Source organism: Ischnura elegans, chromosome 12, assembly GCF_921293095.1.
Source record: "Ischnura elegans chromosome 12, ioIscEleg1.1, whole genome shotgun sequence".
In the NCBI taxonomy this organism is placed as follows: Eukaryota; Metazoa; Arthropoda; class Insecta; order Odonata; family Coenagrionidae; genus Ischnura; species Ischnura elegans.
The window spans coordinates 90,429,638-90,501,726 of NC_060257.1; the positions used below are offsets into that span (position 1 = coordinate 90,429,638).

The 72,089-nt window shown below is 39.3% G+C and overlaps 1 protein-coding gene across 1 annotated transcript; it reads left to right on the plus strand.

Moving 5' to 3' along the window:
- The first annotated feature begins 3,472 nt into the window (after positions 1-3,472).
- On the plus strand, positions 3,473-33,720 carry LOC124169403 (queuine tRNA-ribosyltransferase catalytic subunit). The gene is made up of 8 exons (XM_046548001.1): positions 3,473-3,836; positions 3,927-4,016; positions 4,098-4,251; positions 4,373-4,505; positions 4,586-4,747; positions 5,172-5,370; positions 18,069-18,263; positions 32,029-33,720. The coding sequence occupies exons 1-8, from the start codon at positions 3,696-3,698 to the stop codon at positions 32,194-32,196; spliced, it is 1,242 nt and encodes a 413-aa protein (XP_046403957.1). The 5' UTR covers positions 3,473-3,695; the 3' UTR covers positions 32,197-33,720.
- Positions 33,721-72,089: the final 38,369 nt, after the last annotated feature.

A 72,089-nucleotide genomic window follows, 5' to 3' on the forward strand; every position in this document is an offset into this window, starting at 1 on the left:
GTTCTTGCATTCCTAGTTATCCTATGCTTTAGTCATAACATCTTTGACCTTAGGCTTATCAGCGTAGCCTTGTCACTAATAGATTCCTCGAGGTTCCGAGCGGTTTTGCCCTCTACTTCTAATTATTTAACGAGCAAGAAGTATTGGTCGTGCAATATCGGTTCCCTTAAAGCAAAATGTAATATTTCTTTCATCTTGAAATGCAGTCAAGGTGCATTTCGTCATTATTATTAACACAAGATAAATACGTAATTTTCATGCGAAAGTTTGTCATTATATGTAAGAAAGAGGTGCGTATGGGCCAAATTAATTAATTATAATTTTATTTTCATGCTCTTTCGCGCATACCCAGGAGGCGACGATGTAAATAGCTTGGCCTGGACAAGAGGAGAATGGATTACGGAAAAGACGACGAAGCAAAGCCAGAAGACCAGGTGGAATTGTTAATACCGAGGTAAGGTTTGAGGGAAAAAATTATTTTTATCCATGACGGAGAGGTTTCTTAAAGTTAAGCCTAAAATTATCGGTTATGTATGAAATTTATTTGTTTGAAAATTTGATATCACAAGTTTATATTTTTTCTGTGTGAATCATCCGATACTAAATCATGGTACTAATAAATTAGTATAATGTACTAAATAAGCATACCAATGGATACACTTTTTCCTAGTTAATTTATATTTAAAAGTAGTCATATGATCTTTTCTCATATTTCTCTTTCTTCTTAAGAGAAAGGCTATTAATTTTGTAAAATGAAAGCATATCCCCAAAATATCTGATTTCTCAAAGGACAAGGTCAAATCAGTGCTAGCTGGGACCTCGGCATAATTGGTAAATGAAAAAATTTAAAACTTATGTCTGGAATCTAGCAGAGAAGCCAAACTTTCATTTGCATTCAGAATACAGAATTAGTACTAAAATTACTGACTTCACAGAATTCAAATTGAAAGGCCTTGAGCTCCTATTCAGATCTTACAAAAAGATATATTTTGCATGACTTTTAAACTTGACTTCTTCTTTTCTCCTTTCAGAAAGTGGTTAATTGTGCAGAGTTGGTTTCCTGAATTCAGGTTTCTTCTTGTGCAAAGGGTTACAACGCTTGTTCCATGCTAACATTTTTTTCTATTTTCAAACTCAAACCATTGTTTGTACTTGATTTATCTTTGTGCCATTTTTTAAAACTAAGTTTCACCTACTGTTTGCTGGCCCTTAATGCTTGTTAGCAATATTCATGGCCACACTTGTTATTTGTGTGTATTATTTTATTTTTCTCTTTGAATAAATGTTTTATTATCTGTATGTTCTGGTTTCCTTATATTTACTCATCCGTTTGATCCATATTGATATTCAGTGGATGTGGGTCAGAAAATCAATATGTATAATTCGTGTACGAGGGCCTGCAGATACATATGTATATTACATGTAAGGATATTCAGGTTTCCAATTTGTAATACGCATGTATACATACATCCTGAGGGACTTTTGAGCCACTTTTACGTGAAATATACAGACGTAATACGATTGTATTCCTTTGTATACATATGTATAATTCATGTATGGGTATTCAGATTTCCAATTTGTAATACGCACGAATACATACATCTATAGGGACTTTTGAACCACTTCTACGTGAAATATACCGATGGAATACGATCGTATTCCATCTTATACATATGTATTTGGGCACGTATTTTTTGTGTATTATTGATGTAATACAAATGCCGTGTTATCTGGGTAGATATGTTTACAAACTGTAGCTAGGCTGAACTGAAGTGTTGCATACCAATGAAACTAAACTGTTCAGGAAGAGCTTTCAAGTCTTTGGGAATTAAGATTTTCAATCTTCTGGGGTTATTTGCAGTACTTTTAGTTATTGCACAAGCTCAGGATTGTAGTTGAAAGTCACACATTCAACACTTTATTTACTTTGCTCACATTATTGTTGTAAATGCATATAGCAACCTCAAAACATTTGTACTTATATATTTACACTTTTATTAAAACTGTCAATGTAAATATATATTGCCCTCATTATACCAATTTGGCAATTTTTGCACATTTCACCAATAACTCAGCATAAACATTCACACTCACTTAAAGCACTTCTGAATTTTTGAACATATTAGCCCTAATTTTAAATGTCTTCCCTTATAATGCACTCATTCATGTTTCTTTAAATTCATGCTTATCATTTATGCAAAATAGTGAATCATGAATAGCATTAATTAAATTTTACATTCAGTAACTGTGGAAGAAATGGGTTGGGCTCTTGAATTTAATAATCTGTTCAGGAAGCGTTTTTGGCCAACTGTGCTGAAGCCGTGCACAAGACGTTCCATTCATGGGCCGTTTGTGGGTAGAGCATGCGAAGAATTCCCAAACACTTCATGAACGGCCTAGGAAATTTGTCAAGTTCTGAGTCAATATCTGATCCTAAATTTTGCTTAGAAAATTATGAACACAATGATGGTTGTTTTCCTTAATTCATGATGATATGTTAATTATCATCTATTATGTAAAATAGTGAATCATGGCTAAATTATTTCATTCAGTAACTGTGGAGGAGATATGCAGAACTAAAATATCTGTTCATGTCCAACTTTGCAGGAGCCGTGCAAAAGGTGTTCTAGTCATGGGCCGTTCGTGGGTACCAGGTTAGAACCTGCGAACAATTCCCAAACACCTCATGAACGGCCCAGGAAATTTTTCAAGTTTTAAGTCAATATCTGATCATAATTTTGCATAGAAAATTATGAACACAATGATGGTTGTTTTCCTTATGATCAATTATGTAAAATAGTGAATCATGGATAAATTATTTCATTTAGTAATTGTGGAGGAGATTTGCAGAACTAAAATATATGTTCATGAAGCGTACAGGAAGCGTTCATGTCCAACTGTGCAGGAGCTGTGCACAAGGCGTTCCGTTCATGGGCCGTTCGTGGTTACCAGGTTAGAGCATGTGTACAATTCCCAAACACTTCATGAACGGCCCAGAAAATTTGTGAACCGTTTGCACAGTACGTGCACAGCTTACGAACAGTTAAGCGAACAGTTCATTTTCACCTAGGGTGAGAAATTACATTCAGCACTTCTGGATTAATACGAGAACAGAGGCTCGCGAAAAATAAATAAATAAGTGCAAATAATATAAATAATTGAAATTAAAAATTATTTGTAGTAAAATGTAAATATTAAATAATTATTTCGGAAATAACGTTAAACCAACTTTTGTCTCTCGTTCGAATCTACGTCTCAAGAAACTGGACAATGCTCCCGTTTAACATAAATTTTGTACGTGTTTTAAACTGAAACTGGGACTTAAAACATTTTAATTTTATTCTTGCTTACCTCAACCCAAAAAACACCAATATCACGATGTAATCAAAACGAAAATAAATCTTAAATATTTCGATCATACTATAAATTTCGCGCACTTTCCTTCTTCATATATTACGTAGGTGGCATCACTATAGGCCTATTCATTTGTTTATTTCCGCACGTGTGTTGTTCAAAGTGGAAAGAGCGGTGTAGTTGAAAATACTTTATAATTGTTTTTATCAAACAGCCGTTTCGTTTTAACCTCCCACTCGTGCTTTAGGAAAGAAGCCTTAAAAATTTAAAGTCATGTGTAGGTGACATTCAGCGAATCAGATATTAGACGTTCATGAGAATAGAAATTGTGCTGCATAGAAATGACTGCGAAGGGATGTGTAAAATCGGCGTTGAATTTCCAGATTCTCGCTGAATGTACAACTTCCAACGCTAGAACTGGAATAATGAAGCTACCTCACTTTGATGTGGAAACACCTGTTTTCATGCCAGTGGGGACACAGGTAATACAAACGTTATTTGTTTACTTTTGCCTCTATAACTTAGTGTCTCGCATGCAATGAATAACTGTCTTCGTTTTTACCGATGTGCAGGGATCAATGAAAGGATTACTGCCGGAGCAGTTAGAGAAGCTCAATTGTCAAATAATTTTGGGAAATACCTACCATCTTGGGACGAGACCGGTAATCCCCTTTACCCCAAAACTCTCCCGCAGTACAATGGATGATTAGCACTGATATTCATAACGCGCTGTATTCTTTTAGGGCCCTGAAATATTGAAGAAGGCCGGAGGTTTGCACAAATTCATGAATTGGAAGAGGGCACTACTGACCGATTCCGGCGGGTTTCAAATGGTTTCACTCTTGAAATTGGCGGAAATCACCGAAGAGGGTGTGAAATTCAACTCGCCATATAATGGTGAGTTTCGTTTTATTGTGAAAAGCTCGTTTCAATGACACAATGCCCATAATGCCTTTGTATAACGAATTTTTATCCTCAAGTAGTTTAGGTAAATGTTGTGAATTTTGCAATTCCTCAGGTTCCGAGTGTATGCTTACTCCAGAGCATTCTATAGAGATTCAAAATGCTATTGGTGCTGATATCATTATGCAGTTGGATGACGTAGTCAAGACGACAACGACAGGTCCCAGAGTTGAAGAAGCCATGCATAGGTAACTACTCTTTATTTTTATAATTAAATGGATCTGAAGGAAATCTGCATTGAGATTTGACTAAAATATTTTCTTTTTAGGACAACTAGATGGCTTGATCGTTGCCTGGAAGCCCATGCCTTCCCAGAAAGACAAAATATTTTCCCAATTGTGCAAGGTGGATTGGACCCAGATTTACGAGCTATGAGTGCTCGAAAGCAGACAGCAAGAGACGTTAATGGCTACGCTGTTGGTGGACTGAGGTCACTATCTCTATTGTTAAAATGCTTATCTAACTATGATATGCTGATATCAATGGTCACTATTGATTGATGCTATACTATATCATAGCAAATTATATCAAAAAATTACTATTTTAGGTATGAATTAAAAGTTTACAATAAAAAAGTTAATGAATTGTTGTTTAAGCTTAATATTCTCATTCATTGGGTAAAGGATGAATGTAAGTATTACAACTACAAAAATGTTAATTACATTTTTGGAGAGCATAAATATTGCTTTGTGTCACTCCTTGGCCTTATATATTGGCACCTATTTCTCTCTATCACATGATATTTTGTCATGCTTTAAAAAAATCATATACCAGATATTTATTGGTGGTATTGCTAATTTTCTGAGATATTCTTTACATCTATTTTGATTATGGAATTCTCTTCACTTTGACAGTGGAGGGGAGTGCAAAGAGGATTTCTGGAATATGGTGTTCTTGTGCACAAAGACTAAGGATGGAAATGTTGTCCGTGAGCCACTCCTTCCAAAGGAAAAGCCTCGTTACTTAATGGGTGTTGGATTTGCTGTTGATCTAGTCGTCTGCTGCGCCCTTGGGATTGATATGTTTGATTGTGTCTTCCCCACTCGGACAGCTGTGAGTATGACTAAATATATAATTTTATGGATTTGGGCCAAAAATCCATTTAAATTATCTGTGGTATCAAGTCAGGTGATACTTTGTGGAAAAGGGGTATGAAAAAAATAATACTTTAAAATAGTTGATCTGCATCCAGTTCTTCAATTAATGTTCCTAATTTGTTTCATGAAAAGCAATGGCTGAAAAAGTGCTCTTTGAGTCATTAAGGTCATAAAGACTTATGCTATGGGGCTTTCTTTATCCCTCTGAAGTTCAAAATGTGGAAATTTCATTAATTATCTTCCTAAAATAATATAGTGCTGTAAACATTTTTTCACAAATTATAAAATTTAATTTTTAAATAGTTTTTATTCCATTTTTATTAAACATTTTTCCAAAAAATGTGAATAAATAACAACAGCTATAGTGGAAGTATGGTTAAACAAGTGCTCGTGATCACGTGAAGAAAATCACTTGTTATGACAGGTGCTGGATATATCTGAAAATAAAGAGTAAAGCACCGAAATTACATAAAATCATCTTTAATTGTTGCTTTTCTATCATGTTAATGCAATTTCACTTGTGGATCAGAACTTTGTTTGCTTTAACTTGCAGTTTGCCTGCGATTTACAAATGAAACATTGCAAAACAATTGTTGATGCTCGTTTCCAAAAACTATGCATCCAAGGCTGCGTGTCGCAGGGCGTATAGAGATGTGATCAAATACTTGAAATTGTCCTTAATTGGTAAGATGCATCAAATCGTTTGCAATGACAGAAATCGTACTCCGGGCACAGCACAATCGCACTGTTGCATTGCAAATTAAGTTACTCAAGAGGCAGTCATGGGGGATTCCTGAGTGTCATGCCAGTGGCAACACTCAGAAAAGATTAACTTAGAGCTCTTGTGAAGGCAAGTAATATGTGATTGTGTCATCACTCATACTGAAGCCACAGGTGCAGACTGATATCCATTAGATTCTTTTCGAATGGTGTGGTTTTTGATTGGTGTATCCCATGCAAACCTTGCACAACTCGGAGTTTAGTTTACCTTACCAACAACGTCACCCTCCGCTGTTCTTCAATGTTGGCTATATGCTTCTTAGACTCTGTGCATTTGGATTAAAGTAAATCTAAGCGTCATGGTCGCGCAACTGGTAGAGCACCCGGCCGTCAACCCAAAGGTTCTGGATCAGAACCTCCCATTTATGGGTATGGAGTCCCATTAGGCCGCATTTTTACCCACTGATTTCTGATTTTTTCCATCTCCCACAGCTCTGTTATCCTCGTCCTTTTCCTCTATGTGTTCCTTTCACTTTCTTTTGTATCCTATGAATTTATTTGTATGCTTGTGCTTATAGGGTCGTGTGAATGAATGGAGTGGATTAAAGATAAAACATGCAAAACTCTGTTTTCTCATGATATACTTAAATAAAGGCTATGAACGTTAGCAGATGGATAATCCGGGCGGGCAAGCATTGATGGGCAGGCAGTGAAGGCAAGGCTGTCCTCTCTGACTGTTGCTTTTTGTGGTGTATGCTGAGGGACTGGTAAGAGGGGCGTGAGATGAGTTTGAGGCCAAAGTAAAATTGGATGCGAAATGGTGCCTCTGAATTCACTGAGGTTCACGGATGATCAGATGTTAATAAGCCAGTCGGTTGCAGGTTTTTGTGGGTGTGTTTGACATGTGTTGCTAGGAATATGGCATGAGGATTAATTATAACAAGACGGAAGTTATGCACTTTAGCAAAGCATAATGAGCAAGGAATGTGAGGCTCATGATTAAAGTATGTGTTATGTATTAAAGAATGTGACAAACTTGGACAAGTATAGCAAGGTCACAATTTGGTCATAAAATTAGAGGAAAACAAATTCAGCAGCTATTTTGTTGCTCTTGAGTGTTCAGTTGTAATGCTTGTATTGTTAAATTGTTGATATTACCGGATAAATAACCTGAAAATGAGCGTGGTACATAATTGCCTACTATTGCAATACCATTAGAAAGATGATTTTTATAATATACAGAAGACTAGCCAATGACTGCAGTGTCAAAATTCTCTATACTTTTGGCGTGGACATTGGAAGTAAGCGGCCTATCCAAAATGTGGGCCCCTTAATTTTTCAAGCTGTATTATCCGGAATAGGTGGGGAAAAAAGCAGTGAACAAACCATTTGTTATACACATACCATATTTATCTGAATGTAGTCCCCCCTTTTTTTCCAAAAATGCCCGTAGTAAAAGTAAAGGGGAAACTATATTTAAATGCATTTTTTAAATTTTCCCCAAAACTGAAGCCTCTAAATTAGGGGGGACAGTATATAGGGTAGACTGGGGCAATTCCGACACCTTAAGACATTATTAACTCTATGTCTTTTACTAATTTAGTTTCAATGTTCATTGAACTACTTGCAAATTAGTTCGAATTTTCTACATCTGTATGATATGTTACGTTAACAAACTAATGTCATTTATGAAGTAAAAGAAGTGTTTTCTGTGACTGTTACCAGATGTCGGTATTTCCCCGGTCTCTGGGGTAATTTCCACAGGCCTTTGGGGTAATCCCGACAGTGGTAAAAAATAATTAGAGGGCCGATTGTTTTATTCACGTAATTATTAGGCATATTGAAGAGCACGGATAAACAAATGAATGTTAGAAGGTAAGAAGTACCCACTCTTTCAGAAGGAAAAAATTTGCGTGATATTTCAGCGATAGCTTCTTTTATTTCATAATGATAAAATACTTGCCTGATCTTTAAAAACGACCACCAGGACTTGAAAACCCACTAGCCCAGACCTCGCCAGCCATTTTGGTCTCTCTATTGAAATTATGCTCAACATTTAGCTTTTCAGGAAGTTTATACCCTAATCGCTTTAAATCAGTCAAAGTTATGCCATAGAACTGGTTTGATAACTGTTTCATATGATTAGATAATACGGTTTCCTGGTCGAGTGTAAGGTAAGATTTTCTCCCAAGGCTGGTTTGGCGACAGAGTTGGATTTCAGACGGTCATGAAGGGTGATTCTGGGAATATCTAATTCAGCCGCCATACTTTTAATAGATCTTCCACTTTGAACCAACTCAAACGCCTTTTTAGGGGTCTCCTCATTCCATTTCCCCCCCTCCGTGGTCCGTTACCTCGATCTCGCCATCTGAAGGTCATTTAAAATAAACAATAAGGCCTTAACAGTCTCATGCAAAATTATTGAATAAATGGGGAAATACCGACGCCCTGTCGATATTTCCCCATCATAGGATGTCGGCATTACCCCGAAAGAACAATATGGTTGTTACTGAACCCTGCAGACTACTCTGTGCGTTGAAACTTAACAAGAGATATACCAAAACATAAGTTATAATACATATTTTCTGTTAACCCTAGAACGACGGACTGGGTCCAATGGACCCAGTTGGTAGTTTAAAAAGTTTATAATTATATCAAAAATGCACGAAACTGATTTTGATGCCGTGACTTTTCCTAAATGTATGTCCTCTATAACATAGCAAGAAATAACGAGAATAGGCTCATTACATTTTATAGTATACTACAAAGTTACATAGTAGACGGACTGGGTCCATTGGACCCAGTCGACTATTTTCAATGCTATGGATAATTTATTTCAACTTATCAGCAATTTTCTTATTGACTTTGTATTTTTGTGAGATTCAATGTGTATGGAGTTATAAACAAAGTTGTAGGCGATACTAATTACCAATTAGTGGGCAATTTTTATGAATTGGCTTGAAGCCTTTCATGTGCTCTTCCAACGTCACATTTAGAGAGGTACGGTCAGAAACATGTACCCACATCGTTTTGTAATGGGTAGTATTTGCAACTTTCTCTGGTTTGACGCATACACAGTGTGAATTATCTACATTCAGTCCCATAATCTATCAGTTTTACTTGTGAGACCGTTCATCTAACGTCTGAGGTGATTTCGTGGTGGTCAGTCAGAAGTTACGTTCGCAAGCTGGAGTGGTCTTTCTGCCTGCCGACATATGCTGTTATTCCAACTACCTAACTGAAGAAATTGAAGAATTTGAATTCCATCATTACATTTTGATGCCGTACATGATAAGTGCAAATCTTTATGGGTTACATAAATGATTATATTCTTTCATTCTAATGCACTACTTCAGTATTTACCTCATTTACCAAATCCTTTACTCCTCAAATGGATTATTTAGATGAAGTGGTGTATTGATTTTCATCTACTATGATATACAGCAATTTCATTATTCCTATCTTTACAGGATGCTTGGTGGTACCAAATTTTTGTAGTGAGGTATTGATGTGACTGAATTCTAAGAGTGACTATTGATTTACTGTGTAGTTGAGGAGCTAAGAAATAGGAGTCACCCTTTGGATATAACAGTCAAAAAAACTATCAAGATATTTTTGAGGTAATAATAAAAATAGCATTTTTTATAATCATTATAAAAATTAGTTGTTCTAGTAAAATATTGAGCTCTTTGAATTGGTTGATGATATCAGAAACATAATACGAAACAGTGCTTTGCTATTATTTACCTCAATACACAACTAAGGAGTATCATGAGCAATAGTATCTTCCATCTATATCTAAGTCAAGTTTGGAATGAAAAATAGATAAATTTCATTGTCACTTTATTCACAGGCTTGCTAATAGTGACACACATTTGGAGTAGATTCATCTAAAGATTGCAGAAGGACGTGTTCAGCAACTAAACATACTGCGCTGACAGGAGGAGGGTTGTTGTGACTCCGGTGGAGATGAAGCCTAAAATGTTGAATGAGGATGGAGGAGAACTGAACCTTGGGCGATTTTTCTTCAACTTGCTGAGAAGATCATAGAAATACGAAAATGGGGAATTCCTATCGGGAGACAATTTTTATTTCACGCAATCTGAAAGAGTGGTAAAAAAAACCTCATGCCACTAAAAAGGGAAGAATGCGAAGGCATAATATTTTTGCGTCATATCCTGTACGCCGTGCGGAATTTTTATTCTGTCTTCTGCTCTTTTGCTAATTTTGCGTCCTAACATCTTTGATGTTGTTAGAAAATGGACCACCATTGAAAGGCATATAGTTTTTCAAGCTTTGTAGAATGAAAACAATGACTCTGTAATAAATGAGGTTCTGAGATTGCTAATATTTATCGTTTTTACAAGTCAAAAATGAAAATTTTTCACAACTTTGGAGTAAACTAGACGGGCAACCAATATTCAACAGTATTATAAGGAGGGATAGAGTCAAAACATTACTGCGGGTTACTCGATTTGATAATGCGGCAGAAATGAGGACAAGCAAAGGCAAAGTAAGTTGCAGACAATTAGAGAGATATTTGACTAGCGCAATGAATATTGGAAATATGCATTCGTGCCACAATCCTGCATGACAGTTGACGAACAGTTATTGATGTCCGTGGGCACTGTACCGTGCTGTAGACAGTTTGTTTCATCGAAACCAGGAAAGTATGGAATTAAAATTTTGAATTAAATTAAAATTTTGACTGAAAGTGGTAGTAGTGATTCATACAAGTGGAATATCCAACTATACACAGGTAGAGACTCTAATAAAAGCCGATAGGTCAATCAAGAGAAAAGATTAGTTACAGGTATTTTTGAGGGACTAATCAGCCAGAAACATAATATGTGAAAGTAAGCCGTCTACTACTTTCCAAAGGTTTAGTGATTGTAGAGATCAAGAGGTAAAATAAACGAGGAATTCTACCCGATCTCACGTCTATAAATGCCATACAGCCTACAGGGTTACCTAACAAAGTGGTATCTCATGAATCTCATAGAATCCAAGAAAAATCAACTATCGGAAGAATTAACATCATGAAAAAGAAAATGTGACACACTCCTTGGCAACCTTAGCAACCTAGGAAATTAAGTGTCGTAATTGCAACTACAAAACGGATAGAAAGACACGAATATCCTCTTCACGATGTGCACAAAATATATGCCAAAAGCATTCAGAAATTTTATGCAAACAGTGCTTGTAGTAGCATATCAGTTTTTAATAACATTTGTAAATGCATCACGCTTTAGTTTCATTAAATTTGTTACGTATTATATTTACCATTGAAATAAATTGATTTTCTAATTTGTATTAATGTAATTGTGCTAATAAACATTCATAAAAATGGGAAAGGTGGAGTGATATTTCTGGTAGAAGGAATAATATTATACTTTGCTGCAGTATTAGCTTCCAAAAAAATAATTCAATAGCAATAAGGACGTGAAGAATTACGTTAAAGAAGTAAATAAGATGAAAACCATTAGTTAACTCAGCCTAAATTCATCATAAACTGGTAATATTGTGGAAAAAAGTTTAAGGGTCCATTGGACCCAGTCAGGCTACTACGCGACAATTTTTTTTCAGTCTTCCTAGGGTTAATGTAAGAGCTATAACAATGACACGTGTTGTTAATGTGTTACCTTGATTTGCATGGGAGTCAATTGTTAAAATCATCTTTCAACAAGGGTGCGACCCAGGGGGCCACGAAGTTTACCTCCAACACGGGCACACTGGGACAGATAAGTTGAGCAAATGCTCATGAGCATAAGCTTTTGCTTTGAGCAAAAGGTTAGAGTATAAGCATTCAATGCTCCATTCGGCATGCATAATCTCTACTTTATACTCCAGAGCAAATGCTTCTGTTTAAATACTTTTTGCTCAACATTTTGCACACAGCGGCTAACTAAAGACCGACTTTCCCTTCTTTGCTACAACTGCCTCTTTTACAAACAGTACTTTTAACAAACTTATTTCCTCTATGCATACTGAAGAATAGCATTTCTATCATTACACAGGTTTTTAATAATGGGTTGGACTCAAGATTCAACTAAATTAGTCCACTGTTATTTGCGTATATTTTTGTGGTAACTTGGATATGTATTTTAATGTAGTGGTTTTGAATCGATCGAAGATTTAGATGGGTGGTGTAAATTAGCAGAGTTTCATGAGTTTCAGAGTCAAGAGATAAATTCAGGATTTTCAAAGAAGTACCGTATAAGCGCGTGTAAGAGGCGCACCTTTTTTCCCAGAAATTGCAGTCAAAATGGGGGTGCGCCTCTTACACAAACTTCTTATCTTCCCCCCCTCCCCTACACTGGTCGCAAATCCATGGGGAACTGAGTGGCCTTGGTTTTCAGCGTGAGTCAGTCATCTGTAATCCTCGGTCAAAAACAAGCGGCAGGCAGGGGAGTTTCTCCCGTAGTGACGTATTTTTAAAATGCTCCTGTTTGCTTTTCTTGTCGGTACCCTAGAGGTGAACATGGAAGATCGCGCGGGGTTTTTCGCTCCGGAGGGCACGCTAAATTTACTGCCACGAGTGGGCATCCTGCGGCATTTATACTGCATATAGTAATCGCTAAGGTAGAGAAACGTGTAGTTTTGAAGGACATACCTGGTTAATAGTCAATATCTGTCTTGCCGAGTAATTTCTATTACGCTGAGGACCTGAGTTTCCAAAAATCATCTTCAGACGCTAATATGAGCATTATTGCAACTGAGAATTATATTGGTGTTAAAACCTGCGCTTTAAAAAATTCAAACGAGTGTGTTCATTGTTGGACTAAATGGTGGACAGAAGAAATCGGAAATGCTTATAAGTGAAGAGCACTGAAGGAGAGGTCGAGGGGAAGGAGTGAGCTTCCTCACCTCTGTATTTCAAGCAACGAGGCTATGAGGGAAGGAGCAATGGACGAACACGTCCGATCTTGCATGTGACGTCGTTGACTTCAAAGCGAAGGGACGAAGGCGCAGCAATATGACATACGCAGTTTGCGTTGCCTGAACTTCCAAGTCCGTCTCGCCTTGTTTGAATGTGCTTATGCTACGCTTGTTTCTTCCGAAATTGTGCTGTTTGGACTATTTTGAATATTAGTAGCCTTGTTGTAACTATAAATCTTTGTGTCAAACAATTAGAGCTTAAAAAACTTAAATTCTGTCAGATATGCGTCGCGTTAGATCTCTTTCTTTTTTTGAACCTCGTGCGTGTCATACAACTATTGAAAGCTATCGAGATATCTTCGGGCTCAGTAGATGACTCACCTAGCATTTGGCCTCCAGAAACTGGCAGATCGATCGAGGTCAGTTGGTGAGACGGGGTAGGGATGAAACACGTTTCCATTCTTCCCTTGATATTTTCCTATTTTCCTGTGGGGTTTCGGAAAGGAAAAAAATGGCAGAGGCATTGGCTGATGGAGGGCCGAGTGTGGCTCCATTAAATCTACGACGTGTTTATTATCCTATGGCGCTGAGATTGCCCCGATTGTTGTCCAAGCTCTTGGGAAGGTTCATGCTATGTGCCTGTCGTGTTTTGCCTTAAAATTTTCCACGGCTGCAATTCTATTGCAATACTCCTGCGAGAGCATTTTAACAAAATTGTTCGTGAATAGAACAAGCATCGTAGAGCAACGGCGTATGCGAAGAGAGGATCGGAACTCTTTCTACTTCCTCTTATGCCGCTATTATCGAAATCACAGTTATCAAAATTTCCTCTTTCAATTAGTATCAAAAGAGGAAAGTTCGATAACTGTCGAAATTCCAGGCGTACGTCTGCAACACCGTGCGATAGTATAAAAAAATGCTGCAAAATTTTTTTCTTCATAGCTTCGATGCTCAAAATAGGGGTGCGCCTCTTACACACGCTTATATGGTAGTTTTAGTTATTTTTGGTGAGCATTGGAGTTATTTTTCTCCTCTTTCCAATTTTAATGCTACAATAGGTCATTTGATGCGGCACACGCATTGGTCACTCACGTTAATTTCTCATTGCTATTAGTACAATCTTATGCATTAATGCTCGTTTGAAGAAAACTATGCCATGCAAAATAGCAAATGAGTTGGCTAAATAGTCTGCTATATTAAGATTAAAACGAAACTTGATAATTTTGTCACAAAAACGTACACGTTGCACTGGAGTATTCCTGTTTTTCAGTCGATTCAATGTTAATATTCTAATGTCTGGTGCAGGAAACCGCACTATTCATATTTCACTAAGTAGCAAATTTGTAGTTTCTCAACTCCATGAAGGTAGGTGCTTGAAGGTTATTTTAATTTATATTTATTACATACACATTAAAATTACTTGGAGTGAGCATGGTAAATATTTTGCTGTGTGCAAGATTATGGTGACCCTGTAGCATATAATGTGCAGCAGGTTTTCCATCTTTTCATAGAAAGTAGGGGTCGGAAAAAAACTCAGCGCACAGGCTGCTGGCTAAAGTCGGTATGGCAATATGGGGTGCAAGTAACAGCCTTCTCAAGGCATTTTTATTAGTAAAGTATTAGTGTACTTAATTTTAGGAGTTCATAATCTGACTGAGCACTCTTTATTAAGTAAAATTAATTGGTTGTAATTATTTTGCGGGCCACTTCGACTTGGCTTCGAGGGACATGCACGGGCCATGGTTTACGGAAGTCTGGTTTAAAAAATGAAGGTTGTATTGGAGGAGATGAAGCCTAGGCTGCTAAAGTGATACATATGCAGATGGTTCTCATATGGGAGAAATCGCTGGTTCGGTTATATGAAAACTTAAATTATTTCAAGTTAGTTTAATTATTCCAATATGTTGTGGAGGAAAATTTTAAGATCCACCGATCCCACTTCCATAGTTTTTCTAAAATATGTATTTACTAAAGAATTTTTAAAGTGAGATCTTCGTAAAGGAGCATGTACTAGTAAATCGAAATTGGAAGGCGTGTGTGATAGTTGCATAAATTATGTTCATGTGGTAGAAAACTATGCATATATTTATCTAAAAAAATACAGAAGTAACGAAAATGTCGACAAATACTAAATTTTGGGGAACAAGACCATTATGGATTTCCTTTGCAATTTTTTCAATCTAAAGAATTTCAGAAAAATGATTTTGAGGACCAACTGATGAAAGAAATGAACATCGACTAATAGAATTGTGGCCCACGCTGCATGTGGCGAAGCTCCTTCATACACCAATCTATGGCATCCACAATGCTGAGAGAAATTTTCTACCCTAAGTAGCATCCCACTGTAAACTTCTGTTAAGCTTTCTATGTACCTATTCATATAAATTTTAGTCCTGATGTTACTAATGTGTGTGACGCTAATACACAAGTATCTATCTCCCTTGAATTAGTTTATTTATGGATCTTGTTCCCGTCTGTTTTCTGGGAAATATTAATGGAGGATGGACGGAGGACAGACAGACATATATGGGCTCGATAATATTATCCTTCATAATACAGCGTTATCATAAAAGTATGTTGTAATGAGAACAGAATTACTTACAGTTGTTTATGTTTTTTTATTAATTTTCCGCCTCAAACATTTTTTTTTACATACATAGTTAATAAATTCCAATATGTGCATCCGTAGTCACTTGGCAAGAGAGAAACCTGGCATTGACATTAGCCTACTGCTAGCAAAAGGCGCCAAGGGGGCCAAGGCTTAACGTCCCATCTGACAGATGGATTGCTGCTGATAACATTTCAGAAAGTTTGAATGCGTTTCTCGAGCAAAAGAGCACCTCTTGCATTTTCGTGGATTTCTACCAAAATCACAGTTGTTCACGCTTAAAAATCAGGCTGATAAAAACAGATTTGATGCCGTTATATAGCCATACACAACAAATAATCCCCTTAATCATGAAAAACTTCCTTGATGCATCCAGACCGATAGACTTACATACATTTCTGAGAATTTGCTCACCATCTGAAGCATTTGCTCCACTTTATTCATACTGAATGCTTGATAATTGAGCATTTGCTTATGCTCAACTATGCCAGTAAGCTTTACTCATGCGCAGCCGACAGAGCTGAGCAAATGTTAATGCTCACGATTTCTAATCAAACTGCAAAGTGGAGATCTCAATAAAAATGTGTCTACACAATGAACAACATTTTTATCAGTGTATTTGTTAAATTAAATTGAAATTTTGCAATCTGCAGCACTATTAACAATGTTATGAACAGCAATGATATCACATGCGAAAAGTTGCGGGAGCAAACAAACGACTGCTCAGCGAAAGAATGGGGTGGGCAGCAGAAGTGCGTAAAGGAGAGGTGGAGGGGAAGGAGCGCACTCCCTCCATCTTTCAAGTAGCAAGGCTATGAATGAGGAAGTCAAGGATGAATATGTCACATCTTGCTATGTACTTTGTGACATTGTTACCTTCAAAGCGAAGCCAGGCGAGTTATGTGATGCATGCAATTGGTGTTTCCAGTCTGTCTCTTTTGGTTTGAGGGTGCTTATGTTACGCATTTCTTTGATAATTAAGAAGTTTGGACAGTGCTGAATAATGGGATAGTCTTGTTGTAGCTAGAAATCTTTTTGTCAATCAATTAGAGCTTAAAAAACGCAAATACTCTCAGAAATGCACGGCATTTGGTCTCATTCTTTTTTTTTTAATTTTGAGTATGTCATACAATTACCAATAGCAGTACCTTCGGGCTAATCAAGTCACTCACCTAGAATTTTTCCTCTAGAAAAGGATAATTGAAGCTGGTAGGATGCATCTCCATCGTACTAGTGTAACTTAATATTTCCCTTTGAAGATGATGATTCATGGTCACAGAAAGGGAAAAAAAACATCAGAGGCATGTGCTGATGGGTAACCGGTGTGGTTTTTTGACATCTGCTACGTGCATTCTTACTTTTGACGTGGATATTATCTTACAGCACTGAGATTCCTCGGATGGTTGTTCAGTCTCTTGGGAAGGGTCACCCTATGTGCCTATCATATTTTGCCTAAAAATTTTCCACGGATGAAGTTCTGTCGCATAACCCGAGTGAATAAATTTTGGATTCAGATCCTATTTATTCAGTGAACTTGGGTCCAAAGTATCCGGTGAAGGGCAATATCCACAGATATTTGGATCCAAGGTATCCGATCTGACCATCCCTAATTAGGTCTACATTTTTTGGTAGGAAAGTGGTTCTTTTATTAGTCAGAATAATTCCATTTATGGAAAAACCTCTTTCTGCATCTACATTTGCCACAGGGTTTTAACACAATTTTCTGCAAAATGGGGAAAATCATTTTTCAGGGTAATAATTAGTGAAAGTATTGAAAATTCTTTTCCTTCTTTCTAAACTGCTCTTACAGCATCCTTCAAAGCAGAATAGCCAAGAAGAAATAAATTTTTTCATGGCGAACTTTATCCGTTGGTGTATTTAACTTTAAACCTGTGCGCGTGACTGTGTACAAAGTCGCTTGTTCCTGCAGTGCTCTGAAATTCGTCGTCGCAGACCAGCGACAAAATAAGGGTTTTTCACCCCGACAGTGGCTTAGTAAGCACGACCCTCGCCACATGTGCCGCAGTGTGGACATGTGACGTCAACATCTTGTTCGGTAAAACACATCCCGGAGTTCGCTCTGAGAAAATGGCTTGGTCGTGTAACTGGCAAACACACCTGACCGGCAATCGGGAGATCTGGGTTTGAATCCCGGCTAAGTCAGATATTTTTTCATGGCGAACTCCATCCGTTGGTGTATTCATCTTTTTTATGGTGATCATGACATTTCTAAAGAAGCAATTTAAAAATAGTATTTTGTATTTGGTCTATTTCATAAAGAGCAAAATTGAAAAATCTTATGTTAGCGAGTGGGCATGAAGTTGAGATCTGCAAATGCTCACTTTGTTCACAAGTGTGGGAGTGGGAGGGGACAAAAATGGCCGACAGTGTGCTTGTGCAGTACTAATTGTGGCTAATGTGCAATATCACTTTTTGGCTTTGAATAGAGATTTGGCTGTGCCCTCATCCCGTCGGGGCAGTTGAACCTGAAGAAGAAGGAGTATGAGTGCGACTTCTCACCAATCGATGAGGAATGTGGGTGCAGCACTTGCTCTCGCCACACGAGAGCCTTCCTCCACACCATTGTTGGCAGTGAGACTGTCGCCTGTCATCTTCTCTCTGTTCACAACTTAGCATTTCAGGTAAGATTATACGTACATATATACATGTCCACAGACCCTTGGTAACTATGAATCACAATGTATTGTATTTTAAGAAGGAAAATTCTCAGAACTAGGATGTACTGGTGAATTTATGCTCATTGTCAGCTCACACATCCCATATACATATGTACTACCTACTGTACCTACTTCCTTGTCCGTGTGGTTGCTACTTCACCTTTGCCCTCACAACATTTGTGGGACTTTATATTTTACCAGGGATTTTTTAAATTTACTTCTTGCTTACCTGTTTTAAGCCACCTACTCTCTTATTTAGTTTCTGGCATATGTAACAGCATGTGGGAAAATTGAAAAGATGGCAATTTTTAAGATGGCTCTTCAATTTAAGTTTTTATTTTACCAGCTTATCCAACAATGTTTAAAAATGATTGATGAATCATAAGAATAATAATAAGGTGACTGGTCTTAAGTCTTGGCTGGTGCCAGGTTTTGTTATATAGTGGGCCCTTTCCGCTTCTATAGCGGCGATGGTATTCCCCGTCCCTCCCTTCCAACCCTATCCCCACCACAGAGGCGTCGACGGGCTCCTATGGTGGCAGCGCCTCTTTCCTTGTTACCTCCCATCCAAACCCCTCCCCGAAAGCGCACGCATGTAAGTCTCTGACTTGGTTCCCGTGCCAGGTGCATTGTAACCCTCAGAGGTGTCCTGGTGGTGGAGATGGTGTCCTGATTCTCTGGTCTTAAGTATTTGTGCTATACAGATGTCTCATCAAAGAAAAGAACAAGTTTACTTATGTACGAAAAGCAAAGTGCACAGATTTAGATGGACATTTTGAAATGCAATATCATGTGTGTCACGACTAAAATCTTTTGATAGAATACAATGGATGCATGTCAAGTCGGAAATCGAATCCCAGTCTTGAACCTAGACAGGCTGGTTGCTCTAATTGGAAGAGGCTTATGGTTGAACAGTAATGCTGCTGAACACATTCCGTGTTGACCGATTTTTAGCTCTGTGGCTGACATTTTGGCAAAAATTTGAATTTTTTTATTATTTTAACGGAGCGATCTTATGAGTTACGATGCTGGGTACATGTTTCCACTCCTTTTTTTCCTGAAGTAACTCTTCATTTCTTAAAAATTTGAAATTAAAGTTTTCTAAGTATCCTGTCAAACTTGTGATACCTTCCCGCAACACACATTTCCGATATTTCTTTGCTCTTTGTCATTACTGCAGCAAAAACCCGTTCAGACGTAATCACTTTCTGGAAAAAAACTAATGAAAATAGTAATGCAGCTAACATTAACCGTCTTAATCTGGAAATGATACTTTTAAATACGATTTTAAATGTTTTATCGCACTAAAGTAAATACATGTTGCAAGTATTATCAATCAGGGTTCCCACTCAACCGTGAAAACCTTAAAACCGTGAATTAGCCGTGAATTTCGTCTACCGTGAAAAAACCTGGAAAAAGCCGTGAATTTTTATCCTAAAACCTGAAAAATCTCTCAATCTTGATAATAATACCTTCCCAGAAATTTTCAACTTTATTCGTAGCGAGCGCACTTCTATTCATTGTGGCGAGCATCGTCGCATGGGTCAGAAAAGTGTGGGAACAAATGTTGCCTGAAGAAAAAAAAACATCTTTCCCCAGCGCAGGCCTTTTCTCTCCCCCAATTCTCATCAGCTTGTTTAAGTTCCTCGACTGGCTTGGTTTCCCCTCCCTCGGTCACTGCTTAGTCCCCCTTCCACCCAATTAGCCTTCCCACTGGCTGCAGCGACCACTTTCGAAACTAAATGTAGATGGCATTTGTGTTGAAAAATTTGAACTTGTATTCAACACCCTCAATCCTGTGATTGGAAGACCGCTAACCTTGACAACCTGCTATGCCGGGTCTACACTAGTAACTTAAGTGACTACTTAAGTTGGCTCTGTATTTAAGTTGGTAGTGTAGGTGTCACCAGCTTCATTTAAGTGCACCTCCACTTAAGTCATCTTAGAACCCAACTTAAATTGCGTAATACCCATCTCATTCTGAATCATCCCGTTGATTATGTTCCAAGTTGTGCTGTATTCTATGATGTGGTTATTGAGCGTTCTATTTCGTTAGTTAATTTCTAGTGTTGGGGTTATTAATTCGACGAATTTATTTTGTGGTGTTTCTCATATTATTGTTGGTTTTATTTCGGTGAAAACTAATTGCTATGCCTGTTGCTCACGGTGAAACTCAATTTATAAAACTTAGAAACGTTTTAAGGAATTTTAAGACTGACAATGAGACGACGGCAGAGAATCCGGTAAAACAGTTTATTTTCCATGGTGTCATAATCGAAAATAACGTAAACGAATGCACTCAGTAACTTCCCACACAGTTATTGAAACTATTGCATAGGACTTTAATTTTAGTCCTAGGGATGCCGAGGGAAATAAGATGTGGCGATTTCATTGGACGTGGGAGGAATTAATGGTTGAAATTTAACATCAATGGTTTTAATATAGCAGGGAAATTTGACTAGCAATAAGTGTTTTTGTTTACGTAATGAATATGTCATTCCACGAAGTCACGCTTAGTAATTCTAAATTCCTCTGCCTCCATCACCTCTCGCCATATAGTGTTCCCTCAGGAACTGAAATCGGTCTTTCCTTTTAACCTTCTAAATCCAAAATGGTTAATTCACGGAGTTTGGAAGTTTATTTCAAATAATAGTCACTTTGGATCCAAGAATCAGTAATTGCTCTCCTAGACCTTCATCTGTCAACATAACTGTTTCCCAATGTAGACAATCACGGTGCTGAAGTCGACTTAAAGCTCAAGTGTAACTACCGCACCACATTTAAGATTATATTTAAGTGAAGTCACTTAAGTTAAGTCTGTAGTGTAGACATGGCACTATGCGCTGTGGACACTACCACACTACGCTCCCTGCGTTTGAACCGGGCGACAGCGAGCTTTCGGCGCGACGTTACTAATTCTCGCGCGTTTCGGCCTGAAAACGAAAGAAGATTTCCGCTTATGGCAACACAGCATTACACGATTTTCGCATGCGTCGACCTGGGACTTGCCAGTTTTACGTCGCAGCCGGAAAGTTTGTGTGGAAATATCTGACGAGTGATAAAGTAAAGTGAATGTGAAAATAACATGTGTCAGCAGGTATTTATTATTTCTTTATATATTTCAAACCAAGTGAATTATAATTTACCTATTTGCACCTATATAACACAAGTTTTTTTTTCCTCCTAACTCCTGCATAAAAGAGGGTTCGTCTTAAAATCGAATGCAAAATTCTCGACGTCAATCCGGTTGCATAATTTTCGTCGGAAAAAATTATAGATACCTGAGTTTGCCACCTAATATTTATAGCAATACAAAGAAAAATCGACGTCAAAAATACCTGGAGAATAATTTAGCTTATTTAGTTTTGTGTTTAAGTGAAAAACTATTGCCATTTTAGGCAGCAGGTAAAGCGTGCGTGCCAATCAATCGCCGGGTGCACTTCCGCCGTGTCTGCGAGATCGCCTGCTTTACCCTGGGTTCGGCTCCATTCAAGTTAGAGCTTGATCAACTTTCAAAATTTTTGTGTTATTAATTACAATTTACCTAAATTTTAACCAGAGGTGGATCCAGGATTTCTTTCTGGGGAGGGGGGGAGCACAAGCAAAGCAGTATCCAGGATTTTGTTCTGGGGGGGCACAAGGATACCTCATGATACAAGACGAGCGCAATGATAATGTGACCGTATTCAAAATCTTGCATATTTTTTAAGTGTCTGGGGGGTATGTGCCCCCGTGCCCCTCCCTAGATCCGCCTAGGATTGTAACGTTAAAGCCTCATTGCCGTCGCGATATAAACTGCTACAAAGTCGTTCCACTTCTCCCAGAGCAGCAGTATGAAGGGAACATGATTTGCCTCTGATTAGAGAGATCGATTCAGTTTTGGTTTCAGGGTATTACGATAGCAGAGAAAAGAAGTCATTACACTGCCGCTTTCAAAAGAAAAGTTATACGGTGGAACCTCGATCTATTGTTCCCGCATTGATCGTTCGCCGTTTCTGGTCCCAAATAAAGTTCCTTAAATGCAATTTTTTCCCGCATCTATCGTTCCCCGAAGTATCGTTTCTCGCATTGATCGTTTGAAGATTGCGGTTCCGACGCATAATTTTCCCGCATCCATCGTTTGACGAAAATGAGACGAAATAAATACAATGTGTCATTTATGACTAATAACGACAAGCACATAGTTGGAATCTTCCCCAAGACATGGAAATACCATTGGGAGAAGCTCAGTGCCGTGGGAAAGTAACATTAGCGCATTTCCCAAGATCCGTTATCCCCCTCCATTCAGCATTCGCCTCCCCCCTTCTGACGCTTTCCTCGTCTTCAAAATAAAAAAAGGTCCCAGCTCACGCAGGGATTGTATTACGAAGACCTTACCCAGATAGCAATGTAAGCTGGAATCAAGCTTGATTCAAGCTTGACTGATCAAGGCTGCAAGCTTGCAGCAACCTGGAAAAAACAAGCCTGTTAGCTTGATTCAAGCTTGAATCAAGCTAACTAGTCTCCACCAGTCAAGGTTGTTGCAAGCTTGAAAAAACAAGCCTGAATCAAGGGTATGACACCTTCCCACATAGTAATGCAAGCTGGTAATAAAAGGTGGTATAACACTGTGTGCTCTTGCTAGCCACAGGTGAGTGAGTTAGTGTTATATATGAGTGGTGAGTTGTAAGTGAGTTTTGTGAGTGACTGAGCTTTCTGACCAGAAAATATTTCAACCTTGACACGACAAGGGAAAATCAAGTTTGGCAACTCGACATAGGCTGGAAAGAGGCTTGAAAAATTCAACCTTGACATGGCAAGGAAAAATCAAGCTTGACATAAGCTAACATGCTATGTGGGTAGCTTCGAAAAAATATCGAGTTACGCGAGAACAATAGAAACGTGTTTCGCGCTCCACCCTCTTCTCACCCACTGACCATTTTCAGCCTAACTCCTTCAAAGTTCCCAGTTCCTGGAGGTCAACTACTGCATGAGTCACCTATTAGCCCAAAAGGTATCTAGCAATGATATTCAGCAATTGCTATTATGCTTTTATTAGATTTAAATATTAGTCATTTGTACGTAATTAAAAAAAATGAGACCAAACGCGACGTATTTAAAGCAAGGAAATAGATGGAAAAATACGATGTTGATTTTTGGCGAAACGCGATATCCTCATAGCTGAGCTTCTCGGCAGTTAATTCGGCATTATGTTCCAAAAACATGGTATCAGGTTGTTATCAGTTATTAATTTACGAGCTATACTATAAGTCTCACTTGTCAGAGTTACTGACGAAGGGATATCTTCTCAGGATTTTTGTTTCTCCCTACTAACAATCCGAATTCATCTGCTCATCTGGCGCTACGATAGTTAGAAAAGAATGGGTATCTTCAGGGTAAAAAATTTCATGGCGCTGTCATATGGTCACGCTTCGCCCTCTGCAGTATGCTCTGCGTACCCCCGTATGCGATAGCATCAGTTCCGAACTTCACCTCGTATGAGTGGTTCCCTACTTTCCAGGGTGGCTGGACTTCGAACCACCGAGTGATTTCCATGTGGGTTTAATAAAGTCAGTTTTCATTTTCACTAGTTTAATTTTATTCGTCTTCGGACCTTGGCCCCTCCGAAGAAACTTTTGAGAACTTCAAGAGATGGACTGAAAATAATTGAACACGAAGAAAAGAATCCGGGCTAGATGCGCGTGAATATTGCAGGCACCTTGGGTTGTCTGCTAGCACATGACATTAGGGGTGAGGGTAGAGTGAGCTACCTGGAGAAAACAAGTAGAAATATGGAGGTGAAGATCCAGGTGGGCGTGCCACTGAGGATTAACGCAACATTGTTCACGCTTTACACACTACCTCAATTATATTAAAAATATATTCATTCGACAGGAACAATTCAAGCAATAGACTATTTTTGGCCTTCGTCATCCATCTCACAACCAGTTACTGTGCCGGCGAATGCGGTTGTTTTAGGCACAACATGAACATTGCTCTCGTGAATAAGTGTACTGAAAATGGTGTTTGATGGATAAGAATTTTTACACCAGACTGAAATCCGTAATAGCAGTGTAAATGCCGAGTGGAGAGCAAACATTTTTTTTAGTGAGGTGGCATTTTCCTTCAGAATTTTGAAAGAGATATGGGTCGAATCAACAATATATCCTATGTGTCGTGATAAAGTGCTACTATTCCTGTTATTATCTAAAATATTGTTTGAAACCTTTAATGAATATCTTAATTAGTCGCCAAAATCCTGCGTTTCTTGGGACATAGGCAACGTAGCAAAAAAATAAAGCATTGATTGTTTTTCTGCATTCATTTTATAATCGTATCGTTATTAGGAAAAAATATTTTCCCCTAGTGGAGTTCCAAAAAAGGAGGGTAGTCTTAGAGTCGTGTTCGTCTTAGATTTGTGCTAATACGGTGTATGAAATTGTTTTTCGATTTATTATGTTCTATAAACAATTTTCATAAAATATTTTCCGTTAAATAAGAAAGAATCAATTTATTATATTCTATAAACAATTTAAATAAAATATTTTCCGTTAAATAAGAAAGATTGGGACGGGGGAAATTCGGCTACTGTGCAGTAATAACAATGTGCGCAAAAATAAATCTCTCGGCGAGGAATTAAAAAAGGACCTCGGGTGTCCGGACGGAAGAGGGTCCGAAGGGTATTCGGCGTCCAGGCAATAGCGCGGTTGGGCTGGTCCTTTAGTCGGCCCTGAATTTTGCAAACGATAGATCACGTCATAACAGATATCACTTTTCATTGCGGCGTTGACATTCACGGCGTTTGTCGCGTACGTTAATTTTCTGTTGAAATACAGCCAGTGATTTTCTTATTGTTGGCATATTAACGGACCGTGAATTTAGCGAAATTTAGACCGTGAAAACCTGAAAAATAACGGTGAAAACCTGGAAAAAGCGGTGAATTTCATTATTCAGGTAGAGTGGGAACCCTGTCAATAATTCCTGCAAAGTGTTGTTTCCCATGATGGAAAATGCGAATGAATGATATGGTATCCTCTGGAAAAGATTTTATAATGACATACAGTGGAACCTCGATAAAACGACACCCCACGGTGCACCAATAAACACTCGCTATAGCGAATTGTCGCTTTACCGGAGGTGGTGCAAATAATAGCCAATATACCTCATATTACTCCTTTATTTTTATTTTCTCGCTTAGACGTGTTTGGTGTTTTTTTGGCCATGGTGTGTTCCATCAAATGCTTTCTATTCATGCAAGTCATGGACGTGCGGGTATGCTGACAACTGCTTTTTGCAGCCCGAGGAAGAAAAGAAGATCAAGCATTCGAGAATGCTAATGCCACAATATTTTCACTAAAATTAACTACAGTGGAACTTCGTTAAAGCGAGTACGGGCTATAGCGACACTCCCGCTATAACAAGAGATAGCCGATGCACCCTTAATTGACCCTATAATAAGCGTGTTAAAAAATTCGTTTTTACGAGACCCTTTTGGTGTTGGCTCTCGCCATAGCGAGGGTTTCACCGCCGGAAGGCTTTCATCAAGACTCCTTAACCTCTGTAATTGCTAGCGATCTGTTAGAAATGAAGTTGATGGAGTGCTCAGTCTCAAATTTATGTGGTAAACTGTTGCTCGATAAGTAAGTAGTTAATTTTGGTGAAAATATTGTGGCATTAGCATTCGCGAATGCTTCATCTTCTTTTGTTCCTCGGGCGGCAGAAAGCAGTCGGCAGCATACCCGCACGTTCGTGAGTTGCGTGAATAGAAAGCATTTGATGGCAGGCAGTCACCATGGCCAAAAAAAACACCAAACACGTCTAAGCGAGAAAATAAAAATAAAGGAGTAATATGAGAGTGTCGAAATTAATTGATCTTCCTCTTCGCTCTGAAAAAAAAAAAAACAAAAGCGCCCAAGGAATGCAGACGATGAAGAGTTATAAGGAGATTTGTTCGGGTGGTTTTGCCCATTCAAATCTGCGGGAACTTCTGAGAAAGAGGCTACGCCCAAGCCTAAAGCGGATTATTTCAAGGATAGATTGCGAATCGAGAATTTTAAGAGTGCGGAAGGTTGATTATACTAATGCGAAGCACCAAAGCGTTATCTCCCCTCATAATTGCTGGTGATGCCTGCGGTGTAAACCCGAAGTCGAGGAAGAAAGGACTCCGATCATAAGTATCTTTAGAAGTATTCCCCGCGCCATATAACATAGACGAAACAACTTTTTTTTACATACAACTCCCCGAAAAAACCCTTGCAGTATGAGGTATTTCTTGCAATGATGCCTCTAAAGGTAGGTAGTACGTCTTAGCGATGATGTAGGATGTACGAAGCAATGATACTCAGCGTGAATTGTCCGGATGGACGTATTTATTCTCCGTTGCGGATTTACAAGGGTGAACTATTCGCGTCATTGGTCGGAGTCGTACTGGCGCTCTCTTTTGTCACGTGGGTAGCCGAGCATCCCCTGGTGGCCGCTGGAAGAACTCACAGAACAACTAACTCTCGTTTGCAGTGCCGTGGTAAACTCGGTGTGTTATTTAAAATACGTCGCGAGCGTAACACTCAAAAAGAAACTTTTTTTCAACAACGGCAATTTTAATCACATCATTTTTCAAGCTTAGCAAACTTTTTACCGTAGATGATGAAGATATTACATCATCTGATAGAAAAAAGTCTTCCAAGGCGGCAGCGTTATACAACCTTCCACCGTTTTCGCCTGTAGAAACAAATGTAATGCGTTATTTCACTTCACTGCCGCTTAACGTACAGAAACAATAAACATACATCAATGGAAACATTTGAGGCATTAAATAACTGCGATACTGTTTCATCAGTTAATTTTTGAATTTTCAGTGGAAAATACAAAATAATAGAATGATCACGTAAATGAACTAATTAAGTGCATAGAAAAATGGCTTCGTCGGTTGTGAATTGGCATAATGATTGACGAAACAATGCTTTCCATGATTTTTATTCAGTGCGGCGCTTATAAATTGTTTGAATAGTTAGTCGTTGTTTGAGTAAGGAAATTTAGTGATGCAAAAAAAAAAACATCGCCTTTCGTCTGGATTTATGCTTACGGCTATCGGATAGATGTTTATCTGTCGCCGCACCATTCCTGTTCCTGTATATCTGTTCGCAACAGGTATATTGGCTATTATTTGCTACACCTCCGGTAAAGCGACAATTCGCTATAGCGAGTGTTTATTAGTGCACCGTGGGGTGTCGTTATATCGAGGTTGCACTGTACTTATTTATCGAACGACAGTTTACCACATAAATTTGAGCCTGAGCACTCCATTAACTTCATTTCTAACAGGTCGTTAGCAATTACAGAGATTTAGGAGTCTTGGTGTAAGTTTTTCCGGCGGTGAAACCTTCGCTATGGCGAGAGCCAACACCAAAAGGGCCTCGTAAAAACGAAATTTTTAACATGCTTATTATAGGATCAATTGACGGTGCATCGGCTATCTCTCGTAATAGCGGGGGTTTCGCTATAGCCCGTACTCGCTTTAACGAGGTTCCATTGTACATAGGTTTATAAATAAAAAGAAAAATTTGTATTTACAAAGAATATTGTCATGAAATATATTGTTTTACAAATCAGAAATTGACTAGTGTGTGAAGGAGAATTTTTCATTTACTAATTAGTATACTTCAAATAATATAATTTTTTGAATGACGAGATTTGCTTAGAAAATATAAAAGATATGCATTAAAAAACAATTTTTTCCAGCTGTATGAATAATTTTCAGTATAATGAATTCTTATGACATCCAAGACACAATCGAGGCTAGGCCAGGCAGGTGGGGCAGTAATATTAAGTGTCCAGGCGGGCATTCTTCTTGAAGCACTCCCTACACTTCTTCTGTTTTCGTCTTTTCTGTCTTTTATATTTGTCATTAAATCGGGGAAATGTCCTGATAAGCCCTTGGTTTTGATAGAGGGATTGACTCATCGCATCATTGAGGTGGGCCTGTATCACAATAATTTTTCATGCACAGGCCCACAATCACCTCAGAAACTTTTAGATGACTGGGAACCTTTTGGAAAAACCATCAGATAACGTATACATAACATGATCATTTGTGTTATAATAGGGTGGTTTCCTATTATTTTTTTATTGCCTAAATTGAAAGATTATTTCTCCTGGAGTACAAATTTCACACTTATAGATTTTTTAACGACGATATCTATTTTTTGCGATTGAATGAAAAGTGAAATTTTTCAAACGCGTGAAAACACAATGGCTAACTATGAATGCTGAGAAAACCCCGTGTGATGTCATTCTGGTTCTCGCCAAGTGAGGTGACCTTGGGGCGAGGCTTTGAGTGCTGATACGACGCAGGATGCTAGCAGGTTTTAGAGTACTCTGATAGTAGGTAGTGCTTGGCATAAATAAGGATTTTTAATACCTTATCAAACTAAGGAAACTTTCGGACCTTATCCAGTTTTAATAGGTGATTATAAAGAGACATTTCCCTGAACTCTGTGCCTCATGCATTTATTGGTAATCTCAGACGATGTAAAACTCCTATCTACTCGTATAGAAACTAGGTCCCTGTGACGTCACGTGGAGTGGCATCGCATAGGCGCTAATCTGGCCTTTTTCAAGTGGGGATAAAATTGGCCGTTGCCATTCGTCTAAACTGGGATTTCTAAAACCAAATAATTTGTGTATTATGAATACACTAATGGTGGGTAACGAATCGCAATCAATACCTTTCGTTTTCTTTGATGAAGGGAACTACCCTATTGCTTGAATCAGGATCGAGGATATTATGAATCTGATAGGTACGCTATTCAAATATAGAGGTGTTTTGAAGGTATGGATTGACGTTACACTAGAATGCCAGGAATTTGGCATGCCCAAAGAATGCCGGGAGGGTGTCATTTTGACACCCATGATCTTATAACCCTGTTATGTTGCAGATAATTTTGTAAAAGACGTTTACAATTCAGATGAGACAGGCCTCTTTACAATGTGCTTCTTCTTAAGACTTTAGGCTTTAAATCTTGCTGTGGCATAGTAAAGCTTGTCCAACAGTATTGTTAGCCGCTAGTGCTTATGGAAAGTTAAGGTTAAGTAAGGAAAAGTTAAGTTAAAAATGTTTGTTGTCACCATAGGGTGGCGTCCTATCTTTTTATTGCCTATATGGAAAGATTATTACTCCTGGGGTATATATTTCACGCTATTAGATTTTTAAATTGTGATATCTATTTTTTGTGATTTAATGAAAAGTGAAAATTTTCAAGCTCGCAAAAACGCAATGGCCTAGTATGAATGCTGGGAAAAGCCCATGTGGCATCTGGCTGCTGCTGTGTGAGGCCACCTGGGTGTGAGGCTATGAACGCCGCTTCGATGCAGGCTGCTTGCTGCCGAGCATGGCGGTAGCGTAGAGTACCCTGCTAGCAGGTAGTGCTAGGCTTAAATAAGGATTATTAATTCCCTATCAAATTAAGGAAACTTTCAGGAAATAGGCAATTTTAATAGGTTATTATTAAGACATGTTTCCCTGAGATCTGTGCCTCATGCATGCATTGGTAATCTCAGACGATGTAAAACTCCTATTTACTCGTATAGAAACTAGGTCCCTGTAACGTCACGTGTAGTGGCATCGCATGGGTGCCAATCTGGCCTTTTTCAAATGAGGTTAAAATTGACCATTGCCATTCGTCTAAACTGGGATTTATAAAACCAAATATGTAATTAGTATATTATGCGTTCACTAATGGTGGGTAAGGAATCGCAATCAATGCCTTTCGTTTTCCTTGATGGAGGAAACTACCCTATTGCATGTTTTATACTTAGTATTCATCTAGAACATGATTCACTTGAAAATTAAAGCATTTAGCTGTACTTTAAGGGATTATTTTCATCAAGTTGTGCCTATTGTCAATTTACACTCTCCTGCAATTTACACTTTTTTCCCTAATCCCCCTCAAAAGTGCAATGGAGGAGTTTTACTGTACATATTTGCTAGCATGTTTAATGTCATTCAAATGGTGGCGGTGCATTTACAGCTTTCATTTACTAATCCTGAGATTTGCTGGTTTGATTTCTGCCTGAGACATACCTATTCAGCTCAGGGTGTGGGCGTTTGTAACTTCCTGGATGTTCCAACCACTGTGATTAGGAAGACACATTAATATAGTCATTGACTTTTTGGTATCTCAGGTTAAAATGGATTTCTAGAATTTTCAATGGTGAAAAATAAATATATGATGCGTACTATAACTGTTGAAAATCATGAAATGGTATACATCTATTTAATTTTTAGGGCCAGTATTTAACATTACTAAATTTTTAACACCTATAAGCCATTTTAGTATTTGATAAACTGTGGAATATAGTTTAGGTGGCATTCTTGCAAATTGTGAAAATAATCTGATAAGTCAACTTGGTACTCGCACAGAGATCACTTTACGGAGACCTTAGCTTCGAAAAAAATATGAAGTTACATGAGAACAATAGAAACATGTTTCGCGCCCCCCCTTTTCTCACCCACTGACCTTTTTCAGCCTACCTTCTTCAAAGTTCCCAGTTTCTGGAGGTCAACTGCTGCATGAATCGCCTATTAGCTCAAAAGGTGTCTAACAATGACTTTCGGCAATTAATATTACGCCTTTATTGGATTGAAATATTAGTAATGTGCGCGTAATTTAAAAAAGAATAAGACCAAACGCGACGCATTTCTGACTTTATTTAAGCATTTTACGCGAAGAAATAAATGTCATAATACAACGGAGACTTAGCATTCTGGCAAAACTAGATATGAGCAGGAGAGCTTCTAGGAAGTTGATGCGTTATTTTTTTCCAAAAGCATATATCAAGTTACAATTTATGAGTTGTGCTATAAATCTCTATTGTTACAGTCACAGACGAAGGGATATTTCCTCAGGATATTTGGTTTCTCCCTGAGATAGCAATTCGAATCAATCTTCTTATCTCGTGAGAACTTCCAAAGATGGACTGAAAATAATTGAAGAAAATCCGGTGGAGAAGCACGTGTATTTTGCAAAGCGCTTCGGATTGTCCGCTAGCACTTGACAGTAGGAGTGAGGGTAAAGCGAGATACCTGTTGAAAATAAGAAGTTGGATGAAGCCGAGTATAAGATGGGCGTGCTGCTGAAATGGCATTTGATACCTAGATAGGAATGTATACATCAGACAGAAGTCCATCGAAGCAGTGTAAATGCCGAGACGGCATGAAATCATTTTTTGCGAGGTGGTGTGTCCCCTTAGAATATTTGAAAGAGATGTTAGTTGAATCAATTATAAGCCCAATTGTTTCCATAAAAATTAAAATATTCCATTAATCAGCTAAATTTCGTTCGAATCCTTTAAAGGAAATCAAAATTACTCCCCAAAATCTTGTGTTTCCTGCTGCATAGGCAACCGAGTCAAACATTCCCGCATTCATCTATTAGTATTCGAGGTACTCGAATATTCGAGCAATGATTTAATATTTGAGTTCGAGAAATCTGCTATTCGACCCATCTATAAATAAAATCTGACTGACATTTATGATTGAGCTAAAAGTGAGTATCCATAGAAATTATGCATTAATCCCAAATCATTTGGCCAGATACATAATTAAGTCAATTAATTCTATGTGCATACATATATGTATTTTATTATGATTATATTATCATGTACATTATTTTCCTTTGAAACACAATTTTTCACTATGATTGGTTAATTTAAAATGAATTTAATGTCAAATGTTGCCCTTTTACTTTGCTAGATGAAGCTTATGAGATCAGTGCGTGAAAACATCAAGACTGGGACATTCCCCGAGTTTGTGACCTCATTCATGAAGCGTGCTTATCCCACTGAGGACTATCCCAAGTGGGTCGTGGATGCTCTTGCCGCAGTCAACATCAACCTGAAACCAATCTCTGGAGATATGTAATGCAGTCATCGGCATTTGGCAGTGAAACTGCTCAGTGGCCCTCATCCAAGTTGATATGAAATTGGAGGACAGAGGAGATGTGAGTCTGACTCAATGTGGTGGATTTTTGAAAGATGGCCAACCCATCTTATTGTTAATGGCTGTTTTTTATTTATTTTGAAGGAGTGAGTTTAGATCGTGTGATTTTAGTTTACAATTAATTGACCTAAGGAGATCCCTATTCACACTCTTGCATTTATGTTTTGAATGTATGTACCGTGTTGAGGGGGAAAATGCCATTTTCAACTGTTAATTGTGTGCCGGATCTGCATAAAATACATAATATGTGCTGTGACCTTTTATCTCCAGAGACTTGTAGTGTTGATTTTACCATGTTTTGTTGACTTAAATGTAGGCAACAATAGTCTCATTGTATAGAATTGTATTTACATTATTGCTTAAAGGTCTCTTGGTTACCAATGGATTGGCTTTGTGAATTCAAACATGTTTGTCCCCTTTCAGCCACATATATATATATATATTTGAAGGAATGTAATGAAGTAGTTCTCCATGCAGTTGAGTCTCGAAGTAAAATACTCATTCATACTGCAAGCCAAAAATAGGGCAGGATGAGACCCATATTGTCATAGTACTGTATGAAATAAGGAGCTTTTTATGCTGTCACGTGCATGTTGGTGATTGATACCACTCCATAATCACATTCCATGTACTGAATCCTTCGATTTCTTAATTATGGATTTCTCACTGAAGAGGTTATGTGCAAATTTCATCGAACCTCTTGCGATCTCTCATTATGTAAAATTTGAAATTGTGAAAGGGAGGAAAGGAGTTTCTCCCAAGCCTTGAAGCAGAAGAAAGTGGAGATACAGGATTGGTAATAATGACACAGTTTTTGAACCAACTTATTTCAGCAAAATCAAGTGCCATAAAAAATTTAGAATTAAGAATTTTAGCATGTTTACATCAAGGATAAAACTCACCTTGAAAAAAATACCATTTTTTTCTTTTTATTTCATGTTGAATGTCATATTTGGGGCAATTAGCACCCATGCATGTAACTGTTTAAAAAGTTGCTTGTTTCATTTTGTGCTTTGAAGAGCAACTGTCGCAGAATAGTGGCATAAGGAGAGTTTTCTCTCCAATTGGCTGGCTAAGTGAGTGAGCGTGACATCCATCTCCTGTGTCGCAGAGTGGACTCTAGACATAAGCACATCGATTAGTGAATCCAGTTAACCTTGGAATGTGATCGTTTGGTGGTGGAACTCGTAGCATACCTGACTAGCAATCAGGAATTCTGGGTTCTAAACCCGGTGAAGCCAAATAATTTTTTTCATGGTGAAATTCATCCTGCATGTATGTAGTCATAATGGCCACATTGATTGACCCCTCGCCATGACCAAGGGCGTACGCCAGTACCTTTCCTTCTGTTCTTCAGTTTTGAGTATTTACCCACACTGTACATATTTATCTCTTGCCTGTGAATTCAACAATGAATCAGGAATGGTAAGTATAACTTGAATAAGATTCTTGCTGTGATTTCTATCATCTTTATGCTCACCCAGCTAGCACAATATAAGTCATTGAGATAAGGTGAAAGGAAGAAATAAGGAAGGCGCTTCTCAAGTAAGCTTGCTATGGGTTTCTTACGGCCAGGCCGACAAACATCCAGAGTAATGGCAAAATGGATGCCAAACTTTGAGCACTTCTGTAGATCAAAGCAAGGAACAAGTGACTTTGTATGCAGTCACGCGCATGGGTGCAATTTCCATGGCAGGTGAAATGTTTTCATGGCGAACTTCATCCATCGGTGTATTTAACTTCTGTAGATGTTTTTATTCCATCGTTTTAGAGTATTCATTTAGGGATTTATGTATAAGAATAATTTTTCCATTATTGGCACTTCTACAGTATGAGTAGAAATAACATCACACGGCCATCATTTGAAAATCTTTTATATTTATGAAATGATGGTGAAATGACGGTCGTGAAATAATGCATAATTTCACAAGAATAGCTACATAGAACTATATAAAAATGCCGGAAGGAATCTCTAATATATATGTACTGTATTCATTGGGTTATCAGTCCATCACTTAAAATTCATAAATGTTAGATTGTGTGGACCTTGAATAATTTCAGTTTTTTCATTCACGTACCAGCTAAGTTTTTCTATATACATATGTAATTGGATTTTAAAATGGTAACTACGCCTTTGCACTCATCAGTTGCTGTAGTGTAATAGCTAGTGTATGGAACTGCGGGTGCGTAGGTCATACGTTCGGTTTTCCCTGGTGTTATTTTTTTTTTCTTTCCGCCACAAGGATAAAGTACTTGTATTAAGCTTTATATCTTCACCAGCCAGTCCCTTGCTGTTGTTAATTTTTTTCTATTGACGGGAAAATCAGTTATCAGTTGCTAAGCTTTTATAAAGACTCACTGAATTTCACTGGTAGACGTTTTCAATTCATGTCAGGATGAGCAGCGTAGCATGTGTAGTGCGCTGTTCAGCCACCTTTGGTGCTCTAACAGAAGAGACTTCCGTTGTCTGTGGATATTTGATGGTATTCCTTTCTTATTCTTCCCTAAAATCTTACCCTTGCGTTTTATTAGCCCCTTAGCTTACAATGTGCTGCTTATCAATTTTTTCCATGAGAAAACCATAAGAAACAGATAACTCTCTTACTTTGTGCTATCTGGGTATTTTTCAATGCATATTGTGGCAAGGAGAATTTTTTCTGCTAATGAATAAATCTAGTGGAATTTTGATAGCAAGAATTGCTATCACTAGTATTAAAAACCTGGGAATGTCAGTAAATTGTTGAGGTCTGAAGTCTGGGAAATGCCACGGAAAAACTGGAAGAAGTATTGAGTGCCTGACTCTTGCTTGAGTGCTTTGTGGAGGGCACTTCAAGTACAGTACTCGTTCTGTCGGATGGGACATTGAGCTATGACCCCCTTGGAGCTTTTCGTTAAGAGCAGACAATTTCGTGGAGTTCTTTACTTTTCTCAAATGAGTCAAATGACATCAGCCGTTCTTCAAATACCATAACATTCCTTCACAAATTTTGCTTATATTTCGAGCGTGAAGTATTTTCATATACGATCTTTTTCTCACGCCACTCTCAACCATATGTAGTCATGATAGGCTCACGTGCAATGTGTATTACCCTGAGCACTTTAGAGAGCGTGGGCGGGGAGGCAACGCTCACACTGTGTGTAAAAATGCTTTCAGTGGGTGCCTCTCACTCTGCCTGTCCTTCACTCTTGGCATTATGTACTGCTAAGGCTGCTGGGTCGACATACATGAAAGTATATAGTATGTACTTTGGTTATCAAAACAAGTGTTTCAGTCTTGTGTAACAAAAAGGTAGAGTACCTATGTTGTGGAAGGTTACACGGGATTTCCACCGGGTCAGGTCCCATCCAACTCCATCTCGGCCGACGTTTCGATGGGCGAGTCGTCCATCATCTTCAGAGCATGTCGAGTCTTGATAATCATCCTCCTGATATATGGATGACAGCGGTATCAACCAGGGCAGGTGTTCTGTGATTGGTTGAGAGCTTCCCGCCTTTTTCCTCGTTCCTCACGAATGCTCCTCAGCACTGGTTTCCATGAGGTGCTCAGAGTGTAGCCAGTGTCACGGATCATGGTGGTGTTGAGACGAATTTCAATCTCTCCCAAAAGAGTAGAGTATGTTGCTAGACTGCTTTCACTCGATCAAGGTTGTCTGGTAGACTACCTATCTTCTCTCGCTGGAGCAAATCAATCCTTTCTGCAAGAAATGGATAAAAATTGAAAAAAGACTGACCTCTTACTCAATTTAGCCGTTCGAAAGTTATGCAGAGGAATTATCTGGCACTACGGTTCATGGACTGGGAGTATAAATAACGGCACAGGGGGCTGAACGTCATTCGAAATATGCACACAAATTTAACTTGGGGAAAAATACTCACCTTGTATGTTATTCTACGGCCCAATCAACACTTTTGCTCATTTGAAATGAGCCATAATTATTATTATGGCACATAATTGAAAGAGACATCTGCTGCTACGAGTGATTAGACTACTTTTCGCGAGAGACTCAGTGGCCACGTGCCTGGAGATGATTGCTTGAGCAATTCAGAATAGATATCTTTGAGAGTGACATGGAGAGCACCATATTGGAGCCTCACTATGCTTTCAGGTCCAACAGAAACGATAAATAAAGAGGGATATTTTGCCAAACGGATAGGTACAGGAATTCGTTTTCCTCTGAATAAGAAAGGATTAATAGATGGAGGGCAGTACGTGCATTTCCTTTTTATTTGTAGAGAGCTGGTGTCCTAACACTTCTCACCTCACACTTATTGTGGTGTCTTGCGGGGTCGTATGTTGGTGTTTACATGACGAAGACACGCTGCAAGGATTGAGTGATAATTTTATGTAGAACGAAGCGAAGCTTTGCGAGAAATGAATATACCTATGGTCCTGCACTTTTGTCGTGAAATCGAATGCGATCTTAGTAGACTTAATGCGTTCTTAGTCTTCTCGGTTCATAAATGAAAATAATTTAGAAAATAATATTTTTATGAAATAAATGTGACATAGTATGGCACATATCCATTCTTTTTTTGCAATATGAATTCGAATTTTTTAAATATCTCACGTAAGATGACGGGTCGAGCCAAACCACACTATATCTCACCAAAGGCAGTGGTGGATTAAGGGGGTTCGGCTCCCCCATAATTTCTGGAAAAAATACGGTAATCTTGAAGGTGACTTTTCAAGGAAAGGTTTCGAATTTGCTACATAAACAATGTTAAAAAATAATCGAAGATGATCTAAAAAACTACGCCTGTTAGACCTCGGACGTGTAATCGCAGAAAAGCATTGCCATTATTTTATATGTATATGATATTAGCATTAAGAATTCACCTGTCGGTCGCAGGATGTGTTTTCACCCACCGTGCATTTAAATGGTTCTCACAATAGTCGCGGCCGGGGAAAGAGCGGTCCAAATATCACGTGGAAATATGCTCTGTCTACGTCTGTAAACTGAAATTTATGCTCAAAATGCAAAGGCTAGGATCAAAACTGAGGGGGGGGGGGGGGCAAGCCATGGTTGTTCAAGTTGTAGGTAAGAATTTAGCATGGAAAACGTGAATGAAGTATACATTTTAAGGAAACTGTAACAGCTCTTTATTAGTTTTTAAAATTATTAGCTTGAAAAAATATTATTTTCCTTAAAAACATTTGCGAGTTTTGCTTCTATGGGGGGGAACTGCCCCCTCGCTGGGTACGCCCATGTCGCGATGAGAAAACCTGAATAATTCATAAATTTCGATGTTACTCCTCACAATTGCCAATTCTATTCTGCAAAGTATTGGAAGAAATGGATCGCTCAACACTTACTGCCGCGCTCCGGACTGTTTTGAAAACGATTAAAAAGCGACCGAAGTGACCTCAGAAATCTATCTCATACCCATTGGACCACCCACCATGATAGTCCCGTTGGATATTGAATGCCTCCAAGGCCCCACGGAAAATTAAGAATCCGCTGTCCCCTCCCCAAATAAAGACCTTAATCCGCTCCTGATCAAAGGGTGGTCCAAAAATCGCCAATGGCGCAGTGTCTTAATGTAACGTTGTGTTGATCTTGTCATCCTCCTACCACATACGGAAATATGTTCCGCGTGAGGAACTAGAAGTGCAAGCATGTGCCCATAGCTGAAAAAGCTGAGTGCAGTAAATAAGTTGACTCTTGAAACATGGCGTCTGGTTAGTGTCGCCGCCTAGCATCGGAATGCGAAACCTTGGGCGTCTTGCTCAATGGACCGCTCGTATCGAGAGCAGAGGGGGGACGGAAGAGGAGACCTCTAGCGGAATATGTATATCCTGGAGTCGTGAACGGCTCTATCTCGTCTCTTGCGCTGCTCACGTGTCTGAAGGAATTGGAGTAGCAACGAGTAGATTACATTTTCGCGAGCGGTCAACATAAATGCAGCGCCAGGATATGCATTGAAAAATTCATTCGATTTATTCAGGTTTCCATGGAGAGTCGTGCGATATGGCTTTGACGGTCTTCCCTCCCTAATTCGACTGCTCCGTTCAATTAACAATAAGGCCTAAGTACTCCCTTTCATTCTACCTATTTTTCATATTCTTTTTCCCTCCCCCTCCCTCGCTTATCCAACATTCCACCTTCTGGAGACACTGCCTTCAACATCCCCTCCCCGCTCAGAACTCTTCCCATCCCAACATTCTCTATTCACCCTATTTATTCTCGAAGGTTCTTCTCCTCACCCACCATGCCCAGCACTTCGTCGTTCCTCCTCCTTTCCATCCGCTTCACCTTATCCATTCTTCTCCATTCCCGCGTCTCGAATGCCTCCAGTAGTGATGGGTCGATCATGAACGATTCGATCAAAAAGATTGAATCACTAGGTGAATCAAATGACTCATGATTCATTTCGTTAAACAAGTCGATCATCAATCATCAATCACTCCGACTTCCGGTTTCATATCAATCATCTCGGTTTCCGGTTTGATTCAAAATTTGGAACGACCGATGCTTAATCTCTTTTCGTCAGGGCAGAAATAGTTGTGATAAAATTAAATACTATGTTATGAAGAACTGAATACTTGTGTAATCTTTTTCTTAAATGTTTTCCAGCAGTTATCAGAATTAATAACACCAATACACGTAAAAGGAAAATATTAAGATGACTCCTGTAGGAGAACGTTAAGAAGTAGAAGTTAAAGCTGGTTATATTTTATTGTGCCGTTCATAAAATTATCCTGCAGATCAGATTCATGCATAGTGTGTGGTGTATTTTGTGTTATATTTTGATCAACTATAGTTAGAAATTATTTTATTAGTGTTAAGAAACTGTGGCAGTTTCGCCTTCCCAAATATTTTCATGACACTGCTTCCTTCATTTTTGCAATCTAATATACTCATCTAGGAATTCACAATTAAAATAGTATATGAAATGATAAAATGGATAGCAATCAGCGTTACCAATGCTCTTCGCAGATGAGGCAGTATTTATTCGATTATTCAAAGTGATTTATTACATCCATTGATTGAGTCTTTTCGATCTTGATTCCTTTTGAGTCTTTTCGATCATGATTCCTTTTGAGTCTTTTCAATCATGACTCCTTTGAGTCTTTTCGATCATAGTGATTGAATCTTGATTTGAGTCTTTTCGATCATAGTGATTGAATCAATTGATTGAATCACTTATGTGACTCGAGTCAAAATGATTGAATCACTAAAATGATCGACTTTGCCCATCACTAGCCTCCAGTCTTCTCTCGTCCTCCTTCCCAAGTGTCCACGTTTCCACACGCTACACTCTAGCTACTGCAATTGTACGCCCCCATCGCCGTAATTAATATGTATTATGAAATGTAGTTATGCAACTTTACTCAGATTTACGTTTTCATTTTTACATCACCCTATCTTTTCTTGCAGCATTTCATTATAATAGATAACACTAAAATTTCCGATTAGGATACTCAGACATAATTTTCAACTTATATAAGCTGTTAAATAATTGTTATTCATTATTAATTCGGGGTAATGGTTGCTTCCATTTCTATATATTTATATCAAGCCTCCACGTGATAATATTCATGAATATACGATACTAATCTGCTTAAACATGGATCGGTTGTTTTAAGTAAATTGGGCATTTTACGAATATGTTTCAATCAAAACATCTTGATTCCGATTGTATGGAATCGAAACTGATGCCTTTACATCCTAATCAGATATTATTCGGTATGTATTAGATCCGTGGTCTTCCGTAGGTATCCCTCGTGTATGCTGAAGGTACTCAATTAATACAATATGCATAAAAATATGACCATTAATTCGTCAACAACTGAATGCTACAACGGAAGCCGCCTCAATTGGTGTGCGGAGGGGGGGGGGGGGTTCGGATACCTACCAGTCATTTACGAATAGAAAATAATAGAAGATGCATGTTCGAGGCATATGAATGCTTTGTCCCACTATCATTTATTAAAGTCCTTTATTGTTCGGGGGGAAAACAAATACCTCTACGCAGGGGCGCAGCTAGGAATTAAGGCTGGAGGGGGGTGGGGGGCTTAGGTGCAACTAATACCGGGGTTTGTTGGGGGTATGGAATACCCACCAGGATAAGCAGTAGGTGCGAGGATAAAATGCGGAATTAATAAATTGCGGAATTTTAAAGATAAATGGTTCAAAATGGTGAGTTTTACGGATTTCTGAGTGGTGTTTTATTAATCCTTACACTATTCTATTAGTAATACCAATCAGATCAAGTAAAATGGATTAAACTTAAAAATTTCTCTGCGCTATGTGGGGGGGGGGGTCAACCCCCAAAACCCCCCCTCGCTGCGCCACTGTCTATAAGTACCTATCTGTTTTGCAAAATGCCTCTCATTTTATCGTGTCCCTCGGGATTATAAACACACATTGAGGTCCTAAGATGATGTTCTCTATCTTGGCTTCACGATACTTTCTGTATTAACCCGTTATTTTATGGAATTGTATCCCGCATACCTCCTTTAACTCATTTTATAATTATTCAAGCTGATCGAAGAGCTGTTTACTTGTATGTTTTGGCTTCAATAACGCCATTAATGTGGCCAATAACTTCAAAGGATACTCCGATCAGAGGCGTACATTTAATGACAGGGGGTCACGGAGCAAATGAGCGAAATTAAGGAAATTACCGTGGTCTGATTTTTGAAGTGGCAATTTGATCCTGCGCTGGGTCATTGTCCCTGCATCCAGTGATGACTTCTTCGTGCATACAATTATTCACATGAATTCAAAATTTTGGTGGGAGAATAAGAAAAGTGGCCAAGAGACCCCATGTGAGGATCTGTATACGTCACTAGTGAATAGAGTCCGTGGCCGTTGATACAGGGGTGTTGGGTTCCAATCCCGGGTGAAGCGTTCGGACGCCCCGCCCGAAAATAAAATCCGCGAAGTGAAATGTGGCCCAGGGAAAGTAACTGACCCCTCCCCACTCAATGTGAGGTATTCAAACACCTGTGACTTAGTTCAGGGTGAGCTCTACCCTCACATACACAAACTAACCTTCGGATTGAACCGCTGTATGAGTGGTTGATTCACCACTGACTCCTATGAAGACCCCGAGTTGTTCAAATCATAATTCCTGATAACGTCGGCTTATATAAAAGCATCAACCTGGCTGATAACCCGAGAAATATTCGTCAGACATAATTCCTGAGGTACCTATAGCGAATGTAATATCAGTGGAGTTCGACGGGATTCTTTTAAATTAACTAGTATGCCCTCAAGAACATGTTTAAAAGTACGGAATTTCAAGTGTAACTTTCAAGTATTTCATCTCAGAAAGTGTTATGCTAGTGACACTCGGTTCAGGAAATGCCATTGTACGCTTCGGCATAAAAAATCACCTAGGAAATTCAGACGATCCATCAAATATCGCTAGATTATGGTACCGTTTTTTATTTGGGATCAAAAGGAAGTGTGATGCTTGTGGATTTCGTGCAGCCGGGGACAACAATAAAATCAGCTGCTCGGTCAGTGTGGTACCTACTCTACGCCGATTGGGCACTGCCGTTCTGAAGAAGGGGCATGGTGACTTGTAGAAGGGGTGTGATCGATCCATGACAACTCCCTTCCTCTGGGCGCCCTAGTGCAGTCCAACTGCTCCTTCAGCAGCGATTTCATTGGGACATCACTCGCCATTCAATCCCTATAAGAATACAATAACAATTCGTTCAATATGTAGCGCCGAATGGCTATCTTTTCGCTGGAATGAGGATGTGTTTAGCAGGGAGGCGCTTCCTAGCAGACGTCACGACAACGGTCGAATTCACTGAAAGCCTTTGGCGAGAACGTTACTTATATGAAGAAGGGATTGTGAAGTATGTCCAGGGACACGACTAAAGTCTAGTGCTATGCGAGAGTCTCGTCTCGGCGGTCGAGACGAGAATTTCATTTCTCGGCGTTGTCGGGACGAGACTCTCGGCGCGGCGAGAGTCTCGCTTGGGTCGAGAGTCTTGACGAGAGTCGAGAAGTCTTGCCCCTTCGAGATTTCCCGACACCCGTCGAGACTCCAGGGTAAGGCGAGAATTTCCGTTGAACACCGCAATCAGTCGATGATAGAGTTAGCTGGGGTATTCCCAACGACTTTTATGGATTCATTTACATTATAAAAATATTTTATTTAATGACCCCTATGAAAAAATTGTATAAACCTGTTTCAAAATTTTATACAATTTATACAATTACCATGGCAATTGTATAAATTGTATAAAATTTTGAAACAGGTTTATACAATTTTTTCATAGGGGGATTTACCCTCTGCATCCAATTTTTTTAAAGAGTGTACTCGATGCTAATAGAGTTCCCAACGAGGGATTTGGAAAAAAATTCCTTTTCCTGACCTCAATATTTAATATAAAATTTGAATCTTGGAGTGTAGGTCTTTAGATTGAAACGTAAAATTTGCCGACGTTTCCGTTTATTTATAAACCATTATCAGGGCTTAAAATGAAATTGAGTATATAACTTTGATACACAGACATGTTAAATGGTTACATCAATGTTTCTTGTTATAGTATTATAATTAAAAAGAAAAAAATCACTTTTAAATTAACAAAAAAGAAGAGATCATAGTCTAATTCTATAGAATTTTATATAAATTTTTTTGCAATGTTTATTTACGGTAACTAAGGTTCATAGTTACCTGTCAATTTTGGTTAGTTAAATAATAAAATGTGCCTAAGTTGTCAATCTCGATCTTATATTACAACTATTTTTGGTTTTGGAAATATATAGCATGCCTTAAAATAATCTTTTTGTTAAATTATTTTCAATGTCTAAAATATAAATAGTTTTATTTTTTTCGAGGAGTCGGGAGTCTCGACGGGTGTCGGGAAATCTCGAAGGGGCGAGACTTCTCGGCTCTCGTCAAGCGAAATTCTCGTCTCGACCCTCGAGACTCTTGGGTGGTCGAGAGTCTCGCACAAAGTCTCAATCGACTAGGACTTAACATCGAAAAGTAACCAAAAGCATGCGTAATATTTAGCAATGAAGTATAATTTTTAACCAATCTCTTTGTCACGTATTCTGTTCCATCGGAGATTGATAAAAAGGCGGCCCACGTTCGAATATTTCGTTTTTCTCATCGGACGATGACGAGGGGCCTGTAGTCGTGGTCCCGGACACGAAGCGCTTGGGGCCTCTATTCCATATTCCGTTTTGTTGCCTTGTCCCTCGTACACAGAGAGAGAGGGAGGGAGCCATTTAAAAATAGAAGTGGGGCGATAGTGGCCGCAGCCCTCCTGCATCACCGAATAAACTTTTTGGCTCGCGTTGGCCGCTTTGCATTCTGGGCCACGAAACGATGGCCGATTTAATTGGGAAGCAATCGACCCCGTCATCCACACTACACTGTATCAAGCTGCACTCACACCTCTTCCTTGCTCTTACATGCTACTTATCTCCCAATCGCCTGTTAACGACTTTTCACTTTGGCTTCAGTTTAGGAATCGATTGCTTTCTACTTCTTTTTCGTCTCGATCCTGCCCTCGGTGGTATTGCAAATGTTTTTCTTCCCATGTCCAGTCCCCTCAAATCTTTTTCCTGCTAACATCTCCTCCTTTTCGTATTCTTTTCTTGGCTTACCGGGGTGACGCTCGAATCGGAAATTTACAGTTGTTGTTAGATCTCTATACTATACCGCAAGCGGCCTCAATAGGCGTGTGGCGGGGGTTGTTAGGACACCAGCTGAAATAAAAATGAATTTTTTATTGCATCCGAAAAATCAATGTTAAAAAAAATGTTTTCATAAAAATAATTGGAGGCTGTAGGTAGCCTTTGAGTGAAGTCAGCGTTGAGGCTGCCATCCGAGAATGAATTACAAGCATTAGAATAATGGAATAATTTATTACAAAAATAATTGTTCAACACATTTTTACGATGAAACTAACATGGATATAATAAATACGCAAACTTCACTCAATAATATTAAATGAATCATGTAAACTCAGCCAAGTAAACATTTCGCTGTCATCTGAAGGAATTTTTAATTTTATAATCGGCCTCTATATTCTCCGGTTTCAAGCTATAAACTATATCTCATGTTTACGGAAATCTTATTTTTATAGGGATTGTTGCTAAAGTGGATTTTCATAGAATTTTTTCCTCAGATTGTATTTCGTTCTTTGCAGGGGTTTGTGTGAAAAAAGAAAAGACTTTGTGAGAGATTAGGGAGATTAGTGACTGCAGAGTGTCACCAAGCATTTGATCCTACATCGTTCGTTCCTTCGTCCTAAAATTAATTAGCAACATTTCGGAGGAAGCGCGAATTATCACACCTGTCTATTCGGAAAAATAGCTCTCTCTTCTTTTGTCTTTTCCGTCGGACCTGGTGAGGTTCGAAAATAATATCCACCGCGTCGCGCTGAAAGACAAGAGTTCTCGATTGCTCAAGGAGTCGAAGCCTGGCACATATTCTCCGAGTTTCTATCGGCTCATAATTCGTGTAACATTCGTTTGTAGCAATTTTTAACTTATCTTTCCTTTTTTATTTTGTTCACGGATTAAGTTCTTCGCCGGATCCCATTCGCTTGCTGCATATTCAAAGAATGAACTGATGAGCGCTGAGTAGCAACTTTATTTCACTTTTTCATCCAAAAACCATCTCACAACACGCTGGAAGAATCCTAATTTCTTCTGGGTTTTGCCGCAAGTATTTCTTTTCTTTGGTTTTACTGAAAAGTTTGATTAATCACATCAGAGTTCGATAGTTCTAACTGAACTTTTTTCCGTGTAGAAAAGGTACACAAAAATTGGCATTCGTGTCTCGATCATTCAACCCAGGTTAAATAAACTACAAGTCAAGTCAAGTCGAATTTTTCTGTACTTTGTCAATTTGCCGTTCAAATAGTCATAAAGTTACCGAATATTAAAGTTGCTAAAAGGCGTTAAAAGGGCACCAAATGCAATTACTCGAAGTTTACGGCCGGAAATCGTGTCTGCAACCCATTTGAAATTGACGATGAAATTATCGAAAGTTCTTTTTGATTGGAATATTTGAATTATCAAAGCGGGTTGTAATTCGTAGGAGACATTATCGTGTCGCGTATTTTCGATAATGATGTTTAAGCTCAGAATTGGATTTCGTCATTTTTCTACCTTTACTTATGAGCGCTATACTGTGTAAAAAATTAGTTTTCCTATGTTAAACGATTGATATTATTCGGTATCTGATATGTATTCTAAGATAAAATATAGGTTTATCCTTTGGTAATGTATCAATAAATTTACTGGCATCCAAAGCTGATTTGAAAAAGTAAATTGGAAATCTAATTTTCCTCTCCACTGAAATCCTGAAGTAATAATAATAAAAATTCCTGTACCATCAAACAATAACGATTGTCAAACATGAATCTTACACGCAAACGTTTACTAAAGTTATTTCATGGACGATTTGTCTGGTACAATCTGTATTATCAGAACCCTAAAATTAATGGCTCTGTGCTAAGCATCGAATTCGGATATTTCATAAATTAGAATATTGAGGATAAATACAGTATTGTGTCATAAAAATTTGGGCCATGAATTCAAACACGGGAAGGCGCAACATGAGTTTAAGTAATTTACATATTTTATAGTCTATCATCATGATAATAGTGTGGGAATAACAGCAGAAAAAGAATGATTTCGGAAAATTTAGGTAAATTATGCCAAATCCGTATTTAATTGGATAACGAAACGTAGTTTATAATATTATCACTCACATTCCATTTAGAAGACGATTCAGCACAGCTTTGCACCCTCGTGTAAAGGAAAATTGGCCACTTGGAATCAAGACCAAACTACTGTTATACGTGTAATTCTACAAATGAAGCCCACCCTTACTTCTGCGTCTCGCGCTTGCCTTCACGCAGCGCCATCTCACGTAAAGAACATTCGGGTTGCAGAAAACAAAATCATTCGGCGAATCATCTTAAGTCCACGGTTTATTAACAACAAGAAAATTCGGAAAGATCTTTCATCGCCCCCAATTTTAATATCTATGGAAATTGCACTGAAAAAATTGAAAAATCCTTTGCTGCTACAAATAATCCTTTGTTGAAAAATCTCTGGGATGACGAAACTCCTGTAAATCCCCAGTACAGATTCCCTAAATTTGCCCTAAACCCCACCCACATTCCCTAATTATCTCTAACTACTATGCCATGACTCATGTAATCAAGTGATTTTTAACCAAGAACCATTAATGTTAGGGTTCTGCTGATACAGATTGTACAAGACAAATCGTCCATGAAATAACTTTAGTAAAACTGTGCGTGCAAAAGTCATGTTTGAAATACATTAATGCTAATTTTGTTCTTGGAAAGTTTTAGTTGAGAGGAAAATTTAATTTTTAATAATCTTACTTAGCCATCATTTCTTTACATAGTTGAGCACGTAATGATTAAACCGCTATGTTTTATAAATATATGTGATAAATGCTATGCACTAGGCTGCATTCAAACGCTCACTGTAAGAAAAATGAAGGAGATAGTAACCCTCGGAAAAGACCACTTTCGACCATTCGCTCGTTCACTCATACAAATGTTTGGGGTGAACGAGACGAGATACGACAAAAAGCCAAATGACCGACCCCCCCCCCAAAATCGTCCGAAACACAATAAAAAATTGTCAAAACATTTAATTTCCTATTTTTTTTCTATCTACTCATTTAAAATTAAGTGTGGGGACAGGTTCAAAAATGGCCGCCAAAATCCGATAGCGGCGCTGCGATCATTTGAAGGAAGATACAAACAAGTTATCATAACCACACATTTTTTATCCAAAAAAGAAACAGAAGTGCAACAGGAAAAGTGAGGAAGAGGAGGAGGGAGATAAATCGAAAAGATGGGAAATATGAGGGAGGAAATTTACTATGTTATTTTTGAAAAGTCAAATTCTTCATTCCTTGTTTCCATGTGAACAAAAAGTTTACGTTAAAGCGTATTCAAATGAAAAGAAGAGAAGTATTAGGTAGGAAACTACATGTTGATTTTTATGAATTACATTCTGTATAAGTATGCAATTTCGCTGTTGTAAAAATCATTATTTGTGTTATTATTCCGGAGTTATTAATTGCATGGTTAACAAGTGTTTATGACAATGTCATTTTTCACAGATGATTTGTGTTGTGGACTGTAGTTCCCGTCTTGTTGCCGATACGCGATTGCAGCTGAAAGATTCCTAAACAAACCTTCCTGAAAATATAGGTTGGTAGAAATGATTTTTTCTGGCCACTATAAAATGGCATGTGCTGTATGTGGTTATATTTCTTTAAAATAAAAAATAAAAAAAATTTATCTTCATTGTTTGTGATGGCGAGAGAGTTTCAATTTTGTTTACGTTCATTTTTCTCTGAATTTCCGTGTTAATGTGCAATGTTATCCGTGAGCTGGTCACGTTTCATTGAGTTGCTGAGTTAGTAAGCAGTTAAAATCTTCGAAATTATAACGTTTGTAATTTTTTCTTCATCAAAAGTTGTCATCTGCTTCTCACGAGATGATTTTACTGAGCATTGTAATGGATATTAAAGCTGTAAGATGTTTGTGTATTCCGGCACATAAAAACTTTAATAGGAGGTATTCCTGATGTGTTATCATTCGCGATCGTGATGAATATATGAACTTATTTTAATCTCGTGATAAATTTCGTTGTACTATTCTCAATTCACGACAAGGATCACACGTAGCACGTTTGGTCAACTTACATACATCAATGCATAAAGCCTGCGAAAAATTTTTCTTGCGCATCGCTGCACCAGATATTGATATTCAGTGCCTACGAAATGCTATTGTGTGTATTTTCCTGTCTTAAGCTTTCGAAAGGAAACTTCAGTCACATCTTATTCATATTTGAAGGATTTGGTTGAGTAGTTAGAACAATAAATAATAACGTGTTTTGGACTTTATTTATTATGGCAACCGATTAGCCCGGTTGTTGTAGTGTGCTACCACCTCGCGGGGGACCAGTGTAATGCGTGTTATGTATATTTTTCTCCGCTTTTTTATTTCTTTTGTGTTATGTGTATTTTTCTCCGCTTTTTCTATTTCTTTTGTGGGAACGTACATTGAACTCCTGATTTTATGATTTTCAATAAGAACAATGTTTTTCTGGATGGAAAATCTTTCATATGCGCACGTTACGTTGGTTTTATTATGCGTTTGAACTTAGTAACTTCTATCGAACTGAGACAACCGAGTAACCGGTATATTATTTCTTTGCTACCCTGAACAGCAAAGGACTTGAATAAATGCATTGGTGGGAATATACTGTCAAATTACTTGAACCGCAACTTCTTTTGTCGACATTTCTCATTTTTAATCTTTATGTGGACTAGACTGCGTAAGTGAGGGTAACAGGCAAAACATCGGGGATGTCATACAATGGCCGAGGAATGAGGCTATGCCGGCTACAATGGACATTGCTTTTTAACGTGTTCGCTGAGGAGTTGGTAAGAGAGGCGTGGGACAAGTGGGAAGCTGAAGTTTAAATTGGTGGAATATGGTTTAATTCAGGGAGGTTCGCGATTGATCGGGCGATGGTTAGCCAGTCAGCGAGGGGGCTGAAGGTTCTAATGGATGCGTCAGACAAGCGTTGCGAGGAGTATGGGATGAGGATTAATCATAAGAAGACCCAAGGTAATATGGTTTTGTAAAGCATCGCGAGTGAGGAATGTGAGACTCAAGATAACAGTAAGTGAGGAAAAAGTTGAGCTGGTAGAACTACTACTATCAGGACTATTTGGGCATCATATTAGAGGAAAACTGATACAGCAGCAAGGGAAAGAATTGCGTTGGAAAAGGAGGCGTTCATGAGTAGGAAGGAGCTTATGGGATGATCATTTCGTAAGAGTTTAAAGATAAGGTTAGGGAAGAGTATGATCTGGAGTGTAGCGCTTTACGATGAAGAAACGTGGACATTCAGGAAGGAGGACGAGAGAAGACAGGAGGCGTTCGAGATGTGGGTGTGGAGGGGAATGGAGAAGGTGAAGTGGACGGGGAGGAGGAGGGACGACGAAGTGCTAGGCATGGTGGGTGAGGAGAGGCAGCTTTTAGATGAGACCAAGGGTATGGATGGAGCGAGTATTGAGCGGGGAGGGATTAGGGAAGAAGGATGTGTAAGTGAGGGGTGCGAAGGGGTGGGAGAATGTTTAGGTGGGAGATTGAAAGGGAGACCTAGGTGCGAATCGAGGAGGGAAGGGAGGAGAGACTCGCAATAAGCTCCATCTAAACCCACCGGAACCGGCGGAGTACGTTAAGAATATTGCTATCGTCTGTTGTCCTGACACCACCCTCCGTATGCCTTTTTAGGCGGTTTGCGTGGCATTATGTAGATCAGGAGCCTGGAGCTTTGAGTTCTCAGAATCTTCCGTCGTATTTGAGCGCTAAAAAATGCACGTGCTGTTTTTTTATCTCCTTCTTCTCCCTCAGCCTAGAGCCTTCCTCTCCCGCCCCCCTCCACCTCAGTCAGTGCGGAGCACCCCTCCCCCCTCCCAACCCCTCGCCTCCTTTGTGCTCCTAAATAGCACAAGGCGGAATTGGAGACGGCGACTGCCTTTCTCCCCCCACCCTCTCTCCTGCCTATGACGTTGCACATCGTCCTCTCGGCAGATTGGCTAAAATTACAGCCCTAAAGGAAGCGTTGAAGGAACGGGGCTCGGAGGCTGATTAGGCCCGGATATCGGATTCTGCGTCCTGTCGACTCCGTTTTCGCGATTTGGATGCCGAGGCGCGATCCACAATGACTGATCTTCGTTCCCCTTCCAATACATCGAAATCTCGAAAGCGGGGTTTCACACCTGACAGTACTATGTTGTGTCACTGAAAGAGTTAGAGCTTAGAAATAGACGGGTGTGATTGGGTAATTACAAAAGCACAGAGTTTCGAAATGTTATCGGGATTTTTGTGATAGCGGTTCCGATTTGGTCCGAAATAAATTTATTCCGGTTCTCTGGCTCTCGCATCCGAATGATGAAATTGAATTTTATAAATAAATATTCTATTCAATATTTAAAGCCTTGCGGAGGAATTACGCCAATCGGTAAGGCGCTTGACTGGGTGGCAGTTCCACTCGCAAGATGATTCTGCTGTGTTCAAACTGTGATTTGACATCGAATACGTCTCCTTTCGTCCGATGAGAAAGGATCTGTTGGGAGGGACCGTCGCTCCAGCAGCTATTATCATCAACAGCCAACAATCCTAAGATTGGTTTGACACAGCCCTCCGCGCAATGCCAGCTAATATTTTAATGCCTTCTTCATTCTTGTGATGTACATGCCTCTTCAATCTATTCAATGTATCTAACCCGTGGCTTACCCACGACGATCTTTCCTTCCACTTGTCCTTCAACGAAAAGTTTCATTGTTCGTCGTATCCCATGTTGTGGCCGATTACATGGTCCCGTCTTCTACTCAAGGTTTCCACAAGACTTCTCTCCTACTCTTCTTAGGACTTGCGCATTACTCACCCGACCTATCAATTGCATGCCAATCATTCTTCTATGACTTCACATTTCGAAAGCTTCCAACCTTGGTCTCTCGGCTGATGTCATCGCCCATGCCGCACTAGCATAAAGAACCATGTTCCAAATGTAATCCCTAATAAATCGCTTCTTAACTTCTACGCTTGTATTTTCAGCTGATTGAAGACTGCTCTATTTAAAGGAATACCTTCTTCGCCTGGGCTGTTCTACTCTTTCCTTCGTCCACCGCTGGCTAGCCAAAGAGCAGAACCCCTTCGCCTCCTCAACATCATGCTTTCCTAAATTTAGGGTACTCTTCACCTCTACTCTTTTACCTATGATTATTACCAAGATTAAAATACTACAGTGAATGAATTATATCAAAGTGTTTTCACTCCATAGCTGAAATTTTTAGGGTTTAATATCTTTCCACTGTGGAACGTAAAGAATGAAAACTATGTAAGGTTCGCTGAATGTTAAGAGGGACGACCCAATCCGAACAATTTTAGCTTCGCGTGCTACTACCACCGAAATTTGAGTAGATGCTATTCGAAAAAAGGAAAACTACACAATAGTAGACATGGCGTGAAGAGTTTTCCATCCACTGCCCATTCGCGATGATTTGGTGTGCAGCGTCTTTTCGAAGGTCCTTACATTTGGAAGATGAAATTATGTTGTTTAAATAAATTATCTCTTCTATATTTACCACCTACTACGGAGAATATTAGAATAATGAATAGTTTTTTTGTGTCCTTTTGAAACATTTGCGTTTCACTCCGCCATTCGGTAACTTCCCTGCTTCCTGTCGATGGTTCTCATCTCCTTCTCTCTTGCGTTCAAGGGCTCTCCTCCTGCTGACTCTCAGGTAGCGACTAACGCCATGTCGATTCGCTCATGAGAAAGCATGTCTCTCGCTCGAACTGGCCACGGAATAATCGATTCTAACTTAAACTGTCTTGTCTTGAAATTCTCAGAGAGGGTGTACGATTGAATAGACCCAGGGTTTAATTTGTCTGCATAGCAAATTTGTAACTTTTACATAGGAATTTTCTCAGATGAATATATTTATATTCGAGATACAGTCAAATAAAAAAAATATCGGAGAAACCGACAGCATTTTAGGCTTTTGCTGTTTGTGTTTTCTACGTCCTACAAGGTTGTAAACGTGTGCTATTAGTATGCCGGGGGCTTATTTTGGGGTGAGCTCTCCCCTCAGCTATCCAAAGTAACCTTCAGATTTTAATTTTGAATGAGTGTGGGAAGGCTAAGATGCACTGAGGTCTTTTCTAGGAATTCGACGTACTCATTGCCTTCCGCCAATGGGAAATTATGCTGTGATAGGTCAATCCTAAACTCACTCGCTTGTGACTTGCTATGTGTCAAAAAAGAAAAACGAATCATTGGTTGCACTTTTTACTACACCTTATGATTGTGCACTTGTGTATGGGTCATATTTTTCCATAACTTTTGAAAATTGATCATTGCGTCAGCAAATAACAGAACCGTCGAATGAAAGGCGTGTATCCTCTTTAGAGTATTTTGAAAAAAAAGTCATCACTCAAAGATTACAACTACTTATCGTATACTCTATCATATAGGGAAAACTTTTCATTCTCTTGTTGGTTTTTGTTCATTTTGCAATGCTGAAGTATTTAAGTGAAAATCGATATGTACTACGTTGAAATATTGGCTGCGATGTAAGTAAAGGAGTGACCAGAGACGGCAGGGGCCGACAGCGGCTTTGGGCGTTTGCTCCCTTCGTGTCCAGATTTAACTCATCCGCTGCGAGCCAGGTGTATGCGCTCACATTCGCACAATTTAGCGGATGTGACTAGTGTTAGTGTGGGTTACCTAAATTTTATTGTTTTTTTTTTCCCATAGAAAATTAGCTGGGCACCACTTGTTGAAAGTACTTCTCTCCATGCCTAATGAAAATTGATAACTGGAGTAATAAGACGGAAGTGGGCTGCATTCCTTCTTCACCTTAACGACCTACTTGAGCAGTTATTTCGATGAATTTAGCCATTGCAAAGGATGTCAGATTTTGGCTTAAAGTGCAACTATTTTCAAATTCTGCAAGTGGAGGTTTTTTTATAAATAAATTGCACCCTTATCTTATCGTTTTACCCATATTCGTTCGCTAATTGGCTAATAACATAATTTTTTGATAAATATATTATTTATTTGTATGTTCGACACAGTTTCTATTCAATTTATATGTGGATAACTGCGACAGGTTTCAACACGCTTGTTTCATGCTAAAATGAAACGTCTCAGAAATACATAATCATGGGAAATGTAGCGTTTCGCGTAAGGAATGAGTTAAAACGTCTTAGTCACCGAGGGACCAATTACGTAAATGTCATTAGCGTCAATCATCATTAGTGACCCTGTAATTTCTATGGCCAATTAATTTACTTGATGTCCGCGTCAATACGACGAGGGCGTTTACGTAATGGACCCACGAGAGGTACTCCGCCGTATATCCTAACCTCATGAGGTTTTGCAGACAAAAGCTTTCAGTTCTGTCTTTGTGTGGGCGACCCGGGTTTCAGTGAATATTCACCATCATCGGTAGATATGGGCACCTAAAAAAATGAACCATTTTAAAGCGTCTGAAAAAAACTTTTTGGTTTGGCTAAAAATGATTTATGAAAAAAAGTTAATTCCAAATACTTGTTAGGTGGCGGTTTTATATTATATCGTATTTTATACACCGGATATAAATATCACATTTGTGATACCTTTTATATGAAATTAAGTCCTTCACTCAATTCCTTCGTTAGATTCTACATAACTAGTCCCCATGATATGCGTATTATGGTCCACAGACAATTGAGTGTTGACATGTTGTTTTGTAGACTCCATGTATCCGATTGGCGATACCTTTTGTAATACTGTCACATTTTTTATTTCAATATTTCCATGTTGTTACCAATCTTTGTGAATGATTAGATATATATGTACAATTCTCAGGAATAGTATAAAGTAAGCGCTTAGAGGTCGTACCTCTGCTGGTAAAAAACTAATTCAAGAAAGGAGAAAAAAGCGAAAAAAATTTGTGGGCTACAAAATTTTACATTTTTTAAAACGTCCATGGGGAAAAAGTTATTTTCCCATGAATAATGATCAGGCGCAAGTATTGGTCTATTTATAGTATTATCGTTTCCGTAGTAACCTAAGGGAAGAGGAGATGAAGTTGAGATGAGTATGTTCATTGAAATGGAGTGATTTCAATGTTGCCTACGTGCGGCCGATCAGAAGAAGCTTCAGTGTAAGGGGGAAAAAATGTTTAAGTGCTTATGAGAACAAACGAAGCGGATAAGCCCTTTTCTTAGCGCTCAATATTGAACAGCCACTGAAGTGATTTTAAAATGAATGTATTATAAAAATCATGCAACGACACCGCGTTTTGTATTCAAGAGAGCACTGAGTGAGTTCAAATAACCAAGAAAACACACTCATTAACGAATACCTTCGCCTTTTCTTGTCGCCTATTCTGGCATCCGTTTCAAATTTCACATATCCTTCTGTTACGTAACCAGGGGAACAATAATAGGATAAACAGACGTCTGATGATGGCGATTATTCACTGAAACCTGGGTCGCGTAATTAAAAAAAAAACTAAAATAAAAAAAAAACTTAAAAATACTTTAAAATAAAAATGGTATTTTTTGTCGACAAACCTTATAACGGAATTCCACCAAGTAAAAGAAGAAAAAGTGAACGACCTAACCCCATGGTTAATTAGAAGGGAAGAAGCTTCTGTGGAGAGGCAACCTTAGGTAGTGACTAAGAGAACGATGTCTTATGTAATGCTAATTTAAAAAAATCGCCAGACGTGTGTGTTATGTAATGCAGTATCAAGCGGAGGTGAGGTGGAGCTGTTGGGACGGGGAGGAGTGTTTGTGAGAGGAATTGAGGGGAGATTGGAAAGGGGATAATTGGTGTGGCCCGGATGATGGGTAACACTTAAAACGGAGACAACTATCGAATTTCGCTCGGACAACGGAGGATGAAGCGCGGGCGAAGGCGTTCCCACCAGCAAAACGCGGCACGCGGCCACACTCAATAGGGTAGTTCCCTTCATCAAAGAAAACGAAAGGCATTGATTGCGATTCGTCACCCACCATTAGGGGTTTCACAATATACAAATTATTTGGTTTTAGAAATCCCAGTTTAGACGAATGGCAATGGTCAATTTTAACCTTATTTGTAAACGGCCAGATTGGCGCCCATGCGATGCCACTCTACGTGACGTCACAGGGACCTAATTTCTACACGAGAAGATGGGAGTTTTACATCGTCTGAGATTACCAATGCATGCATGAGGCACAGAGCTCAGGGAAACATCTCTTGATAATCACCTATTAAAATTATCTAAGGTGGGAGAGTTTCCTTCGTTTGACAAGGTAGCCATATTTAAGCCAAGCGCTACCTGCTAGCAGCCTGCGTCGTATCAGCGCTCAAGCCTCGCCTCAAGGTCACCTCACAGGGCGGCAGCTGGAACCAGAAATACGTTATACGGACTTTTTCCATCATTCCAACTTAGCCGTCGCGTTTTATTAATGAGAAAAAAATTAATAAATTTTCAGATTCGTGCGACGTCGAATAGCCTTGTCTGAGGCGCCTAATGGCGCCAACATTTATTATTGAGAGTACAGAACTACTTCAAAAGCTTTCCCGAAGACAAGAAGTGAACTTTGATTGTTAGGCATGAAAAGAAACGATATCTCATGCAGTTGCTTCAATGTATTTACCTTGTTTTCCTCCTTTTCGCTTAAAGTGTAGGTACTTCTTATAAAATGGTATAGACAAATGTATTATGTTGTCTCCGGCTTGTCTTTATCTCTCACTCTAGATCCACTCTGCCAGCATGTGAGAGGAAGGAGGGAAGATCTATTGGATTGAGGAGGATTGTCGCGCGAATCAAGACACGCGCGGCGGCCCTGGCGGCAGGGAGGCGGGGGGCGGGCGCATTTGAGGCTGAGTTTCGGCGTGAAGGAATCAAGATACGACAAAACGGTTGAACGTATTGTTCTAAGGGATCTAAAATGTTATGTGTACGCTAGGAAACGTTTTATCCGGGACGAAAAACTCGACATTCAAAACAACGACATTTAGGCGCGTCAGGCACGGCTATTCGACGTTGCACGAATCTGAAATTTTTTAAATAATTTTTTTCTCACCAATTCGCACGTATTGAGACCACGAATAGACAAGAAAAGACAAGATCTCAAATCGGATCATCAAAAAATAATAAGCGCCGGCCTAATACTACATTCAGTATGCCCGCGATTTCCTAAGTTCAATGTGGAAAATAATGAAAATACCCTTTCCGTGGCAACATGAATTAAGGTCTTACGGGACGGGCGGACTGAGGTCTCTCTTATGTAGTTACCACTACCTTTGGTTCGATGTCTGCGAGGACCGAGGGTCCAAGTGAATCGGACGTGGCACTCTTGTTGGAAATGCACCTTTGGCGTGCTGTGGAGTCATAATTCTCTCCTCTTCGGATCTCTTCGCAGATTACGGCGTACGATGGCTATTTATTTGCTTCTCGACACCTTTCCATGCGACTCGCCAAAATAATTGCTGGGCGTAAGCCGCGAAGCGCTGCACAGTGGTCGAACATTTCGTAAGTCATAAAAAAACCTCCAGAGGTCGCCTTTGTAAGTTTTATAACTGAAATATGGATTTCGGGGGTTTTTGACACCAGTTGATTTGGATTATGGGCTCAGATAGCACTAATGGCGTTCTTTTAGCAATTTTAACCCATAATCATCGAAAGTTTCGTGTTATTATTAACGTTACAGGTTGAAATTCCATTGTGAGATCCCTTCTCATGACAGCATTAAATTACATAACGACTATACAATTATATAGTGCTCTTAGTATCCAGAAATGATCAAGAGTTAACTGTCAAAAGTCGGGTACTTGCATCGTGTGACCAGGGGGACTATCTTGTATTTTTAAATGAAATCCATTTGAGGAGAAGTTGGATCTTAAAGTGAATCGTTAAATAGGTAATTCAATGCTGATGTCAATAGCGTTGAATGCGCAGACCATTACGCCATCCAAGTTCCTGATTTAAGAGTTAAAATTGCTAATCCAATTACAATTTCCATAGGAAATGAGGAATCTGAATAGCGTAGTGGCCCGGGAGACCAAATGCCCTTGTTTCGATTCCCGACCCAGGGGATTTCTTTCTCTTGGATTTTCTCGTAACTTTCACTCAATTTTTTTTTCACCCCACCGGTTTCTGTGTTAAAATGCGCTATTTACTGTCAAGGCATGGGAGACATCTCCTTGTGTACTCGCATCCCATTCAGTTAGAGTGGGCGGGGTGGGTGTCAATGCGAGGACAGGACGAGGAAATCACTGTCGGACTTTAAATGCTTTCGGATGTGTGCGGAGTTGGTCGCTTTTTGATGGGAGGTGTGGGGGTGGCGGAGAGTATAAATGGGACAAGGGTGAAGCCGAGGGAAAGTAGGGCGAGGGAAATCCAACGGAGGAGACGCGCCAACAGCCAGCGGTAGCATTCCCTCCTCACAACCACGATCTCTCAGCGGACACTTTATCCTGCCTTGATGTGATTAAGTACCAAATAGCATCCCTCTATGTTTGATCGGATTTCGAATAGGATATGTAGTATGTACGGCAATGGTAGTTGGATTGGCAATTTTCTTTTTTAATCAGGAATTTGGATAGCGTAAAGGTCAGCGCAGTGGGCCAAAGATCGGTGGTTCGATTCCCAGCTCAGGGAATTTTTTTCTCGCGGCAAATTATGTAAATTTCGATCAACGTTCATTCGTCAGAATTGAAATGCAGCAATGTATGAGGATTATTGCATGGGGTAGGCGAACTCACTAAACAAGGAAAACGGTGACGTGACCACAGTCGGCATTAAAAAACTGTCTTACTAATTGTAATCTGAATATTCATTTAATTCCGATAAAAACTGTGAATACGCCTAATATAAAGATCATGCATGCATGTGCATTATCAAACTATTAAATACATTATTAACTATGCAATTACAAACAAAAGCTAGGATATTCATTGAATCATCCTAATGATTTATATCAGCCATGAAAAACAACACAAATGACTACACGAATTCTTTATACAATTATGAATTATTACGTGCTATTGATATACTACCATAACAAACAAATTTATATAAATATCGGCTAATGTCATATTATAGCTTTCATTGATTTTCAACCATGTACACGATAGTGCATAGTCCTTTTTTAGGTGTGATTACAGCTTTGTAATTGTTTTTTTTGTTAGACCTTAATGCTGATTTTATGTGTGCACCTAATGATGGAATACTTTTATTCCGGAGCCTAGGCTTTTAATATTATTTTATTGTGTTATAAGTCCTAAAGTCGAAAGAAATCGCTAATTTCCTCGCTAACTTATGTTGGCGGCTGCTGAAGATTATCATAATAAACGCCCAAATAATCTTTAAGGGGTCCTTTGCTAGAGAAGCGTGATTTACTCGAGCCGGGAGGCCGCAGTTGCACAAGTGTTTGTTATTCCTTTCCTTTGAAGTTTCCAAATTACTCCACTTGGTGCAATATAAATTCTGTAATAATCAATGTTGACCATTACACCTCGTAAATCAGTTTCGCAGTAAAGAGCTTCCCTTGATCTGGATCATAATTCTTGAATTTCCGCTGGGGAAGTTTCCTCTAAGGTGATCGTAATCATGACCATTGCTTTCTTTAGGCATCAGTGTGGAAAAATGGGGTGTATCACGTTTGCGTTGTAAATTTTATCAGCGCGTAAACATTTCTGGCCCCTCGCGAGGGGAATTGCGGTCCGAAATCAGCGCCACATGGAGAGGACGGGGAAAATGAAAGCCGTTAAAAACGACGCGTCGTGGTCTTCCATTGGGCGGAGATGTTGGTTTACGTAGAGGGTCGAAAGTTCTTCTGCTCAAAGTAAACGATTTTATATTTTAACCCCTTAATATATATCCGCATTGCCTTACGACCGGGTACCCACGTACATAAAAACTGTCATAAATATTAGACATCAGCGCCATATTTGGTAAGGCTCTTATGTAAGGTTATTTATTAAATAGTCCATTATCTTCCGTTTTTAGAAAACTAATATAAATATTAAGGTTTGTATCTTTTGATGTTAAATCTTAACGAAAAATGTTGATGGTGATTAATGAAATTTCGAATGTTAAAAATTCAATGTTTCGAAGTAATTATTATCGGTAATTTTTACATTTTCACATGTCGTTTAGATAAGTAATCATTGATACAAAAATAGAGATTTTAGGCCTACAGAGTGAAGCAACTACGCGGAGGACTTTGGGAATAGCATTATTTAAACAGCTACTAAATTGTTATTTTTCACGATAAATAAGCGTTTGAAGTGTTTTCATGTAATTTAAATGCAAAGTCGTGGAGATCTGGGAGATTAAGGAGAAATATTCCTAAATAATGTAAAATTTTAAATTTTCTCTGATTTGGGTTCTGAAGTATACTCGTGAAGGCTAATTATCAAATTATTTCTTACGAGACGTTGACTATGCACGAGGGTGCACGAGAACAAATATGTAGTGAGCGTTGCACAGGTTTTACACGAATCCATTAAAGATATTATAATGAATATAATAAACGAATCCTCTTTCCAGCGGGCATAATTCCTATAGCAATACTGTCTATGAGAAAAATTTTCCACTGCATTATTGTTAAATACCCTTCATGATGTATCAGAAAAAAGAAACTTGGTTTTTGTATGCTTGAGAAATATTCCCCAAAGATTGTGGCGATTGAAATAAAGACTGCAAATTCTACTCGCTGCTTAAAATAGAAAAATAGTCATTTGGAGAGTAATAAAAGAGAGAAATGAAAGTATTTCATGGAATGAAGTTTCTCCTAATAATATAATCGGCATTGTTTCTGAAAACTGGGAAGTGGTTCGATTAAAGAGAATATTTTAAATTTAAAAATTTTTATTCTTGCCCATCATGGGTTTATTTCGGTATCGATTTTCGATCGCAAATTATTCGCACCTTATTCGGTAATAATAGTGCAAAAAATAACGAAGTAACTGGAATTTTCATCGGAAGACCACTTCGCATCATCATCCCTAGCCACCAGTCCTGAAACGGTTTGACGCAGTTCTCCACTCAATCTCCTCTCAGCTAATCTTTTCACATTTACGTATTTTTTCTTTTTCACGTCCTCCTTCACCTCTTCCATGGTCTTCTATTTACTTGGTCTTTTTCCGTTCTTGCCATCCACTTGTCCTCCAGTCATTGTCTTCATGTGGCCATTAAGGTATTCCTTCTTTCGCGCTAGGAATGCATGGGAGATTTCTTCTGTGCAATTCTTCACCGGTCTTCACCATTGCTCTCTCGATTGATAAATATTATTTTCATCATTAGATAAGCTTTTTAAATTTCGAAATGAAAGCCGCTGTTGGTATGTAATTATTTCATATATTCTCTAATCGTAGTAAAATTAAAAATACTACATCTCAATAATGTAGAAGAACCCTTACGAGGTTATTAATCATGCGCCTAAAATAGATTGGGTCTTCTCCAAAACTGAATTCCCTGCTCTGGCGTGTTCCACATTGATGAAGAACACACATTCTTTCGCATAAAATGGATTCCATGTTACGCATGGGGTTATTGGGACGTGTCTTGCTATTGAGAATTGCAATTTTAACCCAATGAAATCTGTTGTTTACGTCAGTCCTTAATTGTGTCGCACTTGATATGCCATTTCATGCAACTTAGCTCTTCAGTAATAGACTTTTTCGATATTTTACGATAATTTTTTCTGATGCACAATGTAGCTTCTTGGGGTAATTCATTCAAAGCAATTTGCTGGGGTTTGTGTTTTATGAATTTTAACCATTAGTAAGATACGCAGACCTTTATTGTAACTCATATACATTTAACCTTTTCCGATAAACTCTGCTATTATCCAGTAATCAGGGAAGAATATGAGATATTTATTGATGTATGTAGCATAGGTATTGTGTAGGTACCACCCCTTGCTCGTAAGACCCCGTAAGGCGCTTTATTGGGCGAGGGGTGTAATGTTTTTTTTTTTTTAGGACATCGACCATTAACAAATAAGGAAATTAGGTGCGCGTTGGAATAATTTGATTTCTGACAATTTGATTGACTGATTTTTTAGTCTCTCGCTCAGCTTTCATTTATTTGAGCCCATTATTGTTATCGAGGGAAAAAAGAATTCAATAGGAAAAAAGAATTCTGTAGAAAAAATCTCTCTTAATTTATCGGACGTAGAAACAAAGTAAGGTTCTTAGATTATATTCTTGGCGTCACTCTGAGGGACATCAGTTCTCTATTTCTCAAGCGATCGAAGCCTAGCACGCTGAGTCTCTAATGTCTCACGAAAAAATACGTGTAAAAGTTGTGTATCGCTCTCTGTTCACTCAAAACGATTTTGTATTTTGCATGTTTCTCGAACTAAATCTTACTGTGCCGGTACCCATCTGCTTTCAGCGTAATAAAGGTTCGAATACGAAGGGGCTCGTCTCCTTTACTTATTCATCAGTGAAACTTCCCGCAGAACTCATGATGAGTCCCAGCATCTTCAGTCCTCTGCCGCAAATGTGAATTATATGCATTATCCACAGTAGGTTTAAGGTTAACATAACTCCCAGGTATTTGAGTCCTTTGTGTCAACCACATCCGCAAAATATTATCCTGTCATATTTTAAATTTTAATTGACATTTCGCCGTTTTTCTCTTCTTTTTAAGATGTCTCAGGTTTATTTTAATATCGCTGAATTTATTTGGGCTTGTAACTGCCTCACACAATGGAAAAGATTGGTAGATTACTTTTCGGTAGGACCTTTTGCTGCAGCACTGCTGTCATACCTGTAGAAAATAAATTTTAAGCAGGAGGGAAGAGTGTGCGGCGAAGAAGATGGCCGTGATGATCGCGTGGAAATGTTGGCTAAGTAGAGGACGAGAATAGACATTCTTTGCAGTTGCGCCCCATTCAAAGAAGATCCAGAGAAAATAATCCATACACCTCAGCCACTCGACTTTTGTATTGTCTAACACTTTTCTTAGATGTGTGGCGTGTCAAAAAGTATTTAGCTGCGAATAACCGTCAGTTTAAGTACTGTCATGAAAGACATGCTGACACTTTTCACATTTTTCTCAATAAATATCACAGTGTGAACAGTCGCCATATCTCTGGTAATTTTCCCGATGTCGACTAGCAGTGCGCCGAGCCCAGTGCCTCTGGTGGTGAGCGATTTTAACTATAGCGAATCATACCTATCGCATATTAATTTGGTCTTTTTGAAGTCAAAATGTTGAGCCTTTCTAAAGTTATTTTTTGATGGCTATGATTATATTGGCACAGCATAGTTGTTCTCTTTTAATTCTGAAAACCTCGTGTGGATCATCAGTTTTTCAACAGCCGCTGCAGGATGAATACGTGAAGGTACACATTTCCAAAGAATGAGAACAATTTTCCTCAAGTATATGCGTAAAAGTAATGGTTTTTACATTATTTAATCATGTGCTAATTATTGTCGCGTGATTGATCAATTAAGTCATTTAATGGAAGCTTATTAGTGTAGTACTCTCGTCACTTGGAGCTCGGGCATCTACTGTAAAAGAAGTATCATTTACTGAGACTGAATAGACTGTGTTATGAGCCTAGGTAATAATTGAAATTAAAAGTCATGAGGGAATTCTAAAGATCTAAATGTTTAGAGGTGAGAAACGAGGATGTATAGAGAAGCCAGTATATGTGCATGTGAGTTTGTGAGTTAAACTTGAACTATAGCATTCCTAATAGGGTATAGAGATTAAAACGATTTAGTTATTTGGATACCTTTTTAGTTGAACAAAGAAAACCAAAATTGATTTTTGCGTTATATTTTGGCGATTACAGGTGCAAATTAATTGAATTTTGGAACTTGTGGATGTTAGCTACTTCGGCTGGCTGTATGAAGTAAATCCTTGGTGGAATGATTCAGTGATCATTACGATTTAAGGTGGAAGCAGTGGTCCAGCCTAGAACTGTCGCATCTAGAAATATGGTGATTTCATAGATGATATCATTCGTCTCGCTCTGAAAGATATCTGTTATTAATAGCTCAAGCAGTGCATAGTTCTAGCACGCAGGCCCCAAGTCTGTATAGGGAACTAATGCGTAATCTAATCACTTGGCTGTTACAACGATTTGATGGCCTGATAAAGGCAATCGTCGAGGGACAAGTAGGTGGCAAAATGGGAAACAAATGCCGAGAACAAAATGCATGGAACAGGTTAAGAAGGGTGCGAAAGAGAAGAAATTCGTAGTTGTGAAAATATTAGCTGACGTAATAATGAAGTGGAGAGCTGTGTCAAACCAATCTTAGGATTTTCACCAGTGATGACGATGACCTCGGGTGACTAACTATCCGTAATTCGTAAACTATAGATCAAATGAAAAAAAAATCCATCGCAACATATTAATTTGGACGTGGCGAAGCTGTCCTTTTGTAGAATAAGCAAATGAATACCTAATTATACATAGGATTGATGTATTTATTGACGTCTAGTTAGAAATAGAAGACTGAATTATATTTTATTACTCCAGGACATTGATTTCAGTAAATATAAGTTTATAACACTCCATATACGGTCCGTCTCACTGAAGTTGGTAATATCTATCTATCTATCTTGTTCTCTTTTCATTATCCTAAGATACTTGTTTACATTTTTTATTATTTTCATGTGTTGATACGTTTATAAACTATTTGTTATTTAAAAAATGTGAATAACAGCGAATAGGACGGAACCAGGGGGATCAGATGGGTAGAGAGAAAGATGGCTTCACACTCCGCGGGTCCGGGATCAAGTCTCTTCGATGACAAAGATTTTTCAGAGATCCTTACTTAGTCGTTCGTGGAGGGCACATCAGCGGAGTGCTGCACTCCGTCCGTCGGATGGGACGTTAATCATCCGTGGTCCCTTTCGCACGTTTCGGCAAGAGCAGAGTGGTGGTTTCTCTCCACCCTTCCATCACGTGACGTGATCAACTGCCGAACAAGCGGCGAAATACGTGAGGCCTATGCGCAAAGTCAAGGATCAGGGAAAATGGCAGGAGTCGGTGACGTCATCAAATTGTCTGCGAAGGGATTGAAGCCGCTCATTTTTCTTGGGGAAGTGGTCGAAGGATGGAGAATTGATCCCTGCGTTTCTCTCCATCATGGCACAAATGACCTCAGCTGTCGGTCGAATCCTCCTAATACCATGCCATGGTGATACAGCTGGGCTGTGGGAGAGTGGACCACCTGGCCTTCCCCCATTGAATACGATTCGGGCGCTGGATTTCCGCTGGAGCGAATAGCAGGCCGTGAGTGAGGGTCTCGTTAGGCAGAGCCGTCGATGAAGCGCTGATTTGGAATTTCCTTCCCACGCCTGCTATTTCTGGTCCGATCTCTCGTCATTGGGATCGCCTCCTCCCACCCACTGCTCCTGCTGCTGACGCAACTCAACGCCTGACTCACGTCTACAGGAGACACTGCGCAGGGCAGGGTGTTTGGCAGAGGGTGACTGATCAAGGTGCGCTGAGGTGCTACATGGTACCACATATTTCACCGCTAATGACTATATGTTCACCATATTTTGATGTCATTAGCACCTATCAAGCATGTAAGTGTTTAGACTACAGAATGTTTTACCATATCTTTCTCCATCAAAATTAGCACTATTAAAGAAAAGCTACGGAAACACAGATATGAGCGTAGTACTGGAAATGTTCTCTGGAATTATTGAGTGAGAAGTTCAATAGGCTTTGCATCCTTTACATCATATGTAAATATTTCAGTCTAATTTTTTTATTATAAACACAAATATTAAAACTTAATCCAGACAGTGGTGACCATACTCACTCAATGGTTTAAGAAATAGAATAAAAAGTTTGTCTTACAAATTATTATTTGCTCAAACCCCAATGGGTTTCTGCACTTATGGGTTACTATCAAGGGAAATGTGCAATTTCGTTCCGAGGTGAGGTGAGTGCGTTGAATAGTGCCAAAATGTTCGAGGGAAGGGAGTGGTTGGGAGGCGTTGTAAATTTAGAGAATGATTTAGGCAATAAGAGTAGAATAGAAATATTTTATTTGCTCTGGGGAGGGAATAAACCTATGGAGAATTAAAAACTTAAACATTTGGCACGGAGCTAACAATTTAAGATAAGCTCTGGGTAGCAAAAAAATTGGAATAATTTTTAGCTTACTACATGAAATTTCATACGGCACATACACTTTCAGAAACGAATGCTTCAATGTGATATTAATTCATGTGTTCAGGAACAATATGCAATCAATTAAAATCTATTGACTCAAAGGAGAAAGGTGAGTTCAGGGGCTGAGGCTGGTCTTGACCAAATTTTTTATGGGAGGGGGTGCGTCGAGAGGATAATATGTAATGTTACCTAGTAATTTTGCCGATGGTTTAAAAAAAAAATTGCACTAAATATTCCCAATTATTCGTAGATTCGTCGCAATTGTTTCAGTAGATTCGTGGACCTGGAGTGGAGGGGTCTGTCTCACCCACTCTTATGCTCTCTTCTGCTCACAATTCATTCGGAGTTGCCCTTCGATTTGTTTATTGGAGGGCGCTGGCCAGCCTCCATCTCCTCGCCACACACACCACATCGCACATGGAATTTCACGCACCTACCTATCTTCCTCTCTCTCTCTCTCCTTGAACGGATCCAGGGAAACGTGCTTCTAAATTAGACACATCCAGGGCTCTTTGCGCAGCCAAATATTATTTTGCATTCTGTTCATTTCCGCAGTGTGGGTGGGCATGCTAGGGTAGTGCTTCTGGCCTCTGATCACACTCGTCTCACTTTGAGTCACGAGGAAGCCTTTGCACGCACCCAATCAAAACACCCTCTGCAGTAAAATAATAATACAGAGAATAAAAAAAAGGAAACGAAGAAAAAGAATGTAATTAGTAATCCAGTTAGCTTGGGTTAAAACGCGACATCATTCCGGCCTGTTTCCTCTCCCACCTTGGACTTCCCCATTCAATGCACAATTAGCCATACGTTCTCCCTTTCATTCTTTATCTATAAATTCCTTTCAGTTCCTTTCTCTCCTTCGTTTACCCAGCATTATTACCTCTAGCATTGTTTTCGACATCCCCTCCCCACTAAGTAATCCTACTCTCCATCCTAAGCTCCTGTCTCCTCCATATTTCATCCAAACGCTACCAGGTAGCCGCTACCTCTCCCCACCCACCATGTCCAGCACTTCGTCGTGCCTCCTCCTCTCCTTCCACTTCACCTTCTCCATTATTTTTCTTTCAATTATCGAACAGGCTTCTCTAAACTTGCATCTCGCCGTATTTTTTTGGTTTCTCTTCGAAACCAATGTACTTTAACACTGATACTTACCGGTCACCAGTTGGTTTAAATAAAGTATATTGGTGGTTAATATGGGCTGTCAGCACTCGCATCTTTGACATCTCTCGTCAGTTCACAATTAGGCCGTCCACTTTACCTTCTCCATTCTTCTCCACAACTAAAGCTCGAACGTTTCTAGTGCCAGCACGCTCTCCTTTCGAAGTGTCCATGTTCCCGCACCGTAAAGCGCTACACTCCAGATCAGACTCTTCATTAACCTTTTCTGTAATCTGTTTTCAAACCATCTTCTCATAAGCTCCTTCCTGTTCATGAACGCCTCCTTTTCCGACACAAGTGCCTTTCAGATGTCCTTATTACTACCCCAAATTCCATCTAGTGTCCTTCCGAAATTGTGGGAACTAATGCACTTGCTCAAGTTCATGAGTTCTGTAGCGTTCGTTCCTTCTACCTCTCTATGAAATGGTTGAATAGTAGTTTAATTGGCAGGAAACACATATAAATCCTGTGTATATTACTATACTATTAAAAATAATCATTAATAATCTGAAATTATCAGTATTCCTCTTTAAACGTCCATTATTGGCTCTTGGCACAGTTACCTACGAAATCGGATGGCCCTTCCTAATGAAATGAAGTGAAAAAAGTGCTTGCGTAAATTAATAAGGTGAGAGGGATTGTTCCTTGATACATACAACATCGCTATAAATTCGGCAGTGCATGTATTTTGCTCACGCAACCGTTTTTTTTTGTATTAAGGTCTAGTACTCCCTATATGCGGAATTAATTGATCCTACAGTTACGGAATTTGCTTGAAGTATCGATAGATATGGGCGGAAAATGTCAATATTTGGTACTTTCAAAGGAAATCTCAAATGCTATCTCAGAAAATCTGTAACTTTTTACTAAGGAACTTTGCGTTTAATCTAAATGCTTTATAGTTTGGATTAGGATTAGGACGCCTGTCCACCCTCTGCAATCCGAAATGTCAATTTGGTCGGAGCCTACGTCACGCCCTGAATTACTGAGACAGTGGTTAATACAGTTCAATTTATGCGGTAATGTATGGTTTCCTTTATAAATGTACAGTCACTTTCAAAAGTCGGTCCCCATACCTGGCGCAGCCGTCTCCGTTATTCTCCGAAGTCGACCTTCGCGTATTGCTTACACGTTCCTTGTCCACTGGGGATCAATTCGACTTGATCAGGTAGTACAAATGGTGCAACTTGACTACTTTAACCGTCGTCAAGAGCCCCACGCACGATTTCAGAGGTAGGAAGGCCGCGTGAACCTCCTCCCCCCCACACAGCCAAACAATTCCACCACCGAAGAAAGCAGAGAAGAATATATGGGTTTTTCCGGCAAGTAACCCATCGCACGAGGAAGAGAGGAGACATCTGTGTAGTTTGGTAAACTTATACAAAACACATTGTGCAAATAAATTTTCGGAGCATTTCGAGCATGTTACTCAAATATTTTTTCTTCACATCGCCTGGTGAAAAATACGTAAATATATACGCCTATGTAAATATTGTCATTTGCGTCACGGTTGCCATCCGTCATCGCGTTCATCCATGCCGGCGGTTATAGATTTTCAGACATTTTTTCAATGTTTACAAGTTAAATAGCAGTCACTCCCCAAGTAGTAGGTTATTCGGACTACAAGTTGTGCCTACATTTTGAATAACGCAACTTATTCCCATGCTGTGAATAGAAAATCAGAAGAAGTTTTTAAATTTTTACCGGTCAAAACTACCGGTACGGCAATTTTTTATGGGAGAAGATAATTTTGCATTATTTTTTCGAATAAGCAATTGGATTGTCTTTAAATTTTATTGAATTGCTTTCAAGGAAAACATAAATTTTCACTAAAAGAAGCAGCGAGATGTTTATTGGCATCAAGTGAAATGGCAGGCTGTTAGACCATAATGCGTCGTAGGAAGTGTTGTCCTTTTGTTTATGGGAAATACTCTTACATTAATATTGTTCATTTTTTTTTAAGAAAAACAGTACAAGCAACATGTGCGTGGAGTTATGATGGTGAGTCAACCAGTTATGGTGGTCATAGAAAAACATCATTTACCTGCCCTTCTGAATTGAAGATTTTACGAATCACCCTGCCTGCGCCCCTCCCAATTTGAGCTTAACCCTTTAATTAAAAGTGACGCCCATTCGCATTAGGCCCTTTCATTCTAACCATATCCTTACTTTCATCCTTCCCCTCCCCCCTTACCAAAAATCTCTCGCCCAGGATAACACTTCTTCTATTTTTCCTCTCCATCCTTCTCACCTTTTCCTTTCTTTTTTATACTAACATCTCGGATGCCTTCATTCTTTTCTTGTCCCTCTTTTGTCGTCGCCTAAGTTTCCACACCGTCAAACGCTACATCCCAAGCAGTATATTTGGCAGCTCATAAGTTTAATTTGTATTAATAATGCAGAAATAGTCGTTAGGTACCCAACACGGTATATTTTTATCGGATGAATATTATGCGTGCGTAGTTTAGTGTCAGTAGGAATATGATCAGTATTTGTTCGCACGTAAGACTGACTCAATATTCATTACATGAGTGTAAGTTCTATTTATGATGTAAAACCACTTATACATAATAATGTGAAGGATATTGCCCTGCCTGATATCAGCAGGCACCAATTACGACTGGTTTTAGCAGAAAAAAAAGAAACGAAAAAGGGGGAAGACCTAGGTTAACCTCTCAATGAAGGGGCAAAGATAAAACATATACTTAGTATTAATGTGCCTTAAAATGGTAAGAAATAGGCACACAAGTAATGTAATTAATGCTTCCGTTGGTATTTTCATTATAGAAAATATATTTATGGTAACTATTAAGACATTCGAACTTTCGATGAACATAAAGATGTCGGTTAATTACTTCCTGATACCTCGAATATATAAAGCATTATTTAAATATTTGTTCATATAGGATATGTGAGTAACGACTGGAATAAATATGATACAGAATTAAACATTACAATTTAGCGCACATTAATATTTTTGATTTCTCGCGTGATGAGACACGTAGAAAACTGTAGTATAAACCATGGTAAACATATGTATCCTAAGAAAATGGTTAGGAATAATGAATGCGCCAAACAGTGTGTTTGAAATACTTAAACATAGAGCAATATATATTGATGGTGTTGGTAATAATGTGTTAAATGTATAATCTAGAAGGTTATTTTGTAGGAAACTTTTTGAATTCTCTTTCAGACGTAAATTCCAATTTTCGTTTCTTCCTCATATGTGCGTTGCGACGCAGATACGTCTCGTTATTTTTTAGTGCAAGCCAGACTACTCGGAATATCCATCTCAGAATACTATCAGGGTGGGAATCCCATGACTGAGAACATATGCTTCGCCTTGTGTTGTGGCACTGGGAGTCGGGGAAGTCGCGAAGAATTTAGGAATAGTGAAGAATGCCTCGGGAAGACTTGCGCGGACGGTGACAGTTAGTCAAACTGGCCCGTTCAAGACAAAGAAGGCATAGCCAATACCCGAAGTTCGACCTCCGAGAAAAACGTAGTTGCTCGCGCTGGCCGTGGGGACCTACTTTTGAAAGTGACTGTACTTCATGCCCTGTGTTTGCCTTCTTTAATTCTGCCATGTATTTTAGTAGAAGTCTTCCTTTTCCGTTCTTGCCATCCACTTGTTCTTTGACGATTGTCATCATCAGGCCATCATGTCTCAAGATAAGGTCCATTAGGTTGTTCCGCCATTTTATTAAGGTTATGTGCGAAAAATCCACAGAGAAAAAATCATTCGCCTTGACCGGGATTCGAACCCGGATCCCTCGATTTCCGGCCGAGTGCTTTAGCCAGTTAAGCTACCGAGGCGTCATTCTTCCCTGTGGAAATTTGTGGACTATACCGGACAAGGTGGTATGGACTGCTGAGCATATTATGCGACGAGCAGTCCAAATCGTGCGCACGGCGCCACAGCCGGAGAGTAAAGTCCGAACTTTGAACACATATAGGTGTTCTCTCTTTGACGAATTTAAGTATACCGGGACTAGCCACGGTGATAACTTTTACGGGAGTCACCCGCAATGCACAATTGTGCGAAAAATCTCTCCGGCTGTGGCGCCGTGCGCACGATTTGGACTGCTCGTCGCATAATATGCTCAGCAGTCCATACCACCTTGTCCGGTATAGTCCACAAATTTCCACAGGGAAGAATGACGCCTCGGTAGCTTAACTGAGCGGACGTGTTTCTCGATCGCTGCGAGTGAGCCCCAAGGCTGAATTTTTGCCGGCCGGAGAAGCCTCTCCTTGCCGGGAGTTGGGACGACGAAGTCCCGTGTTTATTTTTCGTGTGTGTGAAGTGAAATCTTGCATAGGTGGAGAGGCAGTTTTCTAGTTGTCTGACTTAGTTAGCGGCCGCTATGCGGCCGTTAATTTACTTTTTTAGCTGTTCCACCGATGTTAATTTAGTGGTCTGTATGCGGTTCCGAGAACTAAGTGACCCCTGACCCCTATATCTCCATATCCCTTTGTATTGATCTTCCCGTTCACCTAAAATGGCGGTGCAAAGGATTAATACCTTACTGATTCAACTAGAAGAAGAAGTGAAAAACGCAACGCCGCTCGAAGTCCACTCGTTTATTCGATTGTTGGGCCTCGCGGCAGAGGATGTCGTTGCTATCCAGTTTGGCTTGAACCGGAAGGACATCTTCGCGAAGCTGACGAATGAAAGCCTTGTGGAAAAAATTATCGAGAAACACCCGAAACGTCTCCCCTTCCCATCTGAGGACACGAAAAGGGGATACATAACTTTAGAAAGGACCTCCGGCTCCCCAGTGAATGTGAAAATTTCATGTCTACCACCTGAGGTTAGTAAAGAGGACATCCGTGATCATTTATCCCGCTATGGGAAAGTTATAAGAATGTCAGACGACAAGTGGTCAGGAAATCAGTTGTTCGGCGTACTAACCGGCACGAGAATTGCCCGAATGGTGGTTGAGAAAAATATACCTAGCTATGTAAATATAGCAGGGAATAGAGCCATAATTATTTATGACGGACAACGAAGAACCTGTGCCCGTTGTGGAGAGGAGGGTCATGAAAGACGTTTGTGCCCACGTAATTACGCTAGTAGGAGCTACGCCCAGGCGACCTCAGGAGAAACAGTCGAATTGAGCGAGGCCGTGGATGAGGAGTGTGGCCTCACTCCTCTTGGACTCGAAGGAACCACGCAGTCCGCGACCGCCCCTGAGCAGCGTATCTCCCAAGGAGGGATATACCCTGGAGCCTCCCCTACCATCCCCCGACCACCGCCCCCGCCATTATCCCCACCCCTCCCACCTCTACTAAACACCCTTGGCCATCAAGAAAAAGCACGCCGCCATTCGAGTGGAGAAGAGGAAACTCCTAAGAAAAAAGGGAAGACTGAGAGAACTGCAGTTGACACTTTCATCGCCGGAAGCACCGAGGACATGGAGAATCCCATAGTGAAGGTCGCAGAGGAGATAGAACATCAGCGAAGGCGAGAGGAGGTGACGCCTAAGCAGGGAAAGGGAGAGGAAACGAGAGCTATTTTGACTGGTGAAGACGAGAGTGCAATCGGGGAAGGGGATGTTTCTGCGGCTATGGATACGGAGTGTTTACCCCCCGAGGCCCTCGCACATATCACCTCCCTGACTCCGAAACCTCCTACCTGCGACGTCAAAGAAACATCACTGCTGACGGCTGGATCCGTCTCCGAGTCAAAAGTTTCCCCTGAAACTCTCTCCCTTCCCTCCCCTCGCCTCATGGAGGTAATCCCCAGCACCTTCACCTTATCGCTTCCACAATCAGAGAGTGACGAAGACGGAGAGTCATCTGATAACCATTCCAGCCATTTGGACGCCAAGGACGACGACTGGCAACCGGTCATGGCAGTCCGGGGGTCTCAACGCCGGGGCAGTCGACCGGGTAAACAAAGGGGCGGACACAGGAAGAAGAGCCACGGTGGAGCATCTAAGAGGAAAGACTC

Coding starts and splice junctions, on each gene's coding strand:
- LOC124169403 (XM_046548001.1), top strand. CDS start 3,696: ATGACTGCGAAGGGATGTGTAAAATCGGCGTTGAATTTCCAGATTCTC. Junction 4,252..4,372: donor ATTCAACTCGCCATATAATG/GTGAGTTTCGTT, acceptor GCAATTCCTCAG/GTTCCGAGTGTATGCTTACT. Junction 4,748..5,171: donor TACGCTGTTGGTGGACTGAG/GTCACTATCTCT, acceptor TCACTTTGACAG/TGGAGGGGAGTGCAAAGAGG.